Source organism: Cucumis melo, chromosome 3 (assembly GCF_025177605.1).
Source record: "Cucumis melo cultivar AY chromosome 3, USDA_Cmelo_AY_1.0, whole genome shotgun sequence".
Taxonomy (NCBI): Eukaryota; Viridiplantae; Streptophyta; class Magnoliopsida; order Cucurbitales; family Cucurbitaceae; genus Cucumis; species Cucumis melo.
Window position 1 is genome coordinate 17,707,740 of NC_066859.1, and position 72,089 is coordinate 17,779,828.

The window sequence follows — 72,089 nt, forward strand, 5'->3', positions numbered from 1 at the left end:
CTACTGTGTCGCCTCACCAGTTGTAGTTAAGATTGGTCTCTTTGTAAGCTTGAGGATTTAAAGTGATGCATTTTTTCCATCAAGGATAAGAGGATTTTTCAACCTCCTTTCAGTAACCCTGGTAAGCTAATAAAATTAAATTAATATTTTATTAATTTAATTTTAGATCTATTTGAGGTTTTTTTAAAGGTTCAATTGGTTAAATTTTTTAAGATTTAAATCTTGGATTTTTCCCAATCAAGGTTGAATTGGTTTCAACCAAAATTTTTAGAAAGTTAATTAATTTGGGAGAATTTTTGGATGTTAGCCAATTGCTAATTTTATTAATTAAGATACTGAGTTTTCCTTTCAAGTTAATTGGAGAATTTTTACTGTCGCCTAGGGAGTACCTTGTTTGGCTAAAATCTCCAGGTAAGAGATTCTCCTACTAGACCTTCGAACTCAATTTAAGAGACTGCATGTAATTATGATTATGCATTGATGGTAGCTAAAATGCATAACTCATTATATGTATGTTGATGATGATGACTGTTGATGTTGATGTTGATGCATGATATATTAATCACATGATTAAGGACGTTAAGATTAATACTCATGCCATGTGATGTTATGTTATGCTACATGCTATGGATAGGATGTTCTGTTAACTTTGTCTACTAGAGTCGTACCTGCATGGGTGTCCTTCGGGATCACCACCTTTTTAGGACTGCGTAGTCCGACGAGACCGCCAGTCTAGCATTGATATAGACATGATTCGAGTGATTCGACGGGATCGCTCGTAGTTCGATTGTCTTAGTGTTTCCTTCGGGTACACTACAGACTAGTTTGTCCTAGGTGTTTCTTTGGGATCACCGAAGACGAGTTATGTTCCTCCGGGATCACATGTTACACGTGTTCGGGAATATGCCAGTTCTTAGGTCACACTTTTCAGGACTCTAATGGGAAGTTAACAAACACCTAGCGGAACTAGTAGTAGGTCCCTTACTGAGTATATGTTTATACTCACTCTTTCTATGTTTAATATTTCAGACAAAGGTAAAGGTAGAGGAAAGCTGGCGAGCGACAGAGAAGGATTCGCGACATGCCATATGGGGACTCAGTTTTGCTTCCGCGTCTATGTTTTAGTGTTTTAACATTCTGTTTTTTAATGAAAATTTAGTCTTCCCTCGTTTCAAAAAAGTGTCCATCGTTATTGTTTTTTTTTTAGTAATGACCTCAGCTTAGTATAAAGAGTCGGGTCGTTACAAGATATCCCTAGTTTAAATGCATTAAACTTGACTCTTACTTTTCTCTTTCTCTAAATTATCATAACTTATTCTTTCGAACTCTACACTTTTACTCTTGGTTTTCTCGAGAGCTTACTTGACTTAGACTCAATACTCTTTCCTTACTCAAAGAAACAAACTCATACTAACAATTAACTAACATCAAACTATTTAAACTCATCTTAAACCTTTACTTTTCTATTCCCTAAGGACTAACTTTTGGAACACTTACTCTCAATCTGAGAGATGACATGAAACCAACCGATATCGTTCATTTCTTTGAACAACACCAGCTGGCCCTTAACTTTTAACATTATAATGAAACTTGACACCTTTAGAATTAAATTAGTGGGTCGACACTGATTTATAGATCAAATAGATTTTATTACACAATTCTTAAAAACAAGTTAAGGCTACATGCCAATAACTACAGATCAACACTTCAAAATAAAACAAAAACCAAAATAACTTGACTAACTTAACTTTAAAAATATGTACATGACACAACTTTATTTTGAATTATAGACCACTAAGTAAACAAAATCTAACAACTAACACAACAAGTTGGTGCTTGTTTGCTCAGACTTAGTGGGGTAAACTATATTTTATTCTTCATAATATGTCATTGATTCAAGATCATTTTTCTTCTTTCGGAGTCGTTAAACGCCACACATGGTCACCTCTCGGGTAGTTGGCGATATACTCTGGCCAAGTGATGAAAATAGCTCAGCTTACTCGATAAGAAATATCAACTAACCTTCTTATCAAGAACTTATCATAAGACTTAAACCAAAAATAACACAAAGATAAACGAACAGTAAAGGGATGGAAGATTAAAATTGGTATAAATATGCAATGTATTAAAAAATATAGGTCTTAGGCTACAATACAATATGAATGAATACATTACACTGAAATATGCAAAAATGGAAAGAATAGAAATGCTAATACAAGTTAGAGGGATGATGGGAATGGGATCTTCTTCTCTCAATCCTCAAGCTCTCACTCATTGACTGACCGAAGAAGATGAAGAAAGACTTTATTGACGGTGAAAAGGCTACTTCTTCCCACTACTCTTTAGGGTTCAACCCATCCAGGCTGGCTCCTTTTCTTGATGGTGATGGAGTCCTTTATATAGGCAAATTTAGGCAAAAAATCTAATCTTTTGAGTACGTCAACGATTCGACCATACCCTTCACGTTCTCTGCACTTCAAAGATTCGTCTATTTTGACACCAGTTTTAACAATATCCTTCCAATATGCATTAATTGTGTTATCTAAAACTGGAGGACGAGTTATTGATCCACCTTCCCTGATCGACGCCATTGAAGACTCAATGAACCGGCGTCAACCCGCTCTAATACCAATTGAAAAATTGTATGAGATAAACCAAAGTCCTTTAGTTAATTCTAAACAAGTAAATAATAATCAGAATAGCTAAGTAAACAGCGGAAGAAAAATAACACAGAGAACTTTACTAACCCAGTTCGGCAAATACCACCTATGTTTGGGGAGCTCCGTAGCTCAGATAAGAAATATTATTAAGATTCACAATAGTCAATAAAAATCAATACAATAAGGAACATTCTTCTTATGTATATGACTATCTTTAAGTACAATATAACTTAAAGGATTCAGGCTCCCCCTGAATTTATGGATGAATCTTCTTGAAGATAAATTCAGGCTCCCCCTAAATTCATTGATCACAGTTCAACTATTTCAGTCTTCTTTCATATTTCTTATCAACTCATACACAGTAAGATCACCAGTAGATCTTCAGTAATTTGTCATCACAAAAAAGGTAATTGATGTACCTTCGAAACCTTTCTCCCGAAAGAATGCTTTCAAATTGAATGTTCAATAATGTCTACCACGAACCAAGCATAGAGCTTCAATATATAGTCACTCTATCAAATCTTTGATATCTTCTTTAAAAGATATAGATAAAAGATTTCTATTTATGAGGAAGATCTTTTATCTTTTAAAACAAATATCTTTTTAACCTCTTTATTAAATAATCCTTAAATAATAAAAAGAATCTCATATTCCTATTTATGAGGAAGATCTTTTATCTTTAAAAAAAAAAAGATCTTTTTGACCTCTTTTTAAAATAATTCTTAAATAATAAAAAGGATCTCATTATTTTTTTTTTGACAAAAATCTCAACATTTTAGAAAAACTTTCTTCTACTACGTTGTTTGAAATTGTCTTAACTTGCTTGCCTCTAAATTTTAGCTACAAACTCCACGACATGCGTTATATAGCCTTCTCAAAGTCAAGACTACTAAGATTCTCTCAGAGAATGACCTTTTCTCCTTTCTTTAGCTCAAACCTTTATCTTCCTCGCTTCAAAATTGATTGGTAGTCCTAACTTATAAACTAGACTCAATTTAAAACTTCTGAGAGTAATTTGAGCTAAAATGCATAGGTAAAATGAGAGAAATCCATATGAAGTGACCTATTTATGGTGAACCTTGCATGAGAATTTCTTGACACTTTCAGATTGTCGAAATTTAACTTAAGCATGCAAAGGACACGTGAAATCCACTTAACTGACTTTCCATGGTCAGCCTTTAACCTCTCTTCGTCGCTTAAACAAAATGCCTAAAGACCCAACCCTCTTGCTTACCACTTTAAACTTAGCGGTGCAAGCCTTCTCGCAAGACTCATGGCCGCTTAGGCTAAATGCCTTATGCCTTTTCACTGCCCAAAAAACCTTTTAAGACAAGCCTTTAACGCCTAGACATGATCATCTTCACTAACACACTTAGAGGTTATTTGGTCCTCTAACCCTTCTCGACCATACACACTCACTTGTCTTTGGTCGCCTAACCCTTGCCACCTTGCCTAATGCTACACTAACAAGCCTTGGGCGCCTAGCATAGCATCCCTTCAGAGGTTATTTACTTCATTTTGGTCGCCCATTCAAGCCCAACATGCCTATTTATGGAGTTCGCAAAAGTTTCCTCTTTTAACTTTAAAATCAAACTCAACTTAGAAATTTTAACTTAATTTTCTTCTTCCTTCCATCAGCCATAACACACTTAAAATGACACCTCTTGAGTTTATTTTTCCAAGCTTAACTCAAATCACATTTAACCTTCCAAGTTTTTTAAAAGGCTCAAGTTTCCTAGGGTTCAAGGTTTACATTGGGCACCTAGTAAGTAGAATTCTACAATTTATTTTTTCTTTTTAATGCGTACCATATACTAAGTTAATTCTTTATCCCTCCACAAGATAATACGTTGTTCTTTTGTACCTGCGCTTTCAAATGTGGACAAAAAATTTGGAACAGAAATATTGATCGAAGGATTAAGATCTATTACATTCGAAGGAACAGTAAATCCAACCGACACTGAAAAGTGGTTGAGTGTAATAGAAAAATATTTTAGGGTGATGGAATGCACTAAAGAGAAATGTTAATTTATCAACATTTCTATTCCAAGGTAGCATTGAGAATTGCATGACGTAAGAATAAGAGGAGTGGGTTTTGTTTCAGGAGGAGTTTGAAAAAGTGTTTCCAAACAAGTTTTATCCTCGTTTGTTTTGTGATTCAAAAAGGAATGAATTCATGAGCTTGGTGAAAAGCTCAATGATTGTAGATGAATATGAGAAGAAATTCAATGAGTTCACTAAGTATGTTCAAGCCCTTGTTATAGACGTAGTTGATACGTGTAAGCATTTTGAGGATGGTTTAAGAATAGAGATTATGAGCCCAATGACGACCACTTCTTACTAGTTAGACTTTTCAAAGCTTGTTAAGGCAGGATTAAGAGTTGAAAGGTGTTTGGCCGAGGCAGAAAGTGCTAAGAATGAAAGAAGGAGTTGAGGTTAATTTGTCTAAAACTTTGGCACTATGCGAGGAAGTGAACGACCGAGTGAAAACAAGCATTTAACGCAAGGTGTTCAATAGATGGTTGATTTGAAGCCCTATTCAATGCTTCTTATGGATCTAGAATGATTTGTGGCAGAGGTTTCCAAAGCCAAAACAAAGGTTAAATGAGAAAAAATGCCCAAATTTTGATAAGGGAGGCTTCACAAATGAGGCAAGCGAGTAGAGCTACTTCAAAACTTGGAGGAAAGCCTATGTCTCCAAGGATATGTTACAATTGTGGACAACCAGGACACTTCATCAGGAAATGTCTTAGCTTAGTAGCCCAAAAATGATCAAGAGATAGTGCTGTAATCTATGAATCAGGCACACCCTATCGATGGAAATGGAGAAGGGTCAAGTGGAGTTAAGAGTAAAGGGCCAGAAAGGACAAGGCAACAAGGAATAGTTTGGGTGGTGCATTAGAGAAAGGCCAGAGACACTTCTAACTCGATCACAGGTTTGTTATTATTGTGCAATTATCTTGCCTTTGTGTTGATTGATTAAGGAGCCACACTTTTTTTTTTCATTTGCATGCCAAAGTCTCTGAATTACAAGATAAAACCTCTAGAGAATAGATTGTTGCTTAGTATGCCTACATGTCAAGTTTGTAGTTGACTTAGTATGTAAAGATTGTGAAGTAAGGGTTGAGAATGCATCTATATTTGTAGATTTAATTTTATTGGATCTTGATAAGTTAGACATAATCTTGGAAATGGATTTCCTAACCGAGTACCATGCTACTCTGGATTGTTCAAATAAAGAGGAAGTATTTAAGAAACATGGTGAGTTTGAAGTTAAGTTTATAGGTGATAAGAAGGTGAATCTTGCAAACATGATCTCGATAGTCAAAGCGAGGAAATTATTAATAAGCAAAAGTTTTAACACCTACCTTTCTCGCATCTTTGGTACCCGGGCAAAAATAAAAGATCCCAAAAGTGTGTCAATTATTTGTGAATGACGTGTTTCTAGAGGAATTAAGTGGGTTACCACCTGATAAGAAAATTTAGTTTACTATCGAGTTTGTGCCAGGAACAACACTAATTTCTCAAACTCCTTATCACATGACACCAAGTGAATTAAAGGAATTGAAGAGTCAGTTGCAAGAGTTGTTGAATAAGAGTTATATACGATCTAGTACTTCACCTTGGAGAGAACCAATGTTGTTTATGAAGAAGAAAGATGGTACCAAGAGACTATGTGTTGATTATCAACAATTGAACAAAGTGACCATTAGGAATAAGTATCCTTTGCCACGTATAGCCAACTTATTTGACCAGTTGAAAGGAGCCTTAATATTATCAAAGATAGACTTGTATTCTGGTTATCATCAACTTGAGATTAAAGAGTTAGATGTACCTAAAACTGCCTTCAAAACGCGTTATAGACATTATGCGTTTTTAGGGATGCCTTTTAGGTTGACAAACCCATCAGCTATTTTATGGACTTGATGAAAAGGGTGTTATCGCTATTTAGATTAATTTATCATTGTGCTTATTGATGACATCTTGATTTACTCAGATGACGCGATAAAGTATGCGCATTTCAAAATTACCTTACAAACTTTGTAAGAAGAAAAGTTGTTTGCCAAGTTTAGTAAATGTAACTTTTGATTGGACAAGTCATGTTTCTCGGACACGTGATATTATTTGAAGGGTTACAAGTTGATCCACATAAGATTAAGGTAATAGAAAGATGGGAGCGACCTAAGACAATATATGAAGGACGAAGTTTTCTTGGTTTTGCAAGTTACTATACGCGTTCTATTGAAGGGTTCTCTGAGTTGGGACTTCTTTTAACAAAATTAACAAAGAAGGTGGTGAAGCTCGAATATTAACAGATAAATGCAAAAAGAGTTTTCAAGAGTTGAAGGCTAAACCCACTACCCTACCCATTCTTGTGTTACATATGTCTGGAAAGGAATTTGAAGTATTTTTGGATGTGTCACATCAAGGTTTAGGTTACATGTTGATGCAAGAAGGGAAAGTAATAGCCTATGCGTTAAGACAATTAAAAGTTCAGGAACAATATTATCCAACTCATGATTTAGAGTTGGCAGCCATAGTACACACATAAAAAATTTGGAGACACTATTTGTTTGGGGAAAGGTGTAATATTTTTACTAATCATAAGAGTTTAAAGTATATTTTTTATTAGAAAGAGTTAAACTTAAGGCATAGACGATGGATGTAATTAGTAGTTTGTTGAAGATTGCATTTATTTCGAACGTACTACCACGCCTTAGGGGGGGCCTAAAGCATATTCGATTGAGAAGGATTTCTCATATATTCTTAGGGGAGCATAAGGTTCATTCCTGAGAAGAGAGTTCTTATACACTTTAGAGGGAGCCTAAGTTACTCAATTGAAGAAAGTTCATGAAGAGAAGAAGAAAAGATAACTTCAAGTGAGAGGGAGTCTCACACACTTAGTGGGAGCCTAAGTTATTCAACACTAATAGGACATATACTTGGAAGGAGCCTAAGTTTTAAAGAGAAGAAGACTTGCATCTAGGGGAATCTTAAGTGTTCACTGAGTTAGCTCTATAGTTGTCACTGTAATCTTGAGTGTATATAGATAATTACAATATTATAATTGTTTGACTCAATTATATTAGTGGATTATCTTTCCTAAGCATATTGCCCCCCAAACTTAGGTGTTGTGCCACTGAACTGAATTACTAACTACTCTTGTGTAGGTGTGTTGTGCTATCAAATTGAATTACTAACTCTCGTATGTTCTGTTGTTTCTTCTATCATTGATTGACTATTGTCTCTGTGGTTGCTAGGGAGTGTCGTGTGACACCTTTAATTTGTGTGAAATAACATTTTTTTTGAAATTTCAGAAACAAGATTTTTGCAAATTTTCTTCAAGATACATAACCGTATAGAATAGTTATCTTTGAGTTAGATAAATACTTTTAAAATAGGGAAAATCTTATAAATGTAACAAAACACCAAACTATTTACGTCCCGTGTAACAAAGCCCATAAAGTTAGTAATTTTTTAAATATTTCAGATTTGCCTTTCCATCTTTCTTTTCTTCCTCACGATTCGTCTTCCTCTTGCTATTTCTTTCATCGCCTTCCTCGTGCGATTTTGTCTTTCTTCTTTCCTTTTTTTTTTTTCTGCAATTTCTTCCTATCATCTTTCTTATTTTTCAATTCTTTATTTACGTCGTTTAATCTTTCCATCGTTTTTCATTTTTTTTTTCACTTTTCTATCATCTTTCTACTTTTCCTCTTTTTTTTCACTGCGATTTCTTTTCATCGTCTTTCTTCTTTTCTTCTTTTCCTTTTTTTACGTCGTGTACAAAAAATAGCAAAATCTAAAAGATCGTGTATAAAGAATCTTAAAAAAAATCATTTAGATTGGAGTAGCCAAATGTAAACTATCGTATAAAAAAGTAAACAATCGTGTAAAAAAAAAAAGATCGTGAAAAAAAACCATTTAGATTGGAGTAGTCAAATGTAAACGATTGTGTAAAAGAGTAAACAATCGTGTAAAAAGAATAAAAGATTGTGTATAAAGAATCTTGAAAAAAAAATTCAGATTTGAGTAGCCAATGTAAACGATCGTTTTAAAAAAGTAAACGATCGTATAAAGAAATCTAAACGATCGTGTAACAAAAGAATTAAAAAAATCGTGTATCAAATTTTGAAAAAAAAAATTCATATCTAAACAATCACATATAAATTATAGCCATATCTAAATGATCGCTTATAAATTGTAGCCATATTTAAACAATCGCGTATAAATTATAGCCATATCTAAACGATCGTGTATAAATTGTAGTCATATCTAAACGATCGCGTATCAAACAATAATCATATCTAAACGATCGCGTATCAAACAATAACCAAATCTAAACGATCGTAAATATATTACGCGCGCGTTGTTGACGGCGTGGTTGACGGGGTATTTTTGGTATTTTACACAGTGGGCCTTTGGACTTTTTTCATTTTTGGAATTGTTTTATAGAGTGTAAATATTTTGCCGCTTTTTTATATTTTTGAAAAGACCCATTTAAAATAAAGATATTTTGTAAATAATAAATGTAGGAGTATTAACTTTTAATTAAAAGATAGTGAAAGGTAGTTGAATACAAAATATATGGATAACTATTGGAGTCAATGAAAATATTGATGTCTTAATTTTATAGAAATGTCGATAGAACGATAGAAACATCAACATGATAAATTTAAAAAATTATAACTTTTTTAGAAAACAAATAATTAAATTAATAAATCAAAATTTGATGATTTTAAAAAAAAGTTAATATATGTATTATATATATATTTTAATATATATATATATATATATATATATATATATATATATATATATATATATATATTTTGTTGGTTGCTTACATTTTTTTTAATATTTTGTGAACTTTTCTATGACATAATGAAAATATTGATTCATGACATTTTGATATTGAATTTATAGAAATGTGAAAATACCGACATAATAGAAATTTAATACTATACGTGTATCATTTTTCTTCTAGCATATAACTACAAATATAATATTGCAACGTTTTACACGTTTTTCACTTTTGTAGTTATACATAGAGTATTACATTTCCATCATTGAATTTTCAAAAAAAATTCATGTTCCTACTAGGGGTTGTAAATAGGTTAGGTTGGGAGACATTTCCAATCCAATCCATTTTTTCGGATTGGTTGGATTGGCAAGCCGAATTGTATTCCAACCCAACCTAACCCTTAAAATATGGGTTGAGTTGTTGAGTTTAATTGTTTTTTTCATTCCTAATGTTTGTAAAGTTTAAAATTGTTATACATGTCATATATATAAATACACACATTAAAAAATTTAAACATCCATAAATTCAAATTTCAAGCATCCATAAAAATTAAACATTTCAAACATTATTCATAAATATTAAATAAATAATATATATATATATATATTATTAATTCGGGTTGGGTTAGATTAAACCGAATTTTTCAACCCCAATTCGTGACCGAACTCAACTAAAAAACCAAAATTTTCAACCCAACCCACTACCCAATTCGGATTATCGAGTTATTTGGGTTATTTTTACACCCCTAGTTTTTACAAGCTTGACATTAACATGAAGGGTAAATAAATATTTCCATTATATGGTATAACAATTTACAAAGCATAGCAAAAAAAAAAAAGAAAAAAGAAAATCACTAAGACAAATATTTTATATAATTAATAAAGGGAAATTTGTACAGATGATCCATTTTTAGGAGTCCAAATGATTTTTGGTTCCAAAATTAAGAAAACGCTCGAAAAGCGAACTACTTACGTTGGTTAGGTGCAAAAGTATGAGTTAGGACCCAAAATTCATGAGGAGACATTTATCTCACTCTTTACTCCTGTTCTTTTTTCCTTTGTTCCTTATCCGACACATCTACGATTTGTCCTAGATTTTTTCCTTTGTTTTTCAATTTGTCCTACTTTTTTATTTCTACCCTTATGAAAAAGAATAAAGGCAGACAAAACTGCAAAAAATAAAAGACAAAACTTTTTTGATTTCTACCCTTGGGAAAGAAGAAGAAGAAACAAAAGAAGACAGAAAAACATAGTAAAAAACAGAGGAGCAGAAGAAGAAAAAAGTTGCAAAACGAGGAAGAAGGAGAAGATTCGATTTGGTGTTAAAATAATAATTTTACATAGTTGACATAAGCATAAAACCAAAATTCATTTGGGCCAATATTTCATTAATAAATATGTTAACTCGTGTAAAATCATATGTTTATTTACTAATTTAATCTTTTCTTTTTTATAATTTTATAAAAAATATCTATGGATATTTTGGTGAAACTAAGACATTTGGGAGGATATCGACATTTCAAATGTTGTAGGTATCCCAAATGGCTTCTCTTCCAAATGGCTTCTCCCGCTTCAATTTCAATTTTGAAGTTAAAACTAAAGAGTATCCCATTATCATTTCATCACCATCATCATCCTCCTCCCCACAACGACACGCCAAGATCCATTTTCAACCGCATTCGCCATCATTGCCGCTCCATTTTTCATCATTCAGTTTTCTATTCTCTCAAATCCCCAGCTACCCATTTTCTGCTTTCAATTCCCTCCCTAAGTTATCAATAACAAAAGTTGTTCCCTTCACTCATTGAGCGGACAAACCTAAGAACAACCCCCCTTCAAATTTCTCTCTCTCTCTCTCTCTCTCTCTCTCTCTCTCTCTCTCTCATTCCATGATTCTAAAACTGCCGGCCATGGCCGGCCAGTCTCGTCTCCTTTTCCCCATCCATATCTCTCACTCCAAATCCTTCTCATCATCCCCTTTTCCCTTTCCTCTGCTAAATCCCCAATTTCCAATCCCTAAATTTCACTCTCCAATCCATGGGCTGTGCACAGACGAAGCATTCCGTGAATTCGCCCTCTGGGGGAGTTGAGAAGCTGAAATTGGACAATGGGTATGCTGGGATTCATGGTTTTATTGCTCATCGGAGGTCGGTGGGGCAGAAGAGATTTGTTGGCAAGGAGTCGTCTGAAGCAGAGAGGCCTCACGGCAGTGGGAATGACCAATTTGGTTCAGACAACAGTGAGCTAGTGGATGGGTGGCCCAAATGGCTTACTAGTAATATTCCTAAACATGTGTTGGCTGGCTTGGTACCCAAGAGCGTGGAGGCCTATGACAAACTGGATAAGGTTGTTTTTGTTTATTTTTGCTTAAAATCTGGTGTTCCTTGATTTTTGATCGTTGAATTGCTACAATTGTCTACCTTGAAATTAGACTATCTGTTTTAACTTGCAGTTGTTGGTTTTAATTGCAATTTTTTTGTAAGTTTCAGGATATTGGTTAGGAGTGATTTGGTATTTGGGATCTAAGTTTGATTGTTTTATTTCGGGAGTGGTTTGCTCTCTTTTAGATTTCATGTTATAATCATTGGAGTTCACGGGGGTTTAATTGCTACAGTTGTCTTTCTTTAAGTTTGGACTTGTAGATGTGATGTACCCTATGATTTAGGTATGGTTTTTGCATCTAAGACGGAAATTTTGAATTTTGGATTATCTCTGGAATTTTTGGATGAATTTTCGTGACAAGTTGAGAAGGTTGTTTCTTCTGCTGAAAGGTTACTACATCTGAATGATAATGTTAAAGGGTTGATTAAAAATGCTATCTTGTCGATCACACCCTCAAACTTTCAATTTAAGTTCTTTTTCTACAATTATACCTCTTACTGGTTGGGTTTAATTGCAACAACTAAGGGTATCATCACAAAAAAATCATATATCTGAGGGTGATTTAGGATTTAGTTATAAGGATTCTTAAATTCCGAGGGTAGTTTGTGGATTGATCAAGTTGCAACTAATTTAGTTGTATAAAAATTATATAAATATATATGCTACGGATTCATAAGTTCGAGGGGATAATTGCCAAAGTTAAAGTATGAGCGTGCAATTATGATGACTACTATGATTACATGGTGGTATTTGCATTTTGTTTCGTAATGTTAACATTGATACAGTGAAGGAATTGCAATTGGGCTGAAATTTAAACTTGAATACCTCTGTAAGTTGTTGATGAATATTTATGATATCTTTGGAATATTTATGTAATAGGTAGGCCAAGGAAGTTATAGCAATGTGTACAAAGCTCGAGATAGGGAAACTGGAAAGATTGTTGCCCTTAAGAAGGTCCGTTTTGATACAACAGAACCTGAGAGTGTGAAGTTCATGGCAAGAGAAATTATGATACTGCTGAAACTTGATCATCCCAACATTGTCAAACTTGAAGGATTGGCTACCTCAAGAATGCAGTTCAGTCTTTATCTTGTTTTTGATTTTATGCAGACTGATCTGGCCCGAGTTATTTCCCACCCGGATGTACGGCTTACGGAGCCTCAGGTTATATCCTTCACTATATGATGATGTTCAGGGAGTTTTGGATACAAATTTGCCGCTGTGTATTAGTTCGCTGATCTTATTTCTTGTTGCAGGTCAAATGCTATATGCATCAGCTACTCTCTGGTTTGAAGCATTGCCATGATAAAGGGATACTACATCGTGATATCAAAGGATCAAACCTGTTAATAGACAAAAATGGGATGCTGAAGATTGCCGATTTTGGGCTTGCTATTTTTTTCAGTCCAAAGAGGCATCTTACAAATCGTGTTGTGACTCTATGGTATTGTTATATCACACTCTTAAACTCAAAAACTTAAGTTGATAGGTTAAGGTATGTTTTGACAGTAATGTTATTAAGAGTGTGATTGGGGGAGAAAAAATTATGGGGGAAAATGATTATAATAACCGTAAGATTATGATAATCCCAATGTTCAGATAATATGTGTTTGGGGGAAAGGTGATTATTGGTAATGTTATGGTAATATGTGTTTGGAGGAAGGAATATGAAAGGTAGCGTTATGATACTATGTGTTTGGGGGATGGATTATGTTAGTAGTGTTATAATAATATGTGTTTGGAGAAAGAGTTATAATTGTAGTAATTTAAAAAACAACAATAGAATTTGGATTGGGTCATTTGGGTAGGGTAATGTAAGGTTGTAAGAAAGAAAAAAAGGGTAGAGTATAGGGTTATTTGGGAATTAGCATAACCCTAATCCCCAATTATCACAACCCTTGGGCCAAACACGGTTTAGTCCAATTTCCTAACCCTTTCCTCCCTAAAACCCCACCCCAAACATACCAGGATATATTAGTAATTAGCTAGGGAGCTTGTTATGCTTTATGATTACCAATAGAGAGGGAGGGGAAGAAGGAAGGAAGCCTCGTTTTAAGTAATTGGCTTTTCGTAGCACCTCAAGAAAGGGTGGGTTCCAAGTACCTCGAGTACTTGACAAGGAGTTGTATTGTAATTCTATTAGCTTTTAACGTTTACATAGGGTTTTATCATATTCATTCTTTATCATACATATTCTTAACATATCTCATTCGTGGATCTAGATATCAATTTGATTCCTGAAGCTCGACTTATAGACATCAAATTTGACTGATACTACATTAGATTATTAAACTGAAAAGTTGAAGTTGATACATCATTGTATGCTTAAGATTTTTTAATTATTTTCTCAACAGGTATCGAGCTCCGGAGCTATTGTTAGGTGCTACAGAATATGGAGTTGGCATTGATCTATGGAGTGCTGGATGTCTCTTTGCAGAAATGTTCACAGGAAGGCCAATTCTGCCAGGTCGAACAGAGGTGAAGTTAAATCGTTTCTGGATTTCTGATGGATGGATTCATTTTGAGTTGAACCATGTTGAACCGTTTGTTAATGTCTATAAAACTAAAGTCATGAAGTTTGTTTTGAAATTGAATTCTTATGCTGAGTCAGGTTGAACAACTTCACAAAATTTTCAAGTTATGTGGTACACCATCTGAGGAGTATTGGAGAAAACTCAAGCTGCCACCTACTTTCAGACCTCCACAGTCGTATCGACCTAGTCTCAGAGAATCTTTTAAGCATTTTCCCTCATCTTCTCTAGGCCTACTCAACACTTTACTCGCTTTGGAGCCTTCATATCGTGGCTCTGCATCTTCAGCCATTGACAATGAAGTATATGGTCAACCTTAGAATCTTAATTTATTTAGGTAGCCAATTTGTATAACAATGTAGTTGCAGCATTATACTAAAAAACATGAACTACAATCTGCAGTTCTTTTACACAAGCCCACTGGCATGCAGCCTTTCGGATCTTCCTATAATCCACAGTGAGCCCGATGTACTGGATAAAACAAATCAGCAGAAGTAAGTTTTCTGTTAGCTTGGTAATCAACTTCAAACATATTGGTAATCAATTTGCAATGATTTAAGTACTAATTGTAATTTACTATGGATGATGTAAATAAGTGAGAAGAAATGTGTCTTTTTGGTTTAGGCGACAGAAAACTATATTTACCCAATCAATTTACAGGTCTAGGAATGCTAAAGTTACAAGGCGTTCACATACGCACCGTGAACGCCGGAGGAAAGATTTAACTTCCGGAATACTGAAAGAAGAATCAAACCTTCCCAAACAGGTAGTTTCTCTACTTCCTGCTACGAAAGCAATTGATTCTTGTCGTTTAAGTTCAAGCAGGTATGGTAACCACCTTGGCTGTATGTAATAACGTTGTTATTTTTAGCTTTCACAACAAAGGGGAGATGATGACGAACAAAATGAAGAGCGAGGGAGCACTACAACGAGCACCTCCTCAAGCGTTAACAATGGAGTACGGAAGGGGAGTACTATGTCAAGCACTTCTTCAGGTGTTAACACAGGAGGTCGAAAGACAACGAGCACCTCATCAAGTGTGAACACGGGAGGGGAAACAGGGAGCTCTCACTTCTTGCTATCTCCAATTTCATACTCTAATAGGAAGTCATCAAGAATCCAAGGCCATCTTCAGGTGACTAATAACCTCAACTTGCCTCCGTTGCCGAAGACAAGAGAATACTCAGCCTACAACATCAAAGACCATGGTGTCACGGGTCTGGTTCGGAGGTCGGTCTCGACTAGAGATTTCAGGAATTTGGAGCGAAAAGAGCATTTGAAATTGTATGCCGTTGATGATTAGGCTAATGTAAGATCTTATACTCCTTTTAGGTGTTGGAATGGTCCTTGATGTTCCTTTTGTTTTTCTTTTTAAATGTTTTAGGTTCTTGATATTTTAACTTTTTCTTTTCTCCAATGAATTCATATAAATGAAAATTAAAATAATTTCCTTTTTCTAAATAGAGATCAAGCATAGATGTTATTCTTGTTTGATAGTTTTGTAGGATGTACTGCTTGATTGACTTATATTTTGGTAGGTTTCCTATGTTACAAAATAATTTTGGCAATGTATTTATTATTACTTTTTATTTTTTTAAATATTGGATCTTTATACTTGGTCAACGAGTCAACTTTTATATGGTGGTCAGATTGTATCCTAGATTAGAGCCATGAATGGTTAGATGTAATAACAGAAAAACAAAATTATTTTGAATGACAAAATTGAAATTTTAGAATCAACCTACTGTAGTCTTTGTAAAGGATTTATGTTTTATATGATAATATTAAGTTTTAAAATTGTTTTTAGGGGTCTTTCTAAAAATATAACGGAAAAAGCCCACAGGCTTGATATGGAAAATGTGTAATATATTTGGTATACGATTGTTTAGATTTAACTATTGTTCGGTATACGATTTATTTATCAATTCTATCGTTTAATTTGGTTGTACGATTATTTAGATTTGACTATCCTAAATCTAAATGATTTTTTTTTTCACCATCGTTTAGATTTAGCTACATGATTGTTTAGATTTGTGGCTAAATCTAAACGATTTTTTTTCAAAAATTGGTACAATTTTTTTAAGATTCTTTATTCATAATGTTTTAGATAACCTAATCTAAATGGCTAAACGATTTTTTCAAGATTATATTTTAGATTTGGTTACCCTAATCTAAATAACGTAAAAAAGAAGAGAAGAAAGACGATGCACGCAACGAACGAAAAAAAAAGGAAAAAGAAGAAAGACGTGCACAAAAAAAAAAAAAAAAAAAAAGAAAGACGATAACAAGAAATCAAATTTAGTTACCTAAATCTAAACAACCTAAAAAAAGAATTAGTTACCTAAATCTAAACAACGTAAAAGAAGAAGAGAAAAAGAAAGAAAGATGGAAAGAAATCGCAACTAAAACAAAAAGAGTAAGGGAGGAAGATGATAAAAAATAGCAGAGAGAAGAAAGGTGGAAGAGCAAACTTGGAATATTTAAAAAATGACAAACTTCGTGAGTTTTGTTACATGGGCCATAAACATTTTAGTAGTTTGTTATATATATATATATATATATATATATATATATATATATATATATTATTTCTTACGTAATTAAATAATATTTAAATTAAAAAATAAGTGAAAATGTTAGAAAAAAAAAAAGAAACTAGAAATGACCATCAAACAAATTTTTATTTTTGTTTCTTTTCTTGAAATAACAGAAAACGAGAATAGTTATCAAATATAGTTTTATTTCTCAATTGTTAGTGTTTTTTAAAAAATATTTTAATTAAATTTTGGTGGCAGTATAAATTTTATTTTGGAATTAATTAGGTTTGATATTTATCAATGTAAAATTGTTTCAAGAATGATAAGTCTTTTATTTAAAGAATTAATAATTAGGCATGAATTTAAAGTGTGACATATAGATACGTTTAATATAAAAATATTCGTAATTCTAATGCTCTACTCTAGAGTATATGAATATTAAAAGTCTATTTGGTAACGAGTTCATTTTTTTCATTTTTTTTTTATTTTTAAAATGAGTTTTCCAAAAATAGAATAAAGTACAAAAATATTTGAACAATTTTAAAAAAGAAAAAAGCCTACAAGCATATAACGTGAAATAACAAAAATACCCTGTGATGAACAGTCACACACGCGTGAAAAAATGATTTTGTACTAAGTCGAAATGATCTAGTAGAAAGTCTAAACGATATTGTACCTTTATACCAAGTCTAAATGGTATTGTATCTTTCTATCTAGTTTAAACGATCTCGTAGCAAGTCAAAATGATCTTATACCCTTGTACCCAACCTAAACGATCTTGTACCCATGTACCTAGTCTATACGATCGTGTACCTAGTCTATACGATCTTGTACCCAGTCTAAACGATCTTAAACCAAATCTAAACGATCATGTACCCAGTTTAAACGAATGTACCAAATAAAAATGATCTATTAATGATAGTGGTCTATATCTGTGTATCTGAGATAGATAACTAATCGTTTAGATATTGGTATACGATCGTTTTGATCATGTACCGATATCATTTAGATCTTGTACCAAAAAGAAAAAAAAAAGATGAGAAATAAAGAAGAAGAAAGAAATTCTAAAAGAAGAAATGAAAAAATTGGTAAATATTTATGTAAATAACCATAATATTGTAAAATAAAGAATAAGTAACAATATGAAAAAATCAATAATATGAAGAGGACATGAATTGAAAAGAAGAAAAGAAGTGAAAAATCGTCTACTTGAAATTTATGAAAATATCATAAACTTTTTTATTTTCTTACAGGTCATAAATATTTTGGTGTTTTGTTATATTTATGAAAATAAATCATTTTAAAATTTAGAATCAGAATTTGAAAGAAAAAGAAGAATGGATGTATGCTTTTCGGTGGGTGTGGGATGAGGTGGGGATCACAAGTTGGAGGCAAACCTTTATAAGAAAAAGAATCTATATGGATTCAAATCAAAACTGCTTTCTCAATTCAAACTTAACGAAACCAACGAAAGAGTTGATAAAATTATAGAAGATACTCATGAACTTTAGTTTTTGTGTAAAAAAATATCCATAAATTTATAAAAGTTTGGTAATACTCTAAATAAGAGGTCTTTTAAAAAATATAACAAAGCGGCAAAATATTTACACTATATAAAATAATTCTAAAAACGGAAAAAGCCCACAGGCCTACCATGGAAAATACAAAAGAATTTCCCATCAACAAAACGTGTCGAATATATTTGGTAACGCGCGTAATATATTTGGTATACGATTATTTAGAATCTAAATCTAAACGATTTATTTTTTCAGTTCTATCGTTTAATTTGGTTACACGATCGTTTAATTAATTAGGTTACAAAATCGTTTAGATTTGGTTATACAATTGTTTAGATTTGGTCGTTTAGATTTGGCTATCCCAAATCTAAATGATTTTTTTTTTCAAGATTCTTTATACACGATCTTTTTCTAAGATTCTTTATACACTATCTTTTTTAAGATTATTTATACACAATCTTGTTCAATAGGTTGTGTTGGCTATCCTGCAGTTATGGTAGCCTCTATAGTTTGGAGGGGTTTGTAGGATGCGAAGATTTTGAAGTATTTTGTTGTTAATAATTAGGTTGTGTATGCTATCCTGCAGTTATGGTAGCCTCTATAGTTTGGAGGGGTTTGTAGGATGCGAAGATTTTGAAATATTTTGTTGTTAATAATTAGGTTGTGTTGGCTATCCTGCACTTATGGTAGCCTCTATAGTTTGAAGTTAGTTATTGAAAAATAGTGAAAATTCAGGGGAGTAAGTTATGGATGTGAGAGAGTGAGAGAGATATGTCTCTAATCAAACCTATTTATGTTTTAGGAACTTAAACAATGGATAAGGGTTGGATGACACTTAAAAATAAGTTCTCCCTTGAGTATAGACATGGAGTGACCTAATTTTTAGAATTTGTCAAATTTCACGTTGATGCCTACGGACAATTAAGGTGTCCATGCAAGAGATGTTTGAATTTAAATTGGAGCTCATTAGAGGGTGTCGAACGACATCTACTGACTATTGGAATATCCCCATACTACACAGAATGAGTGTATCATGGAGAGTCATTAAGCTCTAGAGGTACAGAAAACTTTGAGGAAGGAACTAATAGTAATCCTTTTGATGAAGGAACTAGTAGTAGGCAATTTAATGAAGAAGGATCTTTGATATGCTAAATGATTTACAAGCCCCTATTGAACATGAAGAGGAAATAGAGGAATTTTGTTTGGAAGATGAAATGTCGATGAATGTTGGGGTAGATATAGATGAAGATAGAACAAATAATATATTTCAGGACTTATTGAATCAAGCATGTAATGAGTTATACCCGGTTGTTCAGAATTTTCGTCGTTGAATTTTTTGGTTAAGTTGATGCATGTGAAAGTTCTAAATGGTTGGAGTAACAAGTCGTTCGATATGTTGTTAGAACTCTTAAAAGCAGTGTTTCCAATGTGTAGTAGTACTATTTCTAGTTCATTTTATAAAGCAAAACGAAAACTTCGTGACTTGAGCTTGGGATACGAGACTATTCACGCATGCAAGTATGACTGTGTATTGTATTGGAAAGAGTTTACTGATTTGCAACATTGTCCTACATGTGGCGAGGCTAGGTACAAGGTTAATCATAATAGAGGAAAAAAAATTCCGCATAAGGTATTGCGCCACTTTCCTTTAGTACCTAGATTACATCGCTTGTTTGTATCGCAAGAAGGGTCTGCTAACATGAGATGACATAGGGATAAACGTGTTGAAACAGATGATGTCTTGAGACATCTAGCTGATGTAGAGGGGTAGAAGCACTTTGATTCTGAATTTCTTGATTTTGTTTTTGATCCACGGAACGTGCATTTGGGCTTGGCTTCAGATGGGTTTAACCCATTTGGTCAAATGATGATACCATTGTAAAGGACGAGGTAATTGGTGACTTTGAAATTTTCAAGTAGAAAGTACGACCCTTAGGTGCATCAAGTATTCGTATTATATCATAGAAAGAGAAACGACCCTTTCATTGGTACATACTGAACAATGCTGACAAAATATTGGAGTATCGCAAGTAAACATATTCCTCATCTTCGTAATTTTTAAATATTTGTTATATATTGTTCTTATAGAAATTAAACTCATCCTTATTAGGAAACATTTGAGGCTCCAACATCGACATGCTCAAAATTCTATGGATTTGTATAAAATACATGAGCGGGCATTCCTTGAATGGTTTCGAGCACAGGTATATAACAAATTTAAGTGTGATGTGTAAGAACTAACGTATTTAAGCACGTGAGAAGTCTATAATGATTGTCACATTCATTTCAGGTGTTAGAACTGCATGAGTCTGCAAACCTATCTGATGATTTCTTCTCACTAGCGATGGGACCATCCTTTGACGTTCGTTGTTTCAATGGATGCATCACAGGTGGTGTAAGATTTCACACTATTGAATTTGATTCCCGACGTACTACTCAAAACAGTGGAATAATGGTCATTGGTGAAAGCGATGCAAGTGGAACTAAGGACAATAATTTCTACGGTGTTTTGGACGAAGTGTTTCACGTAGAATATCCGTTGGAAAGAAATGTATGGCTATTTAAGTGTCGGTGGTATGACACCGACGTAAACAAAAGTCAAAGAACACACGTTGAAGTAGGGTACAAATCTCTCAACTCATCCCATTTTTGGTACGCGGAGGAATCTGTAATTCTTACAACTCAAGCACATTAAGTTTTTTACATAGATGGTCCAAAAAATGGTAGCAATTGGAAAGTTGTGCAAGTTATCGAAAATAAGCGTATATGGGACGTGCCAGAAGTGGATGATGTTTAGAATGACCATATTAAGTTGTGTGTAAGCCATCAAGTGGATGACACTCTATGCATAAATGACGTTGATCCCACAATCGTTGAAAGACCGATTGTGCGTCATGTCACTGACGACTTCATCAACGGTGTGGATGAACACTTTTCACATGCAAGCAATGACAAATTATAGTGACAAACCACGTACCCACATATTTATCTAGTTTATATATTTTGATTCTAGCTATGTGTTCGTATTTGCTTATTGAATGTTTGTTTTCTATGTCCGCAGCCATTATGTCATATCGACGTAATAATTTTATGGAGACGGACGATATGTTCCTCGGGTCTGAAGAAGATTTAGATAACATCGCGGGAGAGTCGTCGTCTGTGGGCGACAATACGGGTGAGTTTAAGAATTTTCTTCATTTTAACTTATGATTATTTCATGTTCTTTTTTCTAACATTATATGTTATTATCGATTTATTGAGCAGAGTCTTCTTCTCAACAACATGCGACTCCGACTCCTAGGAGACGTGCGCAGTCTCGACTCTTGGAGTTAGAGCTCCACGTTGCAATAAATGGACGCATTCCAATGACGATTGCCCCTGGAGCAGAGAAGCCTATTTCTCCACACGCTGTTCGCTCGCTTCAACCAGGCGATAGGCGTTTGCATGCGAAAGACATTTCCGTCCGCTGTCTTAAGTGGGCGGACGTTGGGAGAGATTACATTGAGGTCGTTAAGGGTGACCTCCAGGTAATTAAGTGCAGTACACATTTATGATTTCATTTGAAACATATCTAACTTTAACCAATCTAATGTGTTATGTTTGTAATGTGTAGCGATTGTTTGTGCTTGATTCCAATGATCAAGCAATGAATAGGTCTGTTGAGTATCAGATGCTTACCACCTTTAAAGAGTTCCGGGCCGACTGTCACAGATATTTCAAAAAGTATAGCGACCTGGAGGAGGCTCATGCAAACCCATCAAACGCATTGGTTGGACGTCATGAGGATTGACACTTCCTCTGCGACCACTATATCAGTCGTGCATTCCAGGTATTTGTCATGATTAATTATAATAACAAGTTTTAATATGTATAAGAAATAAACAATATACTTGTTTTAATGTAGGAGCAATCACAGACGAACAAGGCTGCTAGACAGAAGCAGCCTTACAATCGTAGTAGCGGGTTCAAGTTATTTCTACAACGACAGTATGAGCTCGCTGAGAGAAAAGGGGAGTAGGCCGATCGGATGGAGTTGTTCTGGGAACACACGTTCGAGCTGGGACGTTCGTGTCGCAGGTCGCCGAGGATGCGTATATAAGTTATGCCCTTATTAATTATCCACTTTCATTATATATTTTTGCGCGTTACCTAACATAGTTTTTAAATTTGTTCCAGAATCAAATGCTGAAACTCCAATCCCAGCCTACCCCAGAGGGTAGTCAGCCACTCTCTGAGGATGAGATATGTGATCAAGTGTTGGGTAGACGACCAGGCTACTCAAAAGGTCTTGGTTGGGGACCCAAGCCGAAGACTTGCAGAACGACGAGTGCAAGCAGTTCGTCGACATCTTGTTCGCAGTCTACAGAAAAAGAGATTGAATTACAAGCTAAACTTCATGAAGCTTTGGAATGGATTGAAGTACAAGATAGAAATCACCAAGCGTTAGCTTCACAAGTGGAAACAATGAAAAAGATGATAGAAGAATTAACTCGTGCACAACAGGGACCACTACATGATCCCTAGTTTTGCGGTACGTATATATGTCTCTATTATTCTTAAGTTTTTGCAATATATGATTAGGTACTAAACTTAGTTACTTTTATATCATTTTTAGGACCGAAGGTGTAGAATGACGCATACGCACCTCGTTGGGAGACTTTTTGTTATGTTTGTGTTTTCTTGTATTATGAGAACTATATTTTTTGTATTAAACTTACTAATATTTTGTGAACTTATTCGTATTATTAATTTTAAATATTTTTTTTTATTTGTGTTTGTATATTTCTTAATTTATTTTAATTTATATTCAATTTGTTTTAATTTAATCCAAAACGTCGGAAAAATATTTGAGCAATCCAAACATCGTTGTGAATGTTTGAGCAAAATATTTTAAGGAAAAAAAGTAGAAATGAAATATTAAAAAAAATATATAAAAAGGAATTCCCGACGCAATGAAACGTCGGGAAAAGAACGTTGAAAAAGAGGCATTCCCGACGCCGCAAGGTGCGTCGACAGAAGGTCCGTCGGGAAAGAGGTATTCCTGACGCCACCTTTGCCGACGTTTTTTTAGACATCGGGAGAGGCTTTCCCGACACCGTACCAACACGGCGTCGGGAAAGCCTCTTCCGACGTGGTTCTCCCGACGTTCTTTCCGACGTCGTGATGTACGTCGGCATATCCTTTCTCGACGTATTTTTCATTTTTGTCGACGTTTTTGAGCGTCGGTAGTAGCCCCATCTCTTGTAGTGTTTGCTCAATTAAAAAGAGTTCTTGATCAAGATTCTTGCAAGATCAATTTGCTTGATCTTGTAAGAACTTTGGTCAAAATTTCAAGAAAAGCGACAATCACCTCAAGCATTTAGTGTATATTCTTGCAATAACAACTAAAGCCTAATCTTGCTATTTAAAAAAGATCAAAGTATCTTTCAAACTTTATTTTGGAAACAATTTGCAATCAATGAATTAATTGAATTTAATTGTGCACAATAAAATTGATGCAATCAAATTCAAAAATTGCCAAGAACAAGGGAGATTCATCTAACATTAATCAATTTCAAGATTTGACATGTTGCAATCAAGAATTAGATTGACTTTTTGTGTAGACAAAGGTAATCAAATTAATATTGCATTAATTTTTCATACCAAAGTATCTTGCATACAAAATGGTGAATCCAGAACAATATCAAAAATTAAATAGACAAAAATGCTTGTATGTGAGATGAAATTATTTTGATACAAGAAAATTTGAGATTCAACAAGAACTACAAGAAATTCAAAAATTTGATCATATCTAATTAATAAGGAAAAATAAGAGAAGAATTCTCTCAGAACTGGAAAGCCCTAAGCCCGCTTACCTCTTGGTGATTAACCCTCCTCCTAGAAATAATTCTGGAAATTAAATGAGAAAAAAAAAGGCAAAATGGTGGAGTAATTTCTGGAGTTTGAGATAGTTTTGGTAGAATTTGAGGTTTATTTGAGAGAAAATGGTGAATTAATGATGGAAAAAGAGAACTCAATGTGTGTGTGGCTCAGATATGAGAAAACCGCTTGGACGGAGGACAAATCAGTACGGAACGCGGTGGCTTCATCTAAGTTTGCATGGGGTGTGACTGACCAAGACAAATTGAAGCTGAAACGAACCACCTAATTCAAATATGGACGCTGTGATGTAGAGATTAAGGCTTTGACGAAACGGGGAGCAGCTCAGGTTCAACGGCTAGAACAGTGGAGAAACGGCTTCGTCAGACAACAGACGAAGAAGACGACTAGAGAGACAAGCGGAAAACAAGAACGGCGGTGGTTGTAGACCTACGAAGAAGATGAAGAAGAATGGGGAAGGAGATTGTTGGGGCAATTATTGACCCATTTACTTGTACCCTATATTCTCAACTCATAGTATACATATATTCATTATTTTGATATTTTTATGTAGAATATGAAAGAAGACTCTGATACGAACCGAACACAACCAAAATTACCTAAAATAGAGTCCAAATGAAGAACAGGAAAACAAAAATGGGACAAATTGATAAATATTCAAAAAACTGTGACACGCGTCAGCCATCCATACTGCGAACAACCCAGACATCACGAGTTCGAACCACAAACCAAGCATTTAGTTTTTGGATTTTTCAAGCCAAAACGTCATCGTTTGATCCTTCCCTTCGCACGCCTTAGACGTCATCGATTCGAATCCCACCAGACGCGAAATAATATTGGAATTATTCAAATTCCTTTGCGGGCGCGTTCATTCATCCACCTTCCATTCATCTGTCGCCACGTGTCGCAACCAGAGCACGTGTACCTTCTCCCCACCAAGTCCGATCCTCAGCCGCTACATTTCCTTGTTTCTTTTTATATAATTTCAGTGGGATTTTCATGATTCTTTTGCAAAAATCCAAACAATAACTAGCTCTTCCGACATTTGAAGCTTGCGGATGACCTCGAGGTTGCAAGTTTGAATCTTTTTTACGGTTATTTTTAAATATTTTCTATATATACCTATTTTTTTCCAAATTCATCATATTTCATCGTGAAACATGTTTAATCTTGAAATTAATTAATGCTAGATGAATCTCCCTGGTTCTTGATAATTTTTTAATTTTATTGCATCAATGCTATTATGCATGATTAAATCCAATTAATTCATTGATTGCAAATTATTGTTTCCAAAAAAAAGTGTGGAAGATACTTTGATCTTCTTTAAAAAGGAAGATTACGTTTTAGTTGTTATTGCAAGAATATATACTAAATCCTTGAGGTGATTGTCTCTTTTCTTGAAATCTTGACCAAAGTTCTTACAAGATCAAGCAAGTTGATCTTGCAAGAATCTTGATTGAGAACCCTTTTTAATTAAGCAAAAATCATTTCATAATCTTCTTCATTCAGTGTTGAGAATTGATTAGTGCTCTTTTTCCCTTCCCTCATTTTTCTCATAAGGGTTAAATTTTTTCTTTTTTTTGTGAATTGAATTTACATCCTAAATCACTCTTAAGTCTTGGTTTTACTTGATTTTTCCACGCTCTTCGATGCTTCTCTTTTGCTATTAACATCATTTCTTTGAAGCTTAATTTCAAGAAACTTACTTAGCCACCATTCTCTTGTGTTCGACACTCATACTTCCCATCAAACCATGGTAAAAAGTAAGGGTAAAATTCAAATTTCTTTTTATCGAGGAAAATCTATGTAAGTGCAACACTCTTAGCAATAAATTTCATTTATAAACATATTAGTGCTTGATTGTAACGACCTTGCCCATACATACTTTGATAAGTATTTATTTTCACTTGACAGGATGCACGCGGAACGAGACAAAAATTAAAATAATAATAATAATATTATTATTATTTAATATTACTTTTTTTTTTCTTTTTCTTTAACTTTTTCTTTTGTTTACTTTTCTTTTTCATAAAATCTTCCTCTTTTTTCACCAAATCCCAACATAAAACACATCCAATTTTTTTTTTATTAAAAAAACTTGATAAAATAAGGGGTCTTTTAAAAAATATAACAGAGACAAAATATTTATATTGTATAGAAAAATTTCGGAAACGAAAAAAGCCTACAGGCCAACAGTAAAAAATACAAAAAATTCCCATCAACCACGCAGTCAACAACGTGCGTAATTTATTTGGTACACGATTGTTTATATTTGGCTATTATTTGGTACATGACCATTTAGATTTGGTCATTTAGATTAGGATAGCTAAATCTAAACGATTTACTTTTTAAATTCTTTGTACATAATCGTTTAATTTGGTTACACGATTTTTTAGATTTGATCGTTTAGATTTGGTTAGGATTTTTTTCAAGATTTGGTACACGATCGTTAAGATTTGCCTACAAGATCGTTAAGATTTGCCTACAAGATCGTTTAGATTTGTTTACAAGATCGTTTATTTTTTTTACACAATTGTAACGCCCCAACAAACTCGATTCTTTGTTCATTTGCTATTAATATATACGTATGGCCTTGGAAAATTCAAAGTATTGGGAGAACCTTATCATTTTGAATTTCGCAATTTATTAAGGTTTGGGATTTTTCCATTTTGTTTAAATATTAAGCATATTCTTTTTTGGTATTTATTTTAGTATTTAGATTTATTTGGTGAATTAATGTTAAAATGAAAGGAGGGTTGGTTGAATTTTTTGGTGAGATTTGGAGAGAGAGAAGATAGTTGGTTTTGATTAAAGGAAAAGAAAAGAGATTTTTTTTATATATATATAAGCCTTGGGTCCCGTGCATAAGAAAGAGAAATCAAAAAGAAAAAGAAAGAGGGGAAAGAAAAGAGAAAAGGAAGAGGAAAAAAAAAAAAAAAAAACCCTAGCCGCCGGCGCCGCTCGCCGTCGCCGCCGTGTACCCGAGCCGCCCAAGCCCTCTTCTTTCTTTTCGTCAGCTCAGCCGTCACCGCCGCCGGACTCAGCCAACGCGTAAGGGAGCCCAGCCGCAGTCACGAGCCGAGCCTCCTCGTCCATCCGGCGCCGCCACATCGAGTCGGGAAGTTCGAAGCCGCGCTCGCCAGCCGTCGCCTTCGCGGATCGCCGTCGCGTCTGCTAGCAGAAGCCGCGTTCGCTTCGCCGACGTTCACACGCCCAGCCGCGTCGCGCCGCTTCGATCTGACGCAGCACAGTCGAAGCGTCCGCCTACAGCTGTCGCCGAGCGAAGCCGTGGTGTAGCCGGACCTTCCGCAGCCGTCGCGCCATCCGAAATCCGGAAGCCAGCGCCTCGTTGCGCGAAGACCCGACCCGGCCGAAGCCCCGCTCCTCGACTCGAAGCCCGACCCGCGCCGCGTGCACCTGGGTAGCCGAGCAGCGCCCGCGTGCGCGCCGCACGTGCGCAGCCTCTGTACTGAGCCGAGCCGCGCCTGTCTGCGCCGCGAGCCGAGCCGATCCCAAACCTTCAAGCCGAGCCGGTCCCTGTCCTTTTTCCAGCCGAGCCGCCAAGCCTAGTTTGGCTCCTTCCATCCAAATTTTGGTAAATTAATTAATTATTTTGGCATTACACAGTAAGACACAATGTTTTTGGACACTAAATAATTTAATTTGGAATTAAATTAAATTATCTTCCTTAAGGGACGTCTTGGACCAAGTAACTGCTGCAGCATGGGATTTCTTCAGTAGGGGCTCAAGCATTGCAACCTCTTTCTAGGGTAAGTCATTTCAACTGAGTTTTGAGCCGTTAGTCGTTGGTGACTTAATTACGAATTTTTGGCATATTAAACAGTTAGGACCTCGTTGCTTGGAAAGCACACTTGTCTTGCGGTTAGGACTCGCCAAGTAAATCTCCAGGTAAGAGATTTCTACTACTAGCCCCATGTTTAGAATAATGAGATCACGTACACCTTCGGTTGTGCATATTGAGGACTAGACTATATGATGCACGAAGTTGATGATAGTATGATGCGATTGATGATATGGTTACATTATGGCATGATATTGTGATGACGAGAACTGTTGTGACTGTACGTCGGTTGTTGAGATGGAGAGTGAGATGATGGTTAATCTGTTATGATTGTATGATGATGCTATGTGTATGTATGCTAGGGTTAGGGTACCTGTTAGCTTAGCCTATTAGAGTCGTACCTGCATGGGTGTCCTTCGGGATCACCACCTATTTAGGACTGTGTGGTCCGACGGGACACCAGTCTAGCATGGATATAGATATGACTCGAGTGACTCGACGGGGTCCTCGCATCCCGATTGTCCTAGGTGTCCCCCGGGACATCGAAGACCAGAGTTACGTTCCTACGGGAGTGCATGTTGCACGTGTTTGAGAACGTGCCAGAGATTGGGTACCAGTTACAGGACTCTCATAGGAAGCTAACAGGCACCTAGTGGGACTAGTAGTAGGTCCCTTATTGAGTATTTTATACTCACTCTCTTCATGTCATGTTTTTCAGGTAGAGGACGAGGTAAGGGCAAAGGCAAGCTGGCGAGCGACCAGAAGTGACCGTGGCGAGCCATAGGGATTTCTGCTTCCGCTTACTCTTGTTTTGACGTTAGTACCTGAGTTTTAGTCTTCTTCACTATTTGCTATTTCCTTTTTAAAATGTAGATAGGGCCCGAGTAGGACTTTAGAATGAAATTTTATTTTCGCATGTCACTTTGATTGGATTTTCATAAATAAATTTCCCAAATTTTATTTTTCTTCACTAAATTTTATGACTTAAACCACTTGTTCTACCCTTAGTAATGATTTCGACTCAGTATAAGGAGTTGGGTCGTTACAACAATCGTTTAGATTTGGCTATCCCAATTTAAATGATTTTTTAAGGATTCTTTGTACACGATCGTTTAGATTTGACTATTTTTTGTGTACACGATCATATAGATTTGACTACCCAAATCTAAACGAAGTTTTTTTCTAGTCTTTTATATTTATTACACGATCTTGAACAACCAAATAAAAGTTCGAAAAAATAGATATTTTATATTTGATACGCCATCTTGAACCAAATAACAGTTTGAAAAAAAAAAGAGGAAAAGAAGAAGGACGATAAAATGAAAGGGCAAACCTGAAATATTTAAAAAATGGCTAACTTCATGGGCTTTATTACTCGTGTCGTAAATATTTTAACGGTTTGTTATATTTATGAAAATTTCCCGTAAAATAAGGTAATTATGTTGAGAATAAATACTTTAAATTTATGGGGTGTTATAGGCATCTATGCATCTATCGTTAAGAACTTCTTCCTTGTATCAATAAGTTTAATATTTTTTTGTCTTTTTACATTAGTATCCTTATTGTCGGCTTTATGCTTTCCATTAAGTTCTATGTGTTCTTGTTGCTTTTTGTGTGCTGATTAAGAAGATGAAGTCTTCTTGGCATGTACTTAATAAATGTTATTTAACATTCATTTTCAGTGATCTTGTAGGTTTTCGAAGAATCCGTGGACGATAAGAACATGCCGATTTATGCTTTGGTTTTCACTATTTTAAGTGAATTATATGTGTCATATATTTTATGGTATTACCATTTATGTAATTAATTCTTGTAAAACCTTTACTGAAGGCAATGTAATTTAAATTTTCATTATCAATATATAGATCTTTCTAAACATATATGGGTAATGGTAAATGTGTCTTGTGAAATTACAGACTTTGATTATTTTTACAGCAAAAAATAGTAAAAATAAGTAATTTCTTGACAATAAAACCCAATGTTGTGATATGAAAAATAATGTCACTCAAGAAGTGTCTATATATAAGAAATTATTACACAAGAATAGTGTTGTGAGAGTACATATGTAAACAATAACTATGTAACGAAAAGCTATGACACAAAAAAATGTTCTCAATAACAAAAAAGTGACATAAATAAACCAATTTGCACCTTAATAACGACATTTTTACTATGTTGAATTATAGATAACAGTGACAGATTTAAAATGTCAATATAAGTTTATTGTTGACAATAAATTAATGTACTACACAAATTTAACAACACTTTTTCCGAAGTGTCAATAGATGTCTTATCTTTACAGTGGCTTCAAAGACGCAAAATATGTATCACAAAAACTATTTATGAAACATAATTTGCATCGTTAATTGCCAGTTTTCTAGTAGTGACATTTTCATTTAAATATTTTTTTCTCTAAAAACTCCTTAAAAGAAAAACACATGTGTTTGACAAATTTTTTTAAAGTGTTTTTAGGTAAAAATTTGTTTGATTTGTATAAACTAATTTTTTGCATAAATTTGAATTATAATAAAAGAATTTGTTCATCGAGATTTTGATAGGAGTTCATTAATGATCATCTGATGGTGATTGGAGGTGACGCGACCAATCACTTTAAAATGATAATCAGAGGTTACAGACAACAGTCGTTCAAAGTTATTTGACAGCGATCAATGAAAAATTTTTGTTAGTTGTTGGCCGATATTGGTCATGGATAAATGGTTGACGAAGTTGACCGACAGCAATCACCGAAAAACAATCGAGAAAAGTAAGTCGAAAATGGTCACCGAAAAACTATTGACAAAAGCCGGAAGTATTGACCATGAGAAATGGTTCATGAAAGTTGGTCGACAATGTGACCGAATAAAAATTAACAAAAGTTGCTTTGCAACAGTGGATGAAAATTGGCCGACAACAGTCATAAAAAATGGTCAACAAAAGTGACCGCCAATAACCATTGAAAAACATTCTACAAAAGTTAGTCGACAACAATCATCAAGTAATGATGACGAATGTTGGTTTGACAATGGTTATCAAAAATTGATCGTGGATTGTTGGCCAGTAATTGTAATAAAAACAGTTGATGAAAGTTGGGCAGCAAAAGTCACTGAAAATGGTCGACGAAAGTTAACGAACAACAATCACTAAAAAATGATCAACGAAAGCTGACCAACAACGGTCGTCAAACGACGATCTACAAAAGTTGACCAACAACAGTCACTAAAAACGATCAATAAAAGTCAGTCGAAGATGATCATAAAAAAATAGTAGTCTAAAGTTGTCACCATCTGGTACTAAAAGTAGTTCTCGAAGGTTGGTGTAAAATCTGAATCCACCTCACATTTTCTTGCAAGCAAGTTAAGAAGATAAGCTAAGAGTTTTCCAAGAGTTTTAGGCTAAGAGCAAAGAAGTCTCGGGGTAGAAGTGAGAACCTTGGGCCTTGTTCAGTTGAGAGAAAATATATGGAATGCAGATAGCTAATCTAGGTGCATCTCTAGGCTGTGGAAGACCAGACTGAAAGACATAAAAGGTAAAGAGCTAATCTCGATGCATCTCGAGGTTAAGGCAGATCGAGATTTAAAGATAGGAAAGGCAAAAAGCAAATAGTGGGTCATCTCAGGCTCGAGCTCGATCGAGATTAAAATTAGAGAAGAAAATTTTCAAAGCTCTTGGGCCATCCTAGAACTGTGCTTGACAGAGATTGGAAGCAAGAAAGGGAATATTAAGGTTCTTGGTTGATCTCGGGCCGATCTCGGTTGAATCACTTAAAGGACATGTCACCGACATATTTATTAAAAATTTCTATTATGCGACAGTTAGCGTTGGTCGATCGCAGGGTTCATTTTAAGAGCCACAAACCTCTAGTTCTCTCATTTTACACCATTCCACTCCAAGAGCAAGGTAGAAAGAATAGTTTGAGAGAAGTGGAGCTCTAGGGAGAGTTGGAGGCAAGGTAAGCGAGTTGTTCTATCAAGCTTCGACGTAAGGTTTTCTATCAAAAAGTTTTCTAGAAAAGCAAAGGGTTTGGCAAGTTTAAAGCTGAAAAATAAAAGTCAGAGCTTGAGGTTTAGATCCAAGTAAGTAAAGCCTCATTTCTTTGTTTAAGAAGCTCTAGAGCAAGTTTGCTGGATTTGGATGTTGAGTTGAACTCTGAATCTATATAAAAGTTTCTTTCGAGCTAGGGAAAGCTTGTACAAACGCTCTCGAGCGAGCTAAGACAATCCCAGAGTTCAAAGAAATCAGGGTTGGTAAGGAAAGAGTTCTCTTAAATGGAAAAGGCAAAAGGTAAGAAGTTGAAAAAGTTTCCTTTAGATGGAACCTAATGTTTACTCAAGTTTTCTTGTTATTTTTAGGGCAAGATGAAATAGGACAAATGTAAAGCCAAGAACCTAGCCAAAATTTGTGAGGGATTAAAATGACTTTTATTTTAAATGAATTTCTATGCTTGATTTAAGAATTTATGTTTTAGAGCATGCTTTGAGTTTAAGCATTTAACCATGAGTTTAAGATTTATTAAATTATTTACAAAACATAAGTTTCAAGTTTAAAAAAGAATTATTAGAAAGAAAGATTTAGTTAAAGTTTTAAAGCATTCAAATTGAGAAATATTTCCTCAAACATAAGATCATAAGAATGTGTTTGATTGCTAAGTTTCTAAAAATATTTGAGCAAATAGATTATTTAAAGTAAAGCTAGAGTTGAAACTTGCGTAATACAAGTTTTTTATAAGCATGCTAACTTAAATAAGGTAAAGTTTTAGCACGAGATGTCTTGATCTGATAGCAACCCTACGGGGAAAATTGTTTTTGCACAAAGTGTTGAAATTTATGTGCTAAAACTCATAGTTTGTAATCATATTCTATCGAATAAAGTCGTTATTGAGAAATTGAATACTATAGTTATAAATCCAATAAACTAAGATCCCAAGGCTATTCTTGAGTAAACTTAAACTTTATGTAAAGACATAAACGTGGATCAAATTCGAGTATATAGCATAACTGGTCTATATTATATGAATAAAGATTGGGTGCCTTATTCAGACAAATTATAGATGCGGCCCGCTTTGTAGTCAGTACAAACGAGGTGATCTTGAATCGTTCATGTAGAGATATGAAAATTAGAGCATCCTATGTAAAGTGTTTACAAAATATTGAACCATGAAATAGTCACTTTTACATTATAACGTCGTTTACTGTTTAAAACTGACTATCTCCATTATTGATGGCCTAGGTAACTTAATCTTAATCTAAACTAACTAAGAACTTCTATTCACACGAGATTATCCTTAGATTTGCATAGATGAGGGCAACTCATTAATGTTGGCCTAATAAGCCTTCCATTTCAGGGTAAGATCGAGTGGATAACTGGGAACATAGGGTGCAAGATGGAATTCACTGCTACCCGCTTTAATGTTAATAGATGAGTTTTTCTCTTAAGAACTGAATCCAAGTCTTGAATAAGAGGCCCTACTCTCATTGGCTCGAGAGGGATTCAGTTTGTAGGTTGGATCTTAGACCAAATGTTCAATAATGGATTAGTAGGACTTAAGGAGCAAGATGTAGTCTTTGGGGTGAAATGATATTTTGTCCCAACCGAGGTTACAAACAACATGTGAAGGATTAACTTATTAATCATAGTTATATCAAATGGACACAAATATATCATTGTGAGGGCAGTGCAACTATAAGACTTTAGTAGAATGACCCGTTAATTAATGAATGTCGATTAGCTTGGTCTAAAAGAGTTTAGCCAGTTAATCTCGGATCGTTGAAGCCCATTAACTATAGGTCCATTAGGTTCTCCTGCTGGCTCATATGGAATAAACTTAGAACAGTATGATGGAATGAGTCAAATTGTTTGATTTTAGTGAGGAGTGAGAAACCGACAAGTATACGTGATATAGCCATCAAATTTCATACTACCGATAGAGTTTTATGTTTAAATGAGATTTAAATATTAAAATTATTAATGCAGATTCATACTCAGAAGCTAAAAAATGATGAAAATAGTCAAAGTTGTTAAAAGTTAAAATGTTGACTTTTTTTACTTTGAAAAGTCAAACTTTGCCTGGAAAAATATTCAAATATGATTTGAATCTTGAGAAAATGAATGTGACTTCATGCTCGGGAGATTGAAATTAGTCACGATGAACAAAATTGTAAAAAGTCAAAATGTTGACTTTTGGTTTGAAAAGTTAAAGTTTGACTTTGGCTAAATGACAATTTTACCTTTTGACAAAAGTTAGTGGAAAAATCCAACATGTTGTTATCCCACTAACTATAGTTGGCTAGGTGTTACCACACTATGAAGACATTAAACCCATTAATGGTTAGTGGGTTATGTGTTGTTGGCCCATGGGCTTGCGTACACATGCATCTTTGCATGTGAATTCCCTGTAAAGTGGGCTCTTAGGTTTTTTGGAAAGGGTTGGACATTTTAAAGACTAAATTTGGGCTTCTTTCTTTTTAATTTTTTATTAAAATGAAGATATATTAGCTGAACCCAACTCCATAAAACCATTTTCCATCTTCTTTCTCTCTCTCAATTTCCTTCATTCAGTAGGTTCCACAATCCGGTTCTAAGTCCAGAGGATAGTAGGTCACCCTTTGTGGTTGTTTAAGCAACATTCGAAGCTTCAAATGTAAATTTTCATAAAAACTCTAATTTCAAACTTATTTTCTGTTTAGGGTTCCTTGTTGATCAATTGCAATTAGGTATAATCTCAATCCTCTTTTTGTTGTGCATGTTTAATCTCTATCACAGATGTCGTGTGATGAGGGTATCTAGTAGATACCTAGAGTTTCCATCACATAGATTAGGTAAGAGATGAGGGCCTTTAAGGACGCCTAGATTTTTCATCTCATGTTAGCTATAGTGGGATAAGGTGCTATTGATGACTAGAATTTCGTGTCTTAGAAAATGTATCAAAAGATAGAGCTTTCATGCCTAGAATTTCATCCAGTTGATACAAAGAGTTCAAGGTATAGCAAGAAAGAAAGAAAAGTGAAAGTTGAAAGGTGATGTTTAAAAAGAAAATTGCTTTGCTAGATTTATTTATATTTTGGTCATGGTTTTCATTATCATGCTTTGCTTTAAAAGTTGTCACTCACGGGGCTTTATAGCTCACCCTTTCATGTTTTAAGTCCCTTAAAGGTAGAGATCATGGTTTTGGTGCCTAATTTTAGATCTGCCTACGCTGCTAGAGTCTTTATTTAGATTTTAAGTATGACTTATTTCTTGACATGCATGATGGTCTGTAATGTAGTTAGTTTTGAGCTTGGCTTAAGAGTTTGTAATAGACTAGTGAGAACCTGTAGTGTTTTTGAGACTCTGAATATTATGTATGTCTATATAAGACTTCTTTTTCAAAATAGTATGTCCATCAGTTAGATACTTGAGTTATTCCAGAGTTTTAAGTTTTAAGTGTTTTCTGCATTGTCTTTATATGAGATAGTTTCCGTAATGTTTTTATAAGAGATAGTTTTAAGTGTTTTCCACCTCGAGCCTAGAGAAGAGGTGTTCGGAATAGGGTGTGACAGTCGTTGGTCGACAATTGTTGTAAGGAAAACGATACACGAAAGTTAACTGACAGTGGTGAAAAAAAACAATTGCCATAGAAACGTTCTTTGAAAGTTGATCGATGATGGTTGTCATAAAGAAATTATTGGAGGTTGGCCAACTTTGCCAAAAAAATAATAGATGAAAGTTACCCTACCCTTTCTAGAAATGTTACCTTACAAGGTACTCTACTACCATATCTTCAAGGGTAATTAGAATATATAGCAATTTTTAGAATAATTAACTATGTAGCAATATTTTAAAAAAATTGCAAATATAGCAAAATCTATCGGTGATAGACTTCTCTCATTTATAGACTTCTATGGTTTATCGGTGATAGACTTCTCTCATTTATAGACTCCTATCATTGATAGATTTTAACAAATTTTGCTATATTTGCAATTTTTTAAAATGTTGCTATATACTTGATTATTTTGAATATAATTGCTACATTTGCAACTATCCCTATCTTCAAACCCTCAGAAATACAAACAAACTAAAAAAAAAAAAAAAAAAGCTACCATAACTGCAGGAGAGTCATTCCAAATCAACAACAAAGTTATTCAAAACTACTAAGAAATAGATAGCTAAAACTGAACTAAAGGCTACCATAACTGTAGAATAGCTAAAACGAATTTTAACATAAGTTATAGAATTTTTAAAACAGTAATAACCCTTGCCCCCACCCCCTCAAAATTTCATCTTCAACCCCCCGCCCCTCCCTCTAATTCTCAACCTATCCCCTTCAAATACTCAATTAAACCTACCCCTACCCCTTTGAAAAGTTCATCAATTCATAAATCCCCCTTTAAAATTCCAATTGAATCCTCCCCTTCAAAATTCCAATTCAACCCCTCTCCCCCTTCTATAATTCTTAACCCATTCCATTCCATTAAACTAATTCTAAACCCCCTTCCCCCTCAAATTTTTAAAATTTCAATTCAAAATTTAAATTCCCCAACCCAATTTCTTAAATAACCCGCCTCAAATTTTCAACCCACAGTCCAAAACTAATTCATTATCTTAAAACTAATTCAATATTCAATCTTAAACTAACGTCAAATAACAAAACTATAAACTAACTAACCTAAATTAATTTCTAACCTAAACTAACTTCAAAACGAACAAGAAATGAGTTTAAACTTAATTACCAGAAATAGAAGAATGGCGGCATGGCGGCATGGCGGCAAGGGCAAGGCAGGGCACGGCGGAAAATTGTTTAGGACTTCTCTTTCTTCTCCTTTGTTTCAGTTTTGTCTTTCACATAACTGAAAGGAAATATATAGGAAAACTTCTGATGCATCACGAAGATGTCAGATTTTCTACCTAGTATCCGACGCCATTAGTGAATTGTCGGGAATAGTTTGAAACATTCCCAACGAACCACTAATGGCATTGAAAATAGGTATAACCATTCCATACGCCATGCATGGGATGTTGGGAATCCTGCTCTGACATAATTAATGTTCGAATTTTTTCTGTCGTCCCATACAAGCCGTCGAAAACTATGTAACCCATTTTTAACGCTAGACGAGAACCATCGAGAACAAATGTCTCCATTCACAACGCCATGCATGGAACGTTGAGAAACGATATATATTTATTTTAATTGTGAACGATTTCTGATGCCTTAGACCTAGATGTCAGTAATGGGTTCTTGTGTCCCGACGTCCTTCATCAAACGACGGGACAAGGTAATATTAAAATAATATTTTCGCTGTGTCCCAACGTATGCAAATCAGTGTTGAGAATAGGTGTCCATCCCGATGTTCCCTCTTCTGACGCCGTTTTATGTGTCGAGAACCCCCGATTTCTTGTAGTGACGGTCAACAACAAACAATAGCAAGACTACAATGGCAAGAGGTTCACCGTTGGCATTTAATGGTAGTCAATATTTTTCTTGTTGTGGTGGACAAAAAACGATCATCCACAGTTTGGCTAGTTACGATTGTAAAAAAGCGATGGTTTAAGGTTGGCCAAAAGCATTTCTGGGAAAAACGGTAGCCGAAAATGGTTGTCAATGATCATGTGAAAAACAATAGTTGGTGGCTCACCAACATGGCTGTTGGAGATGTAGTTGGATGTTGGTCGGCGACAATCAGTGAAGACAGTTGTCTGAGGTTTGTTGGTGAGGATAGTCAAAGATGTTGGTTGAAGTGTTTCATACAATTTAGAGAGATTAACCATCAAACATTCAAAATTCATTTTTCTAAAAGGTTGTTCTAGGGGTTTTTTCTAAACCACATTATTTGATAAACTCATTTTTTTGAAAATATATTTTAGGTTATTGCCAAATATATGAAGTTTTTGCAAAAACAACTTATTTTTTAATTTAATTACTGGAATCAAGAATCCAATTTTTTGGGTTGTTACGCTTGCAAATGCAATGGAAAGCGGACATAATTCATACTCAAACCCCTTTTAATACAAAACAACACTTCAAGAAATGTATTGAATTTAGTGTTTGCTGAAAATTTGTAAAAGAAAACAATGAATTTAAAAAGAAAAACACACAATTGCATAAAAATATTATTATTTTATGCATTAGATAAGAAAAAGCCATCCCATAGAGTAACGATAATCTTAGAAAGTGTAAACAATGTACCAAAATAAACAAATGTTTAAGATCCCACTTGCCAATAACCAACCGAAGACTTCTTTATCATATATTTTCAAACATATATTTGATGATCTTGCTATTTCTTTTCCACCACTTTTATCTTTTAAAAACAAAGATTAAGTTTCCCATTCGATCTGAGTTTTCTAATACTCTTCACTTCCATATTTGGATATGAACAAATAAAAACCTAATTAAATATCAATAAATCATTACTACTAATTTAATTAACTATTACATATGAACTCTCTCTCTCTCTCTCTATATATATTATTTAACTTAATAAATTTAAACCAATGTCATTTACTTTAAATATTTTATGTTATTTTAACTTCTTTAATATAAAATTTTATTAATATTTTAACTAATTTATAATTGTTAAAGGAGGAATAAATGACAAAACTGTTGAAAATATTTAAGAAATATATCAAAATAGGCATTGAGACATGAAAGTTTTTTATATTTTATAAATATTTTTGTTAATTTTGTTATACTTGAAAATGTAAAAAAAAAAAAAAACTAAATTATATTTACTTAATCAGGAAAACTTCGTAAAAATTTTGAATCAGGTTTTGATATATACATTTTGAAAAGCAACCACAAGGCGCGTCTGCTCCCACAAGTTGTAGCTTGAATATCCAATTACTTCAAATTTGGCAACTCTTTTCCTTCCGTAAATAACAATATATAAACAAGCCTCCTTTCATTCTTCTTCTCAAATATCATCTCAATACAAAGCACTCTAAAATATCAAAAAATATGAGTACTACAACAATGAGTTCCTTTGCCTTCGTTATCTTCTTCTTCCTTGGGGCTATCGTACATGTTGGTGTTGCCGTCGAACATAAGGTCGGCGGCAATTTTGGTTGGAACCTACCCTCTACTCCCACCTTCTTCTCTGATTGGGCTAGCAACAGAACTTTCTTCGTTAATGATAAACTCAGTAATTGTTTCTTTTTTAAGCACTTTCAAGTTCGTCATTTTTATTTATTATTATTTACCTAACAAAAATGTGTTTTGGTTTTTTTGTTTCGTTGTAGTATTTGAATCAAGATCCAACGAGACTCACTCCATTGGTCAGCCAGAATCTCAAGCGGAATTTGACGGTTGTATCAAGCCAGGATTTTATTTGAATAAAATTCAGTACATTTCTTTAAGCCAACCCAGGCGTCGATATTTCATGTCGACCATTGGAGATGATTGCAAAGCAGGCATGAAATTTGCTGTTAATATTTTACCAAACCCTAGAAACTCTGCAGCCAAAGTTGGGGCATGGCCTATGCTTCTCTTTTCTATTGCAACTATAATGGCCAGTTTGCTCCTGTTCTTTTGAGATATATGTGATCAACTCAAAGTCAAGTCAAGTGGTTTCTATGTTTGAAAATTCTATTATTCTTTTCTTAGCCAATTATAATAAAGGATTATGTAGTGTGTGACTTTACACATTCACATGTTTCAATAAATGTGATTAAAGTAATGTTTCATACATGAATGTTAAATTTGGGATATTCATAAATAATGTTTCATATGAATATACGTTAGTTTCTTTTCAAAATTAAATAAATAATTAAAAACTTTTCAAAATATAAGGAAACGTGAACCATCAACATGAACTTAGCATTAGTGTATGTTAAATAGCAAAAGGTCCATAGTTCCAATAATCCAACCCAATTTGTACAGAAAAATTATAATTTTTTTAAATTTTTTAAAGAAACTTAAAAAATAATAATAACAAAAATATTATGGCAGCTGGTTTCTTTTTATAATATTTTTTCTAGAGGAAAAAGTCCCTAAAAGTAAAAAAAAAAAAAAAAAAAAAAAAAAAAACAAAAAAGAAAAAGAATAAGCAAATAAAATACACTCACAAACTAAATTAATATATTTTTTATGGAATAAAATAATCTTTAAAAAAGATAATAGTAACACACTTTCGCAAATTTAACAAAATTTTAGATTTTATCGTGATTATAAAATAATAGATAATGATAGGAGTTGATAGAATTAAATATATTGCTATCTTTTTTAAATATTTTGGTTTTTTTTTTTTTTTTTTGCTATATTTTAAAATGATCCTTTTCAAAATGGGCATAAAAGTTAAAATAAATTTTTTAGAAAGTAAAGATTTGTTTCGATATATATAGAATAATGTTTTTGAGATTTAGACATTTAGGACCCGTTTGATAAGGTTTCTGTTTCATGTTTCTTGTCCCTTGTTGAGCTCATTTCTTGTTTCTTCTTTTTTAGAACAAGAAACGAGACTATGTGTGATAACTATTCTCGTTTCTTGTTTCTTGAAAAATTGAAACAGAAACAAAAATTTGTTTGATAATCAATTTTTGTTTCTCGTTTCTTATGTTATTTTACATAACATTTACGCTTACTTTTTTTTAGTTTAAATATAATTATGCAAAAAAATAAAAATGTATATAAAATTCATTAAAATATAAAAAAATAATTATAAAACATTAAAATTATCATATATACATAAATCTTGTTGCAAAATTAATAAAAAATTTAAATAGATTTTATTAATGTTGTTAAATTTTGGTTTGAAATATTATTTCTATTCAAATTCAATTCAATTTTATGTAAATGTCATAATTGGAAAATATTAAAGATAACCAAAATGAATATTTTAGTAAAAGAATTTATATAAAGTAAAATTCTAACTAATTTATAAGGAACTAAAAATAATAAATTTAAATTTAAAATAACATATAAACATATATGTCTATTGCAAAATTAAAAATGGAAAATTCAGGGAATATTTGAAAAAACATATTAAATATGTAAATATGAAAAATCATAATAATATATAAATTTAAATATTCAACCGTTTAAAATTCAAAATTAAATCAAAGATGAAAATATGAATAAACAAAAATAAATGTAGCTAAATAGGAAAAGAAAATTTAAAATTAAATATGATATTTGAAAATCAAACAATACATAAATCTAAGGGATCTTTTAAGAAATATAACAAACTTATAAAATATTTACACTGCTTTGAGAAAGTTTGAAAACGGAAAAAAGCCCACGGCCTACAATGAGAAATAATAATAAAAATGCCCCAGTCAACATACGATTAATCGGCCACATGCGTGCGTGTAATTCTTCTTTTGAACAATCATCATACGCAATTGTGTTGAAAATAATACACGATCCTGTAGGTAGTATCAATACCAGCCACAATCATGATACATGATTGTGTAGAAAATGATTTTCTACACAATCATGTATCGAATTATGATGGAAAAAATGTTTTATGTAATTCTTCTGCTAAATGATTGTGATACGTGATCGTGTAGGAAATGATACCAGATCGTGTAGTCCTTTTTAACGATGACAAAAATGTTTTGTTTCATTCATCTTCTAAACAATCATGATACACAATCGTGTAGGAAATGACGATACATGATCGTGTAGGAAATGGTACATGTTCATGTAGGAAATGATACACGATGGTGTAGAAAATGATACACAATGGTGTAAGTTCTCTTTAATGATAGGAAAAATGCTTCAAATGTAAATGATCATGTTGACCACGTTAAGCGATCGTGTTGACTATGTAAGTAATCATTTCGATCATATCAAAGTGATATTTAAACGATATTGATATTCTAAAAGAGAAGAGAAAGAAAGAGAAGATGAAGAAAGAAAGAAAGAAAGAAAGAAAAAGAATATGAATTAAAATAGAAGAAAGAAAATCATGAAGAGGAGCGGAAGAAATCTGGAAGAAATTGCAAAGAAGGAGAAGAAAGAGAAGTGGTGAATCGTTCATAATATCAAAGGTAAATCTGAAATTTATGAAAAGTTTCTACCGACTACATGGAACTTTTGATTTTGTTACATGGAGTGTAAATATTTTGTTGTTTTGTTATATTTATAAAAATAAACCTAAATGTAAATATTCAAAAATTTAAATTTCAAAATTTAAATAAAAATATAATACGAAAAATAATAAAGAAAAGGAAAAATATTAAACATATATGAAAAATTAATAAAAAAAAGGAAACACAAATACAAAATCATCAATTTTTAGAGTTGAATCATGATAAAAAAATGGTTTTAAGCATGTCTTCCTATCAATGTGGCAATAAGGAACTATACTCTAGAATCGTCAAATAAAATAAGAACAGAACATTATATATATATATATATATATATATATATATATAATCGTCAAGATTAAACTTGTCTTTTAAGATTTGAAGGTTCAAGATGTAAAACATACTCAACTAAATTTCTTTCCCGTTTGGATGGAGTACTAAAAATAAAATCCTTTAATTATGAAAATTTAGAGGTTAAGAAATATACATAATTATTAAAGGACACATATGATTGTTTCAACTTCTAACACAAACTTATATTAAAATAAAACAAATCTGTAACAAATAGTTGATGATAAAATTGTACTTAAAAAGAGAATAAATAGATAAAAAGGGAAATTATATTGGGTAGCAATATGAGAGTATGGTTTAGCAATTATGGCACCCATTTTTCAAATTTTGCAAATACAAAAAAGTTTTATCCTTAAAATACGTTGGCGATATTTTATATTTTAACATTTTGATTGTAACGACCAAACTTTTCAATCATAAGTTGAGGTTGTTATTTAAATAAAAGGGTTTTTTTTTCTTCAAAAATAGAACAAAAGGCAAAAGTATTTTCTTGGGTAATTATAATAGGTAGCAATTTTTAGAATAATTATTAAGTATGTAGCAATATTTTAAAAAAATTGCAAATATAACAAAATCTACCAGTGATACATTTCTATCGTTGATAGACTCTTATGGTTTATCAGTGATAGACCAACATTTGCTACATGGTTTATCAGTGATAGACTCCTATCATTGATATATTTTGACAGATTTTGCTATATTTGCAATTTTTTTAAAATGTTGCTAGATAATTAATTATTTTGAATATAATTGCTAAATTTGCAACTATCCCTATTTTCTTCATATAAAACAATTTTGAAAAAGAAAAAAGCCCACAAGCCCACCACGTGAAATAATAAAAATACCTCGCAATTAAAAGGCCACACACACGAAAAAACGATTTTGTACCTAGTTTAAACGATCTTGTACCCTTGTACCTAGTTTAAATAATCTTGTACCAAATATAAACAAAATCTTGTACCAAATCTAAACGATCTTGGTACACAATCTTTTCTTGTACCCAACCTAAATGATCTTATACCCTTATCTAGTATAAACAATCTTGTACAAAATCTAAACAATCTTGTTATACAATCTTTTCTTATATCCAGTCTAAAAGATCTTGTATCTTATTGTACCCAGTCTAAGCGATCTGGTACCCAATCTAAACGATTTTGTATCAAATCAAAATGATCTTGTACCAAATCTAAATGATCTATTAGTGATAGTGGTCTAACCACTACTAGAAAAAGAGTCTTTCTTGACAGTTTTTGAAAGGGGTGATTTAAAAGAAAAACCGTCAAGAATTTTTATGAAAAGACGGAGGATAGTCAATTTTCAGCTTTCTTGACGGTTTTAAACCATCAAGTAATATGTACTTTTCCTTGACGGTTTAAAACCGTCAAGTATTATCTATTAAATTCTTGACGTTTTTAAAACGTCAAAATTTTTTATAAAGTCAACATTCTTGACGTTTTGTAAAACGTCAAGTAAGATAGTTTTCCTTGACGTTTAAAAAAGGTCAAGAATTACTAAATAAGTGAAAAAAAATAAAAACTAATTTCTTTTTAAAAAAACCTAATTTCTTTTTACTTTTTCAATAAAAACCTAATTTCCTTTTTAAAAAAACCCTAACCCCCAATTTCCCTTCTCACAACCTACGACCACCGCAGCCGCCACACTCCCATCCGATCACTGTAGAACGCTGAAGAACGCCGAAGAACGCCACCGAATCTGCTACCTTTGGAACACCGACGAACGCGCTGCCATTGGAATGCCGCTGAATGCCATTTGAAACGCCGTCGGACGCTTGTGAACATTGTAGCTACCTATCGAACGTCGTCGGATTCTGGTAATTTATCATTGAAACTTCTGGTTAATTGTTTAGGATTGATTGTTTAAGATTGAATCAAGAATTAAATATTTGTAAGATTATTGTGATTCTTGATTTTAAAATTAGAGAATTTGAAATACAAAAGTTAAAATTGAATTAAATCGAAAGAAAAAGAATCAAAATAGTATTTAATGAAAAAATTATTTAATAAAATGGTTTTGATGTACTACATCTGTTGGATGCGACCAAGTTAAAAGGTGGAAGCTATTATTTCTTTTTCTTTCAGAACCATTTAATGGAAATTCAAAATATTTTAACAGTTATTACTCATATATTCAATAATATAAAATTGCCAACTAAAATTTGTAACAGCCTATGATGTTGAGCAACTGAAGAGAGCAAATACACAATCAAATCTCACCTGTGTAAAGCAAATTTTGAAACTTAGGGTACAGTTAAAAAAAAAAAACAATGGTAATTATTATCAAAATCAGCCCTATGGTTTCTTTAATTTGAAATATCCAAAGTTATTTCCCTTTTTTTTTTTCTCTTTTGAACCCAATACATATCCAAAGTTAATTCAAATAATAAAAGTTTGTTAAGTATACTATTTTGTATTTTATTAGATAATTAAAAATACAAGGCCTTGTATTTTTAATTATCTAATTCTATAGTTTTGTACTTTCAACAAATTCTAAAGTTAATTTTATAATGAAATTTGTTAGTAACGGTATTTACATATATATTAAAATTTGAAAAAGATGGGTCCTTGAGCTGTGAATTGAAGCATCACAGCTCACATGTAAGCTTTTCATTTATTTGATAATGAAAATACCGATTAACCTTGCCCTTTTTTCTTCTGCTCCTAAAGGCTCATCTGTCACGTCGTATTAATTATTGATTATTGAGATTAATGCTTTGATGTGTTGTTTTAATTTTTCAAATGTTGTGGATGGGGCATGGGCAATAAATTTTTCCATCAACAATTGAAGTCTAATTTAGGGAAAGAATATATACTAGTGCTTAACCGTTGCGTATGGTAATTTAGATTTGTAAAAAGCGCCTGAAGAGTGTGGATGTTCTTGAATTAGGGGAGAGACTTAATAAAATTACCGACGGAAAAAGAAGTTGTATGTGAGTCGACATCAACTTTGCCATTAGCGTTGAAGTCGATTCTCAGATATGTTAAGAAGGTAATGGAGAAATATTCCAACATCACTTTTTCACTATCCGCTGACATTTTTGGCATTAGTCGAAAGAGTTATGTGCTTTGAGAGGATATTATTGATCTTTGTAATATGATAGAAGTGAAAACGTTTACATTAGTGGCCTATATGATGTAAGTCAATTTCATTTCTTTGCATCTAAATTTATGTATCTCGTTTACGAGTTTACATATTTTGTAGGTACTTGTATTCATTTGTTCTTGGTTCGAAAGAAAATGTGCAGTATGTCTTCGTAGATTCGTCCCTAATCTCTTCTGGAAACACACAAGAATCTCGAATTCGAAACTTGTCTAGTAGATTGATGGTGTCAAAAGCAAACCAAGTAGTTCTTGCTCCTTTTAATCCCGGGTAAGTTCAGTTAGGGTATCGGGTGCATTGACAATAAAATAGTACTTACATTTTTGTATAATTAGAGGTCATTGGACACTGGTTGCCATAAATGCGTATGAGGATATAGTGTTTTACCTTGACTCACTAAGGACGACATCCAAAGAAACTACTAGATATGTAACCAACACGTAAGTTTAATCTTCTATATCATATAGTGCTGTTAGTTCTAATGCATGTACAATATTCTAAGATATGTGAAATCTTATCTTGGCAAAACAGAGAAATAACGATATTTGACTCGCAAAAGAACATTAATAAAAGCAGGAAACAAACTTTATGGCGAACAGTAAAGGCAAGTATAAATATTTAAATTTATTGTATTTTGTAGATTAGTAGCAATTAAGATTAGTCCGTTATTCTAATTTGTTATTTTTACAGTGTCCACTACAAGTTGGGAGCACTACGTATGGGTACTATGTCATGAAGTATATTAGAGAAATTGTAAATAGGGGAAGCATTGTCATCTCGGATTCGGTATGTTATATATCAAACTATTTCTTTTGTGGGTATAATAATTTTCATGAATACTAATTCATTTATTTTGTATATCTACAGATTGATACACGAAAATCATACTCACTGACCGAGTTAGATGAGGTACGGGTTGAGTTGGCTGAGTTTTTGGATTCGTACATATGTTCTAGGACTTATTTGTCATCTCTGAAACAGGAAACTTTATTTTTTGTGGCTGATTTTTTGAAATGTTCATATGGAGGGGGGGGGGGGGTTGATTGATATACTTTTGAGACTTTGTTGAGGTTTAGGGTTTAGGTGAATTGTTGATAGGTGAATTGTTCATATGTAGGGGTTGCCATTATGAAACTTTATGTATTGGGGATGTTATACTTTTGGGCTAGGTTAGTTAATTAGATGATGTTTAGTTCAATTCTTGGAAATTTGCTGAAATTATTTATATATATTGGTTTTGGAAATGATATATGAATATGATGCAAAGTTTTGGAAATGATATGAATAGATGATGTTGAGTTGCCATTTGATGAATATTTGTCGTTTATATGTAGTTGAATTCTTGGATCATTGAGAGCATAATACAGGAACAATAATATAAATAAATTACAATTAAAAAAAATAGAAAATTGCTTGATGGTTCTAAAATGTCATTGAACAATAAATTTCTTGACTGTTCGCAAATGTCATAAACAACAAAATTTTTGACTGTTCCAAAATGTCATTAAAAAGCATACTCTTGACGGTTCCCAAATGTCATGAAAAAGAATACTCTTGAAGGATACAAAATGTCATAAACAATCACTTTCTTGACGGTTAATAAATGTCATGAAAAATGCACTCTTGACGGTTTTAAAATGTCATGAATATTTGTATTGTTGACAATTTTTGTCATTCATACTCATATTCTTGATGTTCTAAACTGTCATTAAAACTTATACTCTTGACGATTCTAAATTGTCATGAAAAATTGAATACTTGACGGTTATAAACTGTCAATGTTCACAATTCTTGACGTTTTTAACAACTGTCAAGAAAATTACCTTTTTTGACACTGGATTCAACGACGTTTTTAAAACCGTCAAGAGAGTCAGTTTCTGGTATTTTAAAACCGTGAACTTTGTCTATGTAGAATAGACAATTGAACAGTTAGAAATATTGGTATACGATCATGTAGTAAAAAAACAAAAAGAAAAAATAAGAAGTACACAGTACTTGATAATGAATAAAGAATAAGGAAAACTATTGTGTTTATAAAAAAGATGATGTCGAAGATGAGAGATGAGGAAGAAGGAATAAATTCTGAAAGTGGAGATGAAAAAATTCTGAAAGTGGAGATGAAAAAATTCTAGAAGAGAAAATCTAGAATTTATGAAAAAATTAACTCAAGTTATACGGGCTTCATGGGCTTTTTTTATTTTGTTATATGTGTTGTAAATATTTTCAATTTTGTTCTATATATGTAAATTAACCTAAATAAAACAACATTTTGAAAGCCCAGTCTAACTTATTTTATTAAATAAAATAAAAAAAGAGTAATTATAATGGGTAGCAATTTTTAGAATAATTATTAAGTATGTAGCAATATGTTAAAAAAATTGCAAATTTAGCAAAATCTATCAGTGATGACTTCTATCGTTGACTTTTATGGTTTATCAGTGATAGACCAACATTTGCTACATGGTCTATCAGTGATAGACTTCTATCATTGATAGATTTTGACAGATTTTGCTATATTTACAATTTTTTTAAAATGTTGCTATGTACTTAATTATTTTGAATATAATTGTTACATTTGCAATTATCCCAAAAAAAAAAAAAAAAACTAGGTAGAAATCCAAAAGTTTTGCAAATTAAATTAAATAAAACTACTAAGAAATAGGCAAAACAAGTTATAATAATTAAAGGAAAATTAGAGTAGTAGTCTTTTAAGAATATGATATAGCAAATATAGCACATTGTTTTAGAATTTTGCAAATCTGGCAAAATAATTTTAAAATACTATCCATCTTAAATTTATTATCATTCACAAACTACCTTTCAATAAGTTTTAATGCCCTTATTATCCCTTATTTCTTCTCCCAATTTTCAAGGCCCTATCATTCTTTTTTATACGAAAAAAATAATTTGTTCTTGTTTTAATCTTGAATTTAGAATATCAATGGTACATTAATTGTTATATGAAATAAAATAGTTGTTGATCGGAGTAATTTAACTTCGTTTGTGATATTTCTCTACTTTCTTTGATGTGTATTTTTGAATTGAATCTGATTTTAAATGACTTTTTTATTTTTTTATGTTGATTTTGTTTTGATTTTATTTTGTATCAGTTTTGTATATCTGTGTTGTGATGTCCTTATATTATATGTATTAGTTGGTTGATATACTTACTACATGATTTTTATTTTGTCAATTTTAGTTAATTATTATATTATTTAGTATATGAATGATATAACTCATTGCATCATTATCAAGTATATCAACGATATATTATTAAAGTATATCAGCATATTAAGAATGTAAATCGTTATCAAGTATAACAACAAATTTACAATTGTATATCAATAGAGTATCAAGTGTATAAGCAAGACTTCAAGCATACCAAGTGTATTTAATTAATCAAGTGTATCAGTGAAGAATATTAAATGATATATCTGTAGTACATCATGTGTATCAAACATACGATCACGTGCATCAAGCGTATCAAATTGGTTGAGTGTACCAATGAAACATAATAAGTATATTAGCAGTGGATCAAGTGTATCAAACTTATCAGTGAAGCCTTTTAGTGTATCAAGGCCTATAGGGTATTAAGTGTATTAAGAAGAATCAAGTGTAATAAAGAGTATTAGGTGTATCAAGGTGTTTTAGGTGTATCAAAGGGTATTGAGTGAATCAAAGAGTATCATGGTGCATCAAGTGTATCAAGGTCAGAAGGTTATCAAGAAGTATCAAATGTATATCAAGTTTATCAAGGAGTCTCAGGTCTATCAAGGGATATTAGGTGTACTAGTAGGTGTGTATCAAGGTGTATCAAATGTATATCAGTAACGAGGGTATTTGTGACATTTTACATTTTGTATATGAGGGTTTGACTTTGTTTTTGTCATTTTTGCAAATAATAAATTTGTGTGTTATGGACATAATTATTATAACTTGTTTAGTCTTTTTTGTAAGGGCCCCATAATTAAGTCATAGCACACAAATTTATTGTTTGCAAAAATGGCAAAAATTGTGCAACCCATATATACAAGATGTAAAATGTTACTAATACCCTCGTTATCGATATACATTTGATACACCTAACATACACTTGAGGCTTTGTATGGTAGACCATGCAGAACTCCTGTATGTTGGAACGAAGTAGGAGAGCAAATGCTAGTTGGTCCTGAGTTAGTATAAATCACGAAAGACAATATTAAGTTGATTAGAGAAAACCTGAAAATAGCTCAAGATCGACAGAAGAGCTATGCAGATAAGCGACGAAGAGACAATATTAAGTTTTCTTATAGTTATCTCCGTGGAAAGGTGTTTTTCACTTTGGAAGGAAAGGAAAACTGAGTCCTAGATATATTGGTCTTTATAAGATAACAGAACAAGTTGGGTCAGGAGCCTACAAAATTGAGTTGCTAACAGAACTTGCTCGAATCCATGGTGTTTTTCATGTATCCAGGTTAAGGAAATATCTTCCAAATCTGTCACATGTGTTGCAAGCGCAATCGGTGGAGATTAAAGAAGACTTGAGTTATGAGGAGGAAGCGGTTCAGATCTTCAACAGAAAAGAAGCAGGTTTTGAGAAACAAGACGATCACACTCGTGAAAGTTCTTTGGAGACATGACGGAATAGAGGAGGCAACCTGGGAGTCACAAGACCAGATGAGGAGGAGTTACTTGACACTCTTCATTTAAGCACTTCCAAATTTGACGATGAATTTTTATAAGAGGAGGTGTATTATAAACCCGAGATTCTCTTTGGATTCTTTGCTATATTCATATAAGATAGGAAGTTGAATTTAAGTCGTTGAAGAAAACGACAATGCTTTGTGTTAATCATTTTGGATTTTTTTTCAAAAAAAGAAGATAAAAAAGAGAAGGAAAAAGAAAAGAAAGAAAAAAGAAATAAATATAAAAATTATATATATATATATATATATTTAAAAAAACAGTCTAGTGAATTAAAGAAAAGTAAGTGGAAAGGAAAAAAAAAATTAAAAATTGTCATCTAGTTTTTCTCTCAATCTTCTTATCCATCGCAAACACTTCTTCTCCCATTTCTCATCTCTTTTGGGTTCTTCAACTTCAAAGCTATGCTGAGTAAGGATTTGAGAAAATTGGAAGCAAAGATTCTGTAGTTTGGAGGTTGAAGAAGATAAGAAACACTAAGCTCAAGTCTTTTTCTAAACAGATTGAATTCACACAGACATCCTCTGGTTTTTTATTTGGTTTACACTTCCAGAGGAATTAAAAGGTGAGGTTTGTTTTGTTGGAAAGTGTATTCCATTTTTAACAAGTTTTGCAAAGGAAGCATAAGAAAACTGTGATGTTAGATTCGTGTTTTTTTTAAGAGGCATTCAGGTTGAATTCGTGAAGGCTCTGGTTTTTCAAAATTTTCAGATCATATAGAGGGAGTTAGAAGCTCTATCAGGTATGAAAAATTCCTACAATGTTTATGAAGAAATCATTAGCAAAAAATGACTGGAAGTAAGCTTAATTTCAAGAGCAAGTTAGGGATTACCAGAAGACTCGATTTTGGATTACCTTTATTTAGGGGCATTTTTGTAGCAATCTATTGGGAATCTCATTTTCTTTCCTTTAAGTAAGTTGTAGATGTGTTCAAAATAGAGTGTGATATAGAGTACATTAACTTTGGTGAAGTATTAAGAAAGTTATGAATGTTTAAATTTAAGTTGTTGAATCTAGAAAGTGTTGGAGAAATAGGTGACATATTCTTTGATGTCTAAGTTTGGTATTGTTGAATGTCATCTTTGGATAATAAAAAGATACAATATGATATAAGGTTTTTACGCTCGGTTTTGGTTTGTTTGGCAGGCCAAGAGAAAATTAGTCGAGTCTACACACTAAGGAACTAGCCTAAGGTTGTGAGTGACAAACAAATTTCAAAACTGATTTCTAAACTGTTATTTATGATTGTGTTTCTATGTTTGAATTTAATTTTATGAATAATACATGATTTCTATTAATGGTTTCAAGCATAAGTTTCAAGCTTAGGTTTTGTAATGAAATTTATATATGAGCACGCTATTATTGTTTTTCTGAAAAGTAGTTTAAACAAGATCAATTTAAGCAAACATTGTTTTTAGATTTTCAGTTTTTCACGAACAATCTAAGTAAGCTTGAGTTTTATGAAAGATAAAGGTTGCAAACAAGTTTTAATATTTTCGTATGACTTTCTGAGAATTCTGTTAACTACATGACTGAGATATTGTGCCCAAGACTATATCCTACTGTGTGTACATGGGTTAGATTTCGTTGTTGACGTTAAGTGTACTCAGTAACCACGATACTGTCGTGAGTGTTGGGCAAACCCCACTACAACAAAGAGGATGGGAGTGTTGGGTGGACCCCACAACATTGTAGAGCTAATAAACATTGGTTGTACTGGGCGTGTCCTACACAACGTGGATTTGTCACGTGTAAAGTTTTCACGTGCTCTGGTCTCTAAATTTATAGTTTTAAACTGAGTCACTCACTGAGCTTTATAGCTTATCTTTCCAAAATGTTTTTCCTACTTTTCAAGTAGAGATCGAGCTCCCAGTGCCTAATAGACTGTCTTAGTCTGCTGATTACTTCCAGAGGGATTATCAGTACGTTGTTGGAATTATACATAGAGTCTATTTTGTTATGTTGTATAGGTCTTTGTAAGATTTAGATACTCTACAGTTTGTCTAAGCTCTAGGTGTTGCGGTTGTGTAAACCATTGTTGGATATGTTTTTGGTTATGGTGTTTCCATTAGGTTTACTTGCGACAGTTTGTAGTGGATGTCAAGGGAGCGTCAGTCGTGCGTAGTGGACGAAGTAGGGGCAGCCAAAGTTTGGAAACCAGATGTGCCGTGCATGAAAGTCGTCTGTGGTGGAATGTCGTGTGTGAAAGTTGTATGGGTGTTAAAGTCGTCTGTGGCGTCCAATGAGCTTTAGTGGAGGAACGGGAAGAAGAAAGGGAAAAGGAAGAAGAATGGGAAGAAGAAAGGAATCGACGACCATACATTGCGAATGGAAAATTTTGGGAAAGGGGAAGAAGAAAGGGTTTTGTTTTATGTGAAAATGGATAAAAGAGAAATATTTAGTCATATGTATTACTTGACATTTACAAAATGTCAACTAAATAAAACTAATCCTGACGCTTCTAATCTATCAAGTATTGAAAAAAATATAAAAATTATGCCTTTTTTTCAATTTTTGTTATTCTTAACGTTTTTTCATTTTACTTGATAGTTTTTATTCACTACTACAAAATCTACTTTACTTGACACTAGGCACTTTTACATACTTGACGCTTTTGTTAAAAAAATGTCAAGTATTGACAATTTTAAAGGAAAAACGTCAAGTATAGTCACAAAAAAGCGGAGATTTCACGGAGTTTTTCGGATAATTTTACGCTAATCTTTACTTGACGTTTTTTTTGCGTCAAGTATAAAGGACATTTTACTTGACGTTGTATTCGTGTCAAGTATTGCGAAACGTTACTTGACACGAAAACAACGTCAAGTATAGTTTAAAGAAGACAAAATTTTTACCAAAATTTTCGAATTATTTTTACTTGATGTTTTGTGTCCCGTCAAGTATAGTTGAGATTGTACTTGACGGTTTTGTCGCGTCAAGTATAGTGCAGATTTTACATGACGTTGATTCCGCGTCAAGTGTAGTTGACATTTACTTGACGTGGAAATAACGTCAAGTATAGTTAAAATTTTTATTTGATACTTTGAAAATTAATATTTTAAAAATGTCAAATATAAAAATATAAAAATATTAAATATAAAAATATTTTTTATTTCTCTCATTCCATTAAATAAACTTATTAAAATAAATTTATTAAAATAAAATTACTAAAATAAAGTTATTACAATGTTATTAAAATAATCTTATTAAAACAAACTTATTAAAATAAATTTTCCAAAAGAAACTTATTAAAAATTAATTTAGTAGAAGAAATGTATTAAAATAAATTTAGTAAAAAGAAATTTATTAAAATAATAAAAAAGTTTATTAAAAAATTCCCTAAAAAAAAACCTTTCATTTTCTCCATTTTCTCTCCCAAAACCCTTCAATCTCTCTATCTCCATCTCTATCTCCACATCTCTCTCCAACCGTCATCTCTCTCTAGCCGTGACGCCGACGACCCAGACGCTCGCCGCCCAAGTCTGACGATCGCCGCGAAGTCCATATCCCAGCCGACGACCACTGAAGGCCACGTCGCCCGAACACCCACCCGTCCGAACGCCCGCCGCCCGAACACACTCGCCGCGCGGAGACCCGCGCCGACATCCCGTTTTCAACCCTCGTTATCTTGCAACAACTTTTCGGTCACCAATCAGCAAGGTTTCGAGCCTATTCGGTAAGAGTCGGTAAGGATTATTGCTATACTTTCTTTTTCGAATTGGATTTAAGTATTTGAATATTCATATGAGCTATTGGAATTCGTTTGTTATTCTGTTTGGGTATATTACTAACTTTCTGACTAAGATTCAGCAAGGTTGAACACATTTTGGACTAATTCGCACTTGATTAAGTTGTCTTAGATCAGTCTTTGAACCGGGAAAGTTTGTTAGGCTTAGTTCTGAATTAATTTGGAGTGATTAATTAAGGTTTATGGTGGATTTTGGATAAGTATATTACTTTTGAAAATCCCATGGTGTTGATTAAGATTGAGATTTATCATTTAGGCTTTCTAAAAGTTGGTATTTCTTCAAGTAAGTGGAATTTTGGATTGAGAATTATATGATTGTTGAGCTAAATAAATGTTACTTCTTCAAGACTAGGTTTATGGTGGCTTATATTACGTAAGTAAATGTTATTTCTTCATGATATATATATTCACACTTTTTAGTTAGTAGTAAGTTGATGTATGCAATTAAATGTTACTTCTTCATGATATATATATTCACAATTTATTGTAGGTACTTATACTCACTCATTATTAATTTAAAGAAGGTTTCAAAGTACGTTTTTATAGATCCATCTCTTATTTCAACTGGCCATAGTACTCGAGAGATTAGAGCTCGAAACCTTTGTAGTAGATTAATGACTTCCAAACAAGATCAATTGGTTGTTGCTCCTTATAATCCTGGGTAAGTATAATTTTTATCAATTTAAACTTGCATTAGTATGAAAATACTAATTACTTGCATATTTATTTCATTTAGGGATCATTGGTCATTAGTAATTATTAATCCATATGATGATGTGGTGTACCATCTTGATTCCTTGAGAACAAGCTCCCGAGATGATATTAAATACGTAACAAATATGTAAGCTAACTATATTTATGTTTCTTTATTTTTAACCACAAAAGAAATTAGTTCATTTTAATTTATACTATACTTTGGGAAATGTAGGGCCTTGACGATTTTCCAATCTCAGAAGAATTTGAAAAAGACCAGAAAAACAACATTCTGGAAAGCGGTAAAGGTAAATATATTTATAAATTTATTTACAATTTAATTTAGCACATAATCTAATATGCATTGTTATTTGGTTTTGTGTTATAGTGTCATTTACAGGTAGGAACTGTTGAATGTGGATATTATGTCATGTGATACATGCGCGAAATCGTGAGCAAGGACACAAGCATTATTGCTGATGCGGTATGTTTTTAAACTACTTACATTGTAACGTTATAAATACTATAGTATGACTATTTTTTTAACAAAGTGTCTACTTGACTTTTTATGTTTTATAGATTGATACAAGAAACTCGTACTCACAACTTGAATTGGATGAAGTACGAGTGGAGTGGGCTAAATTTTTATCCCGGTACATATGATAGATACACCTAGATATGATCTTCTTCTTAATTTTGTAAATGGCTAACATAGGAGAATGCCCATAACATTTTTTGTGTAAACGTTTTGTTCATAGCCATTATACTTATAGATGATGCAATAGATGCAAGGGGATAGAGACTTTAGTTTTGGTATACAAGATAACTATTATTATTGGTTATATAAGAGGTAGCTATTATTATTGTTGATTTTGGAATAGGCCACAAATAGGAAATTTTAGTTGGCTATATTTGGATTGGAATTGTGTAATCGTTGATGACATTGGTGAGAACAAATGAAATTATTGTTGGTTTACTTAATTATTTTGTCATTTTCTTGTTGCGTAACTATACTGGTTCTGAAAATTTTATTTTGTTGATGGATATGTTTTATTGAAACAAATGTATCTAATGCAAGAACCAGAAAATGAAAAATTTGTATATTTAATATATATTAATAAACAGTACTATGCATAACGTTAAATATATGTCGAGTATACGATATTCCTTTACATGTAAAAACGTCAAGTATATGTTTACTTGACACGTATAAGACGTCAACTATATAACATTACTTGACACATAAAAGGTGAACTTTGATGGATTACTTAACGTTAATACAGTGTCAAGTAAACGTATACTTGATGGTTTTTTAGTGTCAAGTAAACGGATACTTGACGTTGGTTTAGTTTCAAGTAAACGTATACTTGACGGTGTTTTAGTGTCACGTAGACATATACTTGATGGTTTTTAAGGGTCAAGTATACTTATACTTGACGGTGTTGTAATGTGAAGTATACGTATACTTGACAGTTTTTTAGTGTCAAGTAATCAGACTATACTTGACAGTCGATTACTTGACGCTTTTAAAAACATCAAGTAAACGTTTACTTGACAATGTCTTAACGTCAAGTAATCCGATTTTTGTAGTAGTGATTAGAACTGTCAAGTATTTCAAAACAACAGGCTTCAAGTATTGTCAATTTTCTAGTAACGAGTCGACATGCATCGTTAGAGTAGGTGATGTCAGTTGGCAATATGAATACTATGTGGTTGTTTCTTGGAAATATGCATTATATTGGGTAGTATGTGATTGTTTCTTTACAATATGCACTATTTTGGATACTATGTAATTGTTTCTTGGCAATATGATTACTATGTGGTTGTTTCTTGGCAATATGCATTATATTGGGTACTATGTGTGGTTTCTTGACAATATGCATTATATTGGGTACTATGTATTTACAATGTCCTTTGCAAGTTGGAGTAGTTGAATGTGGATACTATCTGATGAGATACATGAGAGATATAATCACCAATGGGAGCATAGTAGTCACAGATTTGGTAAGTTGTGTTTAAATGATTGTTTGAAATATTTTATAAATTAAATTCAAGTAATCAAAGTATTAACTTCAATATTTTGGGTTTCATATCAGATTGATACTAGGACCTCATACAGTCAACTCGAGTTGGATGAAGTACGAATGGAGCTTGCTGATTTTTTGGGTGGCCACATGTGAAATGGTCATAACTAAGTTCTTTTTGGGTTAGATAGAAAAATTTTGTTGATACTGGATATAGGTGAACTAGTTTTATTGTTATTTTGTTGATACTGAATATAGGTGAACTAGTTTTGTTGATATTTTGTTGATAGTGGGATATAGGTGAACTAGTTTTGATATGGTAACGATACCTTTAGGCTACATATATATTTTGTTTATATATCAACACATTGATGGAAAGTTTAGTCTATTGTTAGAAGTTTGGGCTACACATATATATATATGTTGTAATTAACTATGTAATCACCAACTTATATATGTGGTTTATTGATATATCTATGCAATTTCTTTGATGGAAAGTTTGAGTTGATTTCAAATTTTTAATTGATGTGTATTTTAATATTGTTGGACTTCAAAACAGGTGAATGATAAAATATATGGATATTTCAAAATATATAATTTTTTATTTGAACAAACCTTATATACTTGATACCTATAAACTGTCAAGTATAATTTCACTTGACGTGTAAAACATGTCAAAAATAAAACCCCATTATTCTTGACACAGGATTATTTGATGCATAAACACTGTCAAGTATAAATCCATAATGGACGTGTTTTAAATGTCAAGTATAATTATACTTGACACTTCGAAACTGTAAAAAATAAACCCCTTATTCTTGACATTGGAATAGTTGACGCATAATAACTGTCAAGTATAAGTATATACTTGATGCTTTTTCAATGTCAATTATAATTATACTTGACACGTAAAAACTGTCATGTAAACATTCCTTATTCTTGACACTGGATTAGTTGACACATTAAAAAGCGTCAAGTAAACCAATACTTGACAGTTAAAAAGCGTCAACTAACCACAATTTTGTAGTAGTGGCTTCATGCAGTCTTTCGGGCTAAGCTAGCAAGTAGTTCGGGAGGGGGGTGTGATAGAGTGCATTGGAACGACTTATTCACTCCTATCATCTTATTGCTAAAGGAATTTTCTTAAAAAGAAGAAAGACTAACAAAATTTTTCTTTTAGTTTGAATAGCTAGACTACATCAAAAAGTATTACTTTCTTAGCTCAATCCCTTATAGTGTGAATACCACCGCATGGAAAGGAAAACTATTCAGACTACTAAACATAAAGAATTCGCCTATCAAAAGGAGTGCTTTGAACAAGATCAAGCCTAGGTTATCTTAGTCTATGTGGAATTTCAGAATGTTTACATATCTTTATTTGCAACTTCACACATCTATCTTTAAAGAAGCTGACAAAAAAACCTTAAGCACAAAGTTGACTAATGCTAATCAAGTTGACTGATAACCAACCCCTTTACAAGCGTTCGTCTTGAAGATCTGGTAAGCTTGGTTCACATATTTTTCGCTTTTTCAAGAACTTTCCCTTTAACACCATCATCAAAAGTAACATGACCAACAAAACATTCCTTGAATTTTTTAAAAAAAGTGTCGAGTTTCTAGTCATGCATGTGTATAGAGCACCCGCTATCAAAATACTAGTCTTCTCGTCAGCGAGAAGCATGAACAAAAGAAAATGTCACATTACAGCTGTCAAAATTTTCCCTTCCCTTCACTCTCCATACAGTCTTAGATTCTGAACATGAGAAATTGTTCTTATTGGTATTTTCAAGATAACTTCTATTGGAGTCCCAAGGATATCCATGTCACAAAAAATAAAAAGGTCGTATATGACCAAGTCTGCCACACAAATAACATGTCCACCTTTTTATAAGCCTTTGAGTAGTCTTTTGATAGGAGGTATTAACTTTTGAGAGAGTAGCTTTTTCTTCACTTTTATTTTTACTGTCTGAAGCACGAACAAACATAGTAGAGGATCTTCCAGAACCTAAACACTGTCCAGAAAAAGCGAGCCCTTTCTTATCACTTCCAAATTTTCCATCATTTAAAATATTGTTCAAACTTTGAGTCTTGTAGGTGAGCATTTTGACAGATTTTGAAAGTGACTCAAACTCACTCTAAACATCCTTCAATTCAATTTCATGATTGGAAATCATGAACATAAGACAATGATTGTCATCCATCAAAACTTGAACCTCTTTTTTTTAAAACATCTTGATCTTCTTCCCACTTCATGAACAGTTTATCATAACTGGGACTAACAAATTCAAAACCACTAGTATCTTCAGTACAATTTAAAATAGACTTCTAACAATGTAAAAGTCAAACACTTCTTCATCTTTTGAGAAAAGTAGGACATTCTACTTTACCCAAACCCTTCACACTCATGGCATCTAAAACTTCTATCACCCTTGTAGGTTCCAAAATTTTGATCACCTTTGTCATTCTCCCTTCGTTTATTTGCACCATAAGAACCAAAACTGGAAGAGCTTGAACTGCCAAAATCCTTGTTATTTTGACCTCCATAATTTCTGTTAGTTTGTGAAACTGACTTCTAAGCTTTGAAGCGTGCTTTGTCAAAAGAGCAACAGAATCAGCTAAGTAATCATCATGAACTTGTTCTTTATGCTGTTGGGGGCCATCCTCACTCATAGATTGTAAAGCTACTCTATTTCTCTTTTTGGGTTCACCATTTTCCCGATTCAACTAAAACGTTTTCAAGAAATCTAAAAAGCTCATCAAGTTTCATCAAGGCAATATCATTTACCTCTTCTATGGCTGTGACTTTTATGTTGAAACATTGAGGAGGAAAACACAAAACCTTTTTGTCTTGTTTGGTGTTTGAATTTTTTTTCCTAAAGAAAAAGATTCGTTTGCAATGTCAAGAACAAAAATATTTAATTACGGAATTGATTCATCTTTTGACATTTTGAGGGCTTCAAATTTTGAAGTTAGAAGTTGCAACTGAGACATTATCACCTTGGACGTTCCTTCAAAAGCCACTTCTAGGATACTCCAGGCCTCCTTAGTCAAAGTACATCTATTGAAAATGACATTTAAAACCCGAGAATTTCCTAGAGAAGCTTCATCTTCATCATTAGACCTTGAGATTTCAGGCTTATGAGAGATCTTTCCTTCAGCATCTATCATTGTCAGATGCTCCCATCCAGTTACTACAACTTTCCATGTCTTGCTGTCAATAGATTTTAAAAAAGTTATCATCCTTGCCTTCGAATAAGCATGGTTAAGGCCATAAAAAAGGGGGTGCCTTGTAGTGGAACTTCCTTCACGAACAGATTCCATAGCACAATTAGTCTTTGCAACCTTCCCTGATACCAAATGGAAAATGAAAACTCAATTAACTTGGCAAACATTGGTAACCGAAGGAACAACTAAAGTGACAAATAGTAAAAGGAACAACTAAAGTGACAAATAGTAAAAGTACCAATTAGAATACCAAACATTGGTAACCGAGTTCGATGACATGAAATCTACATCTAGAGAAGTTCTTGACCCATGATAAGAAATCATATATTTCCATGCGAAATAGTTCATGATTACATAATTATGGCCTACAGTACAAGCATCACAAATACTCAACATGTTGTACATAATGATATTGTTATACTTATACATGAATCAGAAGAATGATCACTTATAATTGCCATAATAACACTGAGAGAAAAACTCTCCCTTAATTTGAAGTCACTAAGCAATAACTCTATCAAGTTCTCACTTGATCATCTATGATCTCTATTGATGAAAAACCTCTTCAAAAATAGTTGTAGAGAATTGTTGTATAGGAGATAAACTCAACGCAATCTCTAATTCACTGACGTCAGAATCACACTTTCAATTTCTCCAAATTACTTTCAACATACGCACCTCTTAAACCCAACCTCTACAAAATAAAAGACCAAACATAAAAACCCAACAACAACCTGAAAAATAGGACCAAATCCAACCAACCAGGAAAGATAATAGTAGAATCGAAATAGCTTAAACCATTAAGAATAAATAAAGAAAGTGAGACCAACTCTCTTAAATAAGACATAACCTCTATTTATAGGTGTGAAATCCTTGGAGTCCAATTCAAAAGAATCTCTTTAAAATTATAAATATATGAAATATTATGCATACCTTAACACTCGTTTAGACTAGTTAATATTTGCTACATGTGTGAAACCCCAAAATTTCTAAGACCATTGGAATTTGTTGAGACTTGGAAAAAATAAGAATAATATGATTAAGGAAGGGAAAAGTTGTGAAAATTGGTTAGGTGTCAAAGAAGTGACTGCTAGGCGTTTAAAGGTTAGAATGGGGATAAAAAATACATAAATAACCTAACACTCATTGGGCGGCCAAAAGAAAGTTGGGAACCTCTAAGCTATGCGTTTGGGACACATGTTGAGTGGCAAAAAGCATGGAAAATAATCTCCAAGGACTTGTTTAGGCGTTTTCAGATGGCTTAACAATCTTAGACATGCTAGGCGAGAAGAAGGATTTAGAGGTTAGTAGAGGATGATGTACTAGGTGAGACGATGGAATAAGAGATTAGTAGGTGAGATGATGGGTTAAAAGGATAGCATGACATGTATAAGTACTTGGTGAGAAGGCATGGTCAGGTTAGCAAGCTTATGTGTTGGGCGACAAGGCTTTGTGAGAAGAGTTATGGAGGTTAATGAGCAAGATGCAAGGAAAGAGGAAGGCTAGGCATTTAGGAGAGGCTATGCGAGAAGGTTATAGTGGTTCTGCTGTGCGAGAAGACTTTAGAGGTTAGTGGCACTTTGACGATGATAGGCGTTTTGGCAAGCTAAGTGACTAATTAAGGGCATTCAGTTTAAGGCTAATCAAGGTGTCTTAAGAATATTACATGCAATTTTACGACCAAGGTGGAGCTGAAGTGGAAGCATGAGGTATCTTAATAAAAATTAAGGATGGATTAAGAAAGGTTTAGGCATCAATTTATTTTCATGCAAGGCTCCCTTATAAATAGTCAACTTCACATAAGGATTTCTCACAACTCACTCATGCAATTTCTCTTAAACCACTTTCTTAAGTTTCTTATTTGTGTCTAGTTTATAGAAGAGGACTTCTATGAAAAGTGGAGGTGAGAAGATAGGCGTTTTGATCCAGAAAAGACGAGAAGACCATTTTAGAAAAGAATATGAGCAAGGGGCACTTTCAGAAGGCTTCAGAGCACATCCATTGGAATTTGATTATGAAAGTTTGAGGTAAGAAAGCTAAGATATTTTTTAGAGAATTTGTTCAAGGAAGTGTTTGTAAAAGAGTTATAGATTTAACGATATAAGTGTTCAAACTCGAGTTATGTTTCTGAAACGAAAGTAACTATGGGCAGTGGGTAAGGGTCAAGCATGACTAGGCATTCTAGGCGTGATTTTATTATTTAAAGGTTATACTGACCGGCAAGGCATGGCACAACTGACCGACAAGGCATGCGCACAAGCTAGCGCATGACTTGCAAGAAAGAGGTTAGCATAAGGCTATGCGCGTAGCACAAAGCGTACAAGCCATACGATAGGCGCTAGGTATGCGGTCATGATGCATGCGCTGCTCCTCACTATGAGGTTAGCATGTGGCTCACGACCTACCTTAGTGAGGTTAGCACACGGAAAGACAGACCCTTAGGCCATGCGAGCGCGACCAGTCCCAGTTACCATGTCATTAGTGTTAAAGAGTTATTTTTTACTATTTTGATATTTTTGGAAATTTTAAAGAAAAGTTTGGATATTTTCATGATTAAGGGATTAATTGAGGATTAAATATGGATTTTTGAGATCAAGGAAGCTTTAAGAAGTTTCCCGACCAGGTATCCATGCAAGTGTTGTGAGTACCATATTGATTGAAAAGCTATTATTTAACCATGATTTTACGCTATCTAAGTTATTTATCAAAAAAACGTTTCATGATAAATGTTTATTGAACTGATTTCTCAAAGTTATGTTACGTTGAATTATTTATTGACATGTTCCGAAAGTAAAAGGAAACGTTTCCATGATTTTAATTATTTTCTCCTAGCCTGAATATTCAATATGATTTTAATTATTTTCTCCTAGCCCGAACATACTGATGGTAGAGTTGATGAGCCTATAGTTTATTGGGCATCAGGAAGAGTATATTTTTATGCCTTAAAGGAGGAGGATTATAGTGAAAATTGATGAGCCTATAGTTTATTGGGCATCAGGAAGAGTATATTTTTATGCCTTAAAGAAGGAGGATTACAGTGAAAACTATTTCCTATTGACTGTTCCGTCTTCGGACGAAAAGGTTTAATACTGTATGTGGCTAAGGAACATTGTGTTATAAAAGCTATACAAATGTTCGATGTTTTAAGTATCATGTTATGAAATGACAGTTTATTGATAAACCTATTTTAGCTTCAATTTTATGTTCAACTACTTATGAAACTTGTTTTATAAAATCATTTGCTCACTAAGTCTTTCGACTTACCCTTTTTAAATGTTTTTCTTTTTTCCAAGTACAGATTGTGACTCTTTGAATGCTGAACTTACTGTTGCCAGGCCAATTTAATTTTCAATCATGAAACATTTGTTAAAAGTATTACTGTGTTTATTTAAAGGTGTATATTTTCATGTTTTATACATTTTACTTAATATTTATAAAAGGCATTTAAAATGGGTTACACTACGATTTTAAAGTATTTTCAGTTATTTCGATGTTTGAAGACTTTCGCTTGCAAAGGTTTTATGTTTTCATGTCAAGAGTCAACCGGAATCGTCTCAGAGTTGAATAGTTTCAGTTGACATCACGTCACCTCTCGAGTCAAAAGCAGGTGATTTGGAAAAGGGTGTGACAATATGAGACAAAAGGTCATTCGTGCACAAAAAGTAACTTTGTTCATTCTAATTTCATGTTTTTCTTTTATTTGATTTCATTCTATTATTAGTCTTGATTGATCACCTAGATTAATATGGTAATCTAGGAAAAGGTGTTAGGCACATGACTTTGTTTTACCATGGACAAAGAGCACAACTTTTTGGACTTTAGAATGTGGTTTTACTTAACTATGTTCTCATTAACCATAGTCATATAGGTTTGATGCTTTAGATTCCTAAAATACTTCCTAGAAGGTAAAATATTATTGAATCTATTTCATATGTGCTAAATTTTAATCAAATTTCCTTGAAGTTTCTAAAAATTTAAAATACTACCCATAATGATTTCACTCTTTAAATTTTTCTCTCTCCTCTTCCATTTCAAACTACAACCTTTAACAATTTTCTATTTTTTTCTCCTCTTTCTCGAAAGCCAATAATTCTATCCATCAATTTGTTCCGGTATGTCTTAGAGTCTTCTTATGTATGATTAATTATGTTGTTTCATGTTAACTGTTTATAGACAAAAGTAAACTTGAGACTTAAATGGTGTTAAAATAGTTGAACATATTTAGTAGTTAAGTATATGTTGATACACCATTGTTTATGTTTAATAGATAATAAGCAAGATATGTTAAGGTACAATAGAGATACATTTCGATTCAAATCATTTTATGGACAACTAGTAGGAGAAAAAAGAAAGAACATATGTGCATTACAAAATTCATAGTGATAAAGACTTTGTTGATCTTTCTTTCAAAATTACTAACAGACTTTTGTAGCTGTGATGAGACTTGTGTAGTTCATAATGTGTCATTGATTCAAGATCATTGCATATAAGATGCCCCTTGTGAATCTTTTCATTATACATTCAGACATGATCATTGCATCTCAAATGCTCCCAATGTCTCTATTCACCATATTAAAGCTTAGTCCTTGTCGTGTATAAGTTTTCCTATTGCTTCCTCAAGTATAAGCAAAACAATAGGTTTATTTGGATGATCTAGAGTCGAACACAGGGAATTGATATGAAAAATTAGTTCTTGGGTTTACTCATGCGGTATAAAAGAATAATGAATAATGAATAAATGAATGTGAGCGAAATTAAACTACTTATGTACTCTAGAGATTCTGTAAAGGAAACTAGATGGATGCAAATTGAAGATGTGAACTAACTTGTATAAGAATGGATGAAGAAATGTCTATGCATGACTAGGCGATTAGACCATGAAAGGCTTGATGCGATATGGTTCTCATAACTAGTTTATGATTAAGGCTAGCTCCTTTCATAGTCTTTATATGCCACAGTTGTCCACCTTTTAAGTTACAGATGACTCAACCTAGTTATGCGAAATATATCTAAAAGAATGTACGTATAAAATGTATATAGCTTCACGATTAAGGGTAGAACCCTCTTGGTGCCTATTGGCCACACTTGTCCTCCTTTCGGGGTACAAATGATGGAAGTTATCTCGACGAGGTAGAGTTTGTCTCCAAACTCCTTCTGATGCACATTAGTCATATCTTTCCTACTTTCCATCTCAGGTAGTTCGCGATAAGCATTGGCCAGGTGATGAAAATAGCTCAACTAACGCTATAAGAGTTATAAGCAAAACAACTAAGCAACTTATCAAGAGCTTATCACAAGACTAAACTACCAATAACACATTGACAAATGAATAGTAAGGAGATGAAGGGATTGAAATGGTATAAACATATAATATATATTAAAGAATGTAGGCCTTCGCCCATTGTACAATATGAACAACATATATTACAAAGAATACAAAAATAGGGAGAAAAGAGAACGAAAATGTTTACAAGTTAGAGGAAGTGGAAAATGGACTTCCTTTCCTTCAAACTCTAAGCTCTCAATCATAGCTTGGTCGGGGAAGAAGAAGATTACTTTTACTAACGACGGAAAGGCTACTCTTTTCCACCACTCTCTAGACTTTGGCCCATTTAGGCACTCTCAGTCCATTCAAACCTTTGGCCGGAGATTAACATGCAACTTTTACACATAGCCGACTCTTTGGCCTATTAGAGCCTTTTTTTTGTGGTGTTGGGATCCTTTATATAGGCAACTTTCGATGGGAAACGTCTATTCTTCTGATCATGTCAGTGTCGAAAGTTGCCATTGTCAAGTCACATCATCCCTAGCTACCATTCTTGTCTTTTAGTGAATCGTCCTCGCGTAATGATGAAGCTTCTCGCCCAACATTTGTTTTCACCAGATGGGCTCTTCTCGTATAGCTCTCGTGTGATATCCTCTGCGATTCACTAATCTATTCTTTTGCTTTTATCCTGCGTTAAGACACTAAAATACAGTAAAACAGGCGTAGATACTTATGTGAAGTGTATTTCTAATTACTTATGTTTTTTCAACATAATCATGATATTTTGATACACTTCCTCTACATTTTGGCCTCGTTATTCTATAAAATAGACTATAATAACTTGTATTTCTATAAGTTATCAATTACTCAATTGATATGACAATTATTTAAGAAGATTTAGAATGATGGAAAATGATATTCATTTCTTTGTCCTATTTGAGTACGATTATTCCTTTGTTGAATTTAAAGAGAATTTTGATTGTGAAATTTTTATGTCAACTTAAAGTTTTAGTTTGTGCTTAGTTTCTAAGGAATTGCAAATAGGAGAAACTTAGATCAATATCTATTTATGAAGAAAGAATGAGCTTATCTATATACGTCGTTATAAATTTTGTTTTTTTTTTTTAACTCAAGATAACTTCGAACAAATTAGTTATAGTTATGGTAGATGCATGTTTTTTAAATATTTTTTAAGTGAAGAATAATAATGGGGAAATTTTTATAGTTGGCCTAACATAAAATATCCAAATAAAAAACGGGTACTTTTTTTTAAAAGAAAAAACAAATGAAAATTGTCTTTTTGCTTATGTCATCACGATGTAAAATTACCACTTTAACCTTAAATTCTTTCTTCTTCCATTTTCTTTATTTTGCAACTTTGTTTTCGTCCTTTCGTCTTCTTCTTCTTCCATTCTTCTTCTTCTTGTTCTTCTTCTTTTTGTTTTTTCTTTTGCCTCTTCTTTTGCATGATTTCTTCTTCCGTTTTTCTATATTTTTTCTTCGTTGTCTTTCTTCTACACTTCTTCTTTTGTTTTTTTTTTTTTGATTTTTTACTTTATTTTTTTTTCCTTTTTTTTATGTGTGTTTCTTTAAGTATCAAGCATCTAATGCCAAATATATATAACATAAATAAAATGTAGAGCATCATGTATTGAGCCTTGAGGATCGGACATCAAGTAGCTCGTATCTAGTATCTAGTACCGAGTATCGAGAATCAAGGATTGAGTATTTAGTAACAATATATAACATAGAGTATATAATATAAAGCATAGAGCATAGAGCATAGAGCATCATGCATTAAGTATTGAGCATCGTGTAACGTAAATGAATAGTGTTTTTCAGTTGCAAGAGCGGATGGTTTTCAAGGACGAATTAGTAAATTCACCAAATGTTGATACAATCAGGACATCACTTTTCATTCACTCTTAAGATCTGGGCCATTTTTTATTTGATGCTCTAATGGAGGTCATCCATACGAATAACCCAACAATAATGCTCTTGAAGGATCAAAATTTTGTTTGATAGTTGCATTAACCATTTTGTTCATATACTAATAATAAGGCAATTTAAAATTTTTTTAAAAATCAGTTAAAATTCGTTAAAGTTCATAACTATTATTTAAATAAAATACTCCTAATTTAAAATTAATGGTGGGAGTACTTTTAGTTTGAGTTTTTTTTTTTTTTTTTTCAAAAAGTTAGTTAGAGTGACATTGAGTTTTTGTAAGTTCAAGGATATTTTTGACAAAAAAAAAAAAAAAAAAAAGAAAGAAAGAAACTAAAGTTCATGGGTATTTTTTATAGCTTAGAAAATTCCTTATTTGTTCGGTTCGATTTGAATTAAGAAAGATGTTTGGTTGCGTTTCGTGTACATTTTGTTTTTTTGATTTTGGGTTTGATTTAGTTTGACTTTAAACTGTGATTACCCCTACCTCATCTCACACCCACTGAAAAGCTTGCAGGTCATACCTTATTTTTTTTAAGTCATAAAAACCTTTCTAAATTTGAAAAACTAAAAGTGTGACACGCTAATTGCGTCCATAACTACATGATAAGATTGCACAAGACAAGAACTAGTTGTGTGATGAGACTGCGTACAACGGAAACTAGTGATTTGAAAGCTTGCAAAGTAATCTACATATCACCTTCTGACTATGCGATGAGAAGGAGTTATGCGATGAATTGGGAGGCGATGTCGGCTTTCTTCACCATAAAGTAGATGAAGTCATACAACCAGGGAGTTAATTTGACCTTGCTGCCCAATTGAGTTCAAGATAAGAGGTAGACATAACACGTGGCATTTTAATGTTGGATGATTCTTACCGCCGATAAAGGTAACCATTTTAGCTTAGAAAGCTTCATCGGAGAAGCTTATAAATAGAAGAAGTCCAGACATTTTGAAAGCTACTTTACCTTGTGTTTACTTGAGAAAGAACTGAAGGAATTGCAAAGATTTTTTAGTTAGTTACCACAAGCTCAATTTCGGTAAGCTCTACAAAGAATTGCAAAGGATCATTCGCTTAGGAAGTTACTTGAGTGTGAGTGGTTTCTCCTTAAAATGTTTCAAACTAAATGAATTTCCACTGTGTTTGAGTCCATATATATATTTCTCTCATGAAGTCTTGAGTTCAATGATTTCTACAATGTTTCTCAAATTTTTAAAATCGAATTGACTTACAAATGAATTGGATTTTGAATGGTTGTTGTGAAATGATCTTTGGTACCCTATTGGGAGATATCTCACACTTGCTTTGTGTTCTAGTGTGGGATGCCCTATTCATATTGTGTATTATGGAATAAGATGTCTTATACTTGTTTTGTGTTCTAGTATGAGACAGCTTATACTTGTTGTGTGTTCTTGTAGAAGATACCCTTTGATGAAAAACTTGTCAAGAGAGTTGAATGTGTAAATCGTCTAGTGCATCTTATTAGTAACCACAGTCAGTTCACATAACATGTAGAGCTTGGTGAGAAGATCAAAATCTTGTTTTGGGACTTGTATATTTTTACTTTGTGAAAACTCTTTGTACCTATTAAAATGTAATATCAATGAAGTATTTGTTACTCTAAGTTGAGTTCTTATCTCACATTAAGATTGATCGTTGTGTATAATTTTCTTACTAGGCAATCAACAAGTTGTTGTTGGGGTTGATGTCCTAAATCTCGTGGTCTTGTAGTTTGTAATTGTATATATTATACAAACTTTTTATTTATCTAATAAAGTAAAGTATTTTATTTTATTTGACATTTAGTTGCATTAACCCACAAAACCAATAAACTAACATCCAAGGTTATCTTCTGTAACCTAAACATGTATGTGGAGACATACAAGTGGATCATGTTTAAGTGATAACCTAAATGGTCTGTAGTAAATGGATAAGGCTGGATACCTTATCCTGGTGTTTTATACATGATTGTTTACTTTTTTAAACAATCGTTTACATTTGGCTACTTCAATCTAAATGATTTTTTGTCAAGATTTTTTATACACGATCGTTTACATTTGGCTACTCCAATCTAAATGATTTTTTTCAAGATTTTTTATACACGATCTTTTAGATTTTGCTATTTTGTTGTACACAGTCTTATACACAGTCGTTTAGATTTAGTTACCCAAATGTAAATGCGTAAAAAAAAAGAAGAAGAAGAAAGACGATGGAAAGAAATCGCAGCAAAAAAAAGAAGAGGAAAAATAGAAAGACAATGGAATGAAATCGAAGCGAATAAAAACGAAAAGGAAAAGAAGAAAAACGATGAAAAGATTAAATGACATAAATAAATAATTGAAAAATAAGAAAGATGATGAAAAAAATTGCAGAAAAGAAAAAAAGAAAAGAAGAAAGACGAAATTGCAGGAGAACACGGGGAAGACGAAATAACATGAGGAAGACGAATCGCGAGGAAGAAAAGATAGAAGGGCAAACCTGGAATATTTAAAAAATGACTTTTTGGACTTTATTACACGAACTGTAAATAGTTTACCGTTTTTTATATTTATGTAAGTTTTCCTAAAAATTAAGATAATTAAATCGGAAATTACATCAATTTTTAGGAGTTGCACTCATCCTGACTAAAACATTTATGAGTAAAGACGTTAATAATGAGCAAACATTAATTTAAAAAAAAATTAAAGTGCGATCAAAACTTAACTAATTAGTGGAACATTAATTATATTCTTATATAAATGTTTGTGAAAACAATAGAATAGGAATTATTAATTTTAAAAATTGAGTGGCCAAAGTGTGGAGTACCTTTAACTTTTTTCTTTACAAGAAAGGGAAATTATGAGATCCAATATTGGAAACAAGAAGAATGAGATGGAATGGATGTGGAAAAGGGTAAAAGTGATGAAAATAGAATAATGTCTAAAATCAAAGGGTCATAGTTTTGTAAGTTGCATGCCTAAGCCCAAAGAATATATTCATATTTTGTTGGGGTCAGCAATTACATCATGGTGTTTGCCCTTTGTCTCCAAAATCTCACCCAAAAGGATTTTCATGTTTTATATGCTCATCAAACTTTCTCAATGAGAAGCTTTACAAAATTCAAGGAATAAAGATCAAAAGACTCTCACCATCATTCATCAAGTCATTAATGATGATTTAAATTTTGAGAAAACTTATGGAGCAACTACTACATATCATGGTAAATTTGGAAAATAGATCTAAAAGAGTAGATCAAGTTGAGAAGGTTCACCTTTAAAAATTTAAAGGTGATTATGAATCACTGCGTATGAAAGAGTCCAAATTAGTTTCAAATTATACTTCAAGATTGCTAATACCAGTAAATGAAATGAAAAGATATGGTAAGACAATAAGTGATGAGGAAGTAGTAGAAAAGAAGTTGTTCATTGGATGAAAAATTCAATTTCATTTTCATAGCTATTGAAGAATCAAAGGATTCGAGTACAACACCCATTGATGAACTTATGGGTTCTTTACAAGCCCATGAAGAGAAGCTTCTTAAGAAGAACGACATGCCTTTGACTAAGCAACTTTTTTAGTTAAAGTTGCAATTAAAAGACAAGAAAGACAACCTATAAAAAGGCAATCAAGATCGAGGACATGGTGACAGTCGTGGACGTGGTGATTTCAGAGGTCAAGGTCGAGGTCAAGGCAATCAAAGAAAATTTAATGAGAGTAATTCAAAATCAAATTCATCAAGAGGTTATGGAAGGCACCATTATCCGAGTTCAAATGGAGAAAGATCAAATAATGACAGGAGATATGAAAAAATACAGGTTTAAAATTATAATTGTCATAAATTCGACCATTATTCATGGGAATGTAGAAATAGAGTTGAAGAAAATGCATATTATGCTAAGACTGATGAAGAAAGGGATGATTCATCATTGCTTTTAGCATGCAAAGGTGTAGAAATATGTGAAAACAATGCATTGTATTTCGATAGTGGTGCAAGCAATCACATGCGTGGAAGTACATCGATGTTTGTGGAGCTTGATGAATCTGTTGGTGGCGTTATTGTATTTGGTGATGCCACAAAAATTCTAGTTAAAGGAAAATATAAAATTTTTATCAATTTGAAGAATGGGAAGCATGAGTCTTTTGAAGAACAACATTTTTTAGTTTTGGACAACTCTCATAGAAAGGCTATAATATTTTGATGAAAGTATATAGTCTTTTGATAAGAGATTAATCATGACAATATGATTGCTAAAGTGCAAATGACGAAAAATATAATGTTTTTATTAAACAATCAAACTAATGTTGCTAAATGTTTAAAGTCAAGTTTTAAAGATCCAAATTGGATTTGACTCTTGAGATTTGGGCATTTGAATTTTGATGGCTTGAGACTATTAGCCAGGAAGGACATGGTCAAAGGGTTGCCATATGTCAAAGATCCAGATCCATTTTGTGAAGGTGTGTCTTTACGACAAACATTCAAGGAAGAGTTTTCCACAAGAATCATCTTCAAAAGCAAAGAGATCCCACTAGAGTTAGTTCACACTAATCTTTGTGGATCGATTAAACTAAGTTCTTTGGGTAAAAATATTGTTTCTTATTTATTTATTGATGATTTCAACTGAAAAAATTGGGTTTATTTTTTCAAGGAGAAATCGGAAGTATTTGACATGTTCAAGAGATTTAAAGCCCTTGTTGACATAGAAAATGGTTTATTACATGAAAGCTTTGAGATCAGACTAGAGAAGTGAATTCACTTCAAATGAATTCAAAACTTTTTGCGCAGAAAATGAAATTCATCGACCTATGACAGTTTCATTTACTCCTCAACAAAATGGTATTTTTGAGAGGAAGAATCGAACAATACCATGACTCGAAGTATGTTGAAGATAAGATGTGAAAAGAATTTTCGGCAGGTTGTTGAATGTGTAATGTACTTATCAAATCGTTCTT

General features: G+C 32.9%; 2 protein-coding genes and 1 long non-coding RNA gene across 3 annotated transcripts; all 3 read left to right on the forward strand.

The window, feature by feature from the left end:
* The first annotated feature begins 10,985 nt into the window (after positions 1–10,985).
* On the forward strand, positions 10,986–15,835 carry LOC103501289 (probable serine/threonine-protein kinase At1g54610). Its single transcript, XM_008464829.3, has 8 exons — positions 10,986–11,807; positions 12,723–13,007; positions 13,100–13,287; positions 14,198–14,321; positions 14,455–14,676; positions 14,777–14,868; positions 15,035–15,140; positions 15,246–15,835. The coding sequence occupies exons 1-8, from the start codon at positions 11,499–11,501 to the stop codon at positions 15,675–15,677; spliced, it is 1,758 nt and encodes a 585-aa protein (XP_008463051.2). The 5' UTR covers positions 10,986–11,498; the 3' UTR covers positions 15,678–15,835.
* An 11,382-nt stretch (positions 15,836–27,217) lies between these two features.
* On the forward strand, positions 27,218–29,940 carry LOC127148407 (uncharacterized). The gene is made up of 5 exons (XR_007819393.1): positions 27,218–27,903; positions 28,002–28,078; positions 28,153–28,217; positions 28,829–28,926; positions 29,793–29,940. It is a non-coding gene; the product is annotated as an uncharacterized LOC127148407 (long non-coding RNA).
* Positions 29,941–39,013: 9,073 nt separating this feature from the next.
* On the forward strand, positions 39,014–39,797 carry LOC103501290 (cucumber peeling cupredoxin-like). Its single transcript, XM_008464830.3, has 2 exons — positions 39,014–39,224; positions 39,322–39,797. Exons 1-2 carry the CDS (start codon positions 39,041–39,043, stop codon positions 39,612–39,614), a joined length of 477 nt encoding a protein of 158 aa, XP_008463052.1. The 5' UTR covers positions 39,014–39,040; the 3' UTR covers positions 39,615–39,797.
* Positions 39,798–72,089: the final 32,292 nt, after the last annotated feature.

Coding starts and splice junctions, on each gene's coding strand:
- LOC103501289 (XM_008464829.3), top strand. CDS start 11,499: ATGGGCTGTGCACAGACGAAGCATTCCGTGAATTCGCCCTCTGGGGGA. Junction 14,677..14,776: donor CTTCAGCCATTGACAATGAA/GTATATGGTCAA, acceptor TACAATCTGCAG/TTCTTTTACACAAGCCCACT. Junction 14,869..15,034: donor GATAAAACAAATCAGCAGAA/GTAAGTTTTCTG, acceptor ATCAATTTACAG/GTCTAGGAATGCTAAAGTTA.
- LOC103501290 (XM_008464830.3), top strand. CDS start 39,041: ATGAGTACTACAACAATGAGTTCCTTTGCCTTCGTTATCTTCTTCTTC. Junction 39,225..39,321: donor CTTCGTTAATGATAAACTCA/GTAATTGTTTCT, acceptor GTTTCGTTGTAG/TATTTGAATCAAGATCCAAC.